Source organism: Molothrus aeneus, chromosome 6 (assembly GCF_037042795.1).
Source record: "Molothrus aeneus isolate 106 chromosome 6, BPBGC_Maene_1.0, whole genome shotgun sequence".
NCBI classification, from domain to species: Eukaryota; Metazoa; Chordata; class Aves; order Passeriformes; family Icteridae; genus Molothrus; species Molothrus aeneus.
This window is the reverse complement of record NC_089651.1, coordinates 31,895,807-31,967,895: the sequence shown is the minus strand read 5'-3', so window position 1 is coordinate 31,967,895 and position 72,089 is coordinate 31,895,807. Positions and strand designations below refer to the sequence as shown.

The 72,089-nt window shown below is 38.2% G+C and overlaps 2 protein-coding genes across 3 annotated transcripts; one reads left to right on the top strand and one right to left on the bottom strand.

Moving 5' to 3' along the window:
• The first annotated feature begins 16,105 nt into the window (after positions 1–16,105).
• Positions 16,106–33,046, top strand: FAM98B (family with sequence similarity 98 member B). Its single transcript, XM_066552461.1, has 8 exons — positions 16,106–16,253; positions 16,987–17,135; positions 17,920–18,054; positions 18,752–18,930; positions 25,267–25,347; positions 25,736–25,852; positions 28,210–28,377; positions 29,832–33,046. Exons 1-8 carry the CDS (start codon positions 16,189–16,191, stop codon positions 30,195–30,197), a joined length of 1,260 nt encoding a protein of 419 aa, XP_066408558.1. The 5' UTR covers positions 16,106–16,188; the 3' UTR covers positions 30,198–33,046.
• Positions 33,047–33,976: 930 nt separating this feature from the next.
• On the bottom strand, positions 33,977–71,825 carry RASGRP1 (RAS guanyl releasing protein 1). 2 transcript variants are annotated; one of them, XM_066552460.1, is made up of 17 exons: positions 71,707–71,825; positions 69,302–69,471; positions 55,878–55,983; positions 53,694–53,756; positions 52,496–52,627; positions 51,274–51,427; positions 48,032–48,205; positions 47,187–47,303; positions 45,187–45,462; positions 43,909–43,989; positions 43,159–43,263; positions 42,073–42,182; positions 41,281–41,425; positions 40,544–40,580; positions 39,825–39,971; positions 38,230–38,606; positions 33,977–36,962 (listed from the first exon to the last, which is right to left on the bottom strand). In XM_066552460.1, exons 1-17 carry the CDS (start codon positions 71,736–71,738, stop codon positions 36,828–36,830), a joined length of 2,361 nt encoding a protein of 786 aa, XP_066408557.1. In that variant the 5' UTR covers positions 71,739–71,825; the 3' UTR covers positions 33,977–36,827. The 2 variants fall into 2 exon arrangements, with proteins under 2 accessions (XP_066408557.1, XP_066408556.1); XM_066552459.1 differs by lacking the exon at positions 71,707–71,825 and adding an exon at positions 70,611–70,674.
• Positions 71,826–72,089: the final 264 nt, after the last annotated feature.

Here is a 72,089-nt window from a genome sequence, read left to right as displayed (position 1 = left end):
TCTTTGGACAGTGTCATGGACAGCTCTTTAGGAGATCTGTTATAAGCCTGAATCTTCAGCAGCAAACATCAGGCGAGACCATGATCAGTATCACTTGTAGTCTTACAGGTTCCTGTGCTGTGACTTGAAGTCCCCTGATGCTTTTTTGTTAATCTGGCAGTGACAGAGTTACACCTCATCTCATCACCATTCACCTCAATGATGAAATTGCAAATCTTGTGCTAAGATGAATAAACCATGACAGTTTTCTTCCAATCATCCCCTAGGAGCAAACAGAAAAAAATTGCCTAAAAAGGTACTCCAAAAAAAATGTTTCAGGAAAGAAGGAGCGTATAAAAAGGTTTTCATCAATAATATCACACATAATAGCTTTAGCTGTCAGGTTAGAGGGCAATGTACCTTCAGCTTGAGGTCCCAGCAGAGGAAATTGATCAATTCCTTTTGAAATGCTGAAATGTGATTAGTTGGGCTTCCTGATCTTATATTCTTCTTCTCCTCCTTAGACCATCTTTTCTTCTTATCTCAGAACTTCCATTGTGACCACACTCACCATTTAGTATTTTGATTATTTCATTACATTAATAAGCACTATCTGCACAGCTTCAAATGCTGCAAGGCTAATTTAGCTTTCTACCACTCCCCTTACACATCCTGACAGGCCAGGTGGGAGCCCCTTACCTGCTTCCTATGCCACCAAACATCCCAAACACCTGATCTTTAGCAGTTAATCTTAATCTTTACAAGTTGGATTACAACCTGGAGAACAGCCCTGTAAATGTGTAACCCTCCTGTGCATTGGGTTCCAACGACCCTGTTGTGCTCTGGTTTTAGCTCACTTTCAGACTGTGGTTGTCCAAATTCCACTTTCCCTCTTTGTTTGGTCCAGTACATCTATTCCAGCTGGTAACAGGCCTCTGAGTTTGTCGCTGCTCAATGAATGAACCACATTGATAATGTTTTTGTAAGTTGCATGGAGAAACCCTGTTGTGCTTTTCCTCCCTTACTCCCTCTGCTGTAAGAACCTTGCATAAATTTTAGTGTCACTTAGTCACACATGAATACGACTCTTTCAGTACCAGGGGAAAAAAAGTCATTGAAAGGCCAGTTACAAAAAAAATTTAATATCCCTTAAATCCAGTAGAAGCTGTATATATTCATTTTTAACCTAGATTAGCCCTTTAGCTAGTAGAACTTTTTATTAGGCGCTGTTATTGTGCCTTACATTTTGAGTAAAGCAAAACTGCATGGATTACAATGGAATTATTTATGGAATGAGGAATGTCAACAGAGAAACACATTGAATATTTCAAAAACTGCTTTAACCCATAAGTGGTTAACATTAACATTTGTTTAGTGCCAATGAAGTTAAATTTATGTGGCATGTAATTTAGGAAATTGAGTAGGCAGAGAGCTGGTAGATGCCTTTTTAGTTAAAAAAAAATGTTCATTTTCCGTTAAACGCTCACACATTTGTCATAGCAACCTTGAAGGTGGCCATAATGCTAAGCAAAATAAACAGTCCTAGCATAATGTTCACTGCAATAACATGTCTCATGAGCTAGTTCAGTACTCCTTTTTATTACCTTATTTTCATTGCTCATTCACTGTGTTGGAGTTCTGTTTTGTGGTTTAATCATTATTACATCATTTTCCTTTCTTAATTTAAAGGTGCTGCCCTTTTCCTGTCATTCCATGACACCTCTTTACTACATGCACGTATCCCTCTTAATATTTATTTTTTTTTATTTCTTAACAGTGGGTTCTTTACTCTATTAGTTCTCAATAAAGACTAAGAGTTGGGTACTTTTTTTTACAAATCTGATTAGACTCTGCTCTGTCATTAGGAGAAAAAAAACAACAAGAAGGGCAACAGAAAAAGGGCAATACAGTTAAAAAAGTATGACAATACAAAATAGAAAGGTTCTTCAAAGTCTATAATAGTGACATCTGTGCATAACAAAAAGTTCTAATGTTTATAGATAATTCTCATCAAATTTCATGAATCATGGACAAAGCACCCAATATTTTGCACAAATTCTGAGTTTAAAGTAGAACAGCTGCTCTCTATTCCAGTAGTCTTTTTTAATTCCTCTTCCTTTTGGAGATGAAGATATGTAGGTAAAATTGAGCAGAACAACATATTAGAGATTTGCAGCAGATGGAAAATTTCTCTTCTATGTGTCTTTCCTGTCGTTCCTAATATACACAGCAAAATCCCCTCTGACTCTCCTTGGGGATGGCCAAATGCCAGGGACAAGGATTCAGGGCTACCAGGTGATTTTAGCATTTTACCCTTTAACAGTTGATGTATTGAAATAACTAAACAGTTCATTCTTAAGCAACATATATGTACTACATAAGCAGAAAAAAATAAAATACTGTATTACACTTTTCCCTTGGTAGAACATGCTAGTTCATCATTCAGGTGAATATTTTAATCAGGTAATCATCCTCATCTGAGAGCTGAAATTTAGTTTATCTCAGATAAATTAGGTAGATAAAGAATACTCACTTTTCAAAAATCCTTCTGAGATTCCCATTTACTCAATTCTAAGGTAATTAATGAAAAATAAGTAGGTTTGTTTGTTTGGTTTTTTTTTTTTTTTTTTGAAGTCTCATATTGTCCATCCTCTGATACTCTGTTCAGGTCTGTGTATAAAGGTATGAAGAAATGGCCTTTGAGACATCATACCTCTTATGATACTAACCATATATCATACCTCTTATGATATTTAGCCACAGTGCCATATTCATGGAAAAGGTATCTAAAAATGATGTAGAATCCTCCAGGATTAATGAAGAGCAGAAGGAAACAACAGAATGATCAGAAATCAAATTTGCTGATATATTATAGATATTTGCTTTATAAAACCCCAAAGAAAATGTTACAAATTCTTCTCCCAAACCAAAAATATAATCCAAATAAAATGTACTTATTCCCAGGAGCTTTTTCCTGGTGCTGATGCTTCAGCAAGGTTCCTTTCACTTAACTGTCTGCACTGAAATTTGATACCATAATTATTGCAATAGTTGTGTGGTTTTTCTCTTTTCTCACTAATCTACCTCTCTCTGTGCAATGCTTAGGTACCAGAATAAAAGGGAGGAAATGCCATTAGGCAAAGCTTATTTCCAAAGGTCCATCTGCGTGAGTAAGATCTGCTTGCAGGAGTGTAGATTGGGTCAATTTTGGATAAAGCATGACAAATTATTTATGGAATCAGATTTTAGTATATAAGCCCTAACCCTTTCATGCAATAGTATTCTGAAAAAAAATAAGAGATTAGCTAAGAACTGATGGGCTAATGCTGTTTGTATTTGTTTTATGATGTTAATTAGGTTTACATGATTGTCTGCCATTTACCTCAGACGACAGGATTAACTAAATGCCTTCCTATTGACTCCCTCATTAGAATTATTATCACTGCTTTTTCCAGGCAGTATTATTACATACAACATTTACTTTAATTTCCCCCAAATATTGAATAAAAACTTTATTCATTATATAATGCATTTACTCTTAAGAGTCATGAAGTCATGAACTCATTTTAAGGACTGAGAAAAAGAAGCAAATACAAAATTATTATGGGCAAGACATGCTGTCTGCCTCAGCAGTCAGTTTAATGTCTGTCATGGAGAAATGTATTTTCAAGGCCAATTGTGGCACAAGTATTTTTAACTTGCCCTTGCTTACACTGGTTTAAATCTGGAATAACTCACTAAAGTTAGAGAGTAGAAGCCTGGATGAATTCCACAAAGTGAGAAATGAATTTGGCTGCTAGCATATAAAACTAAAGCTGTTAATCTTCCTTTTGATTCTCAAATTGGTCATTTCTATATAAATGTTTACTACAGTTGTAGAATCTAGGAAGAAACTTACTTAATATTTTGGTTTGAAAATGTGTTTTTTCCAGCTGAAATCTATATTTCAAGAAAATGTCTTATTCTGTCAAGTGCATTAACCAACCCCCCTTTCTGTACAGCTGTACAGCCTCTACACTCTCAGTGTTACCAAGTGGTTTCCTTTACAATACTTCCAGGAGGTGTTCCCTTTTAATGGACAGCCAACTGCACCTCACAGGGATTGTGAGCCAAATTCAGAGCAAGGACTTATTTCCTCAGGTGTTTCTGTAGGCACTAACAGACACATTCAGTTGCTTTATCTATTCCACACTAAAAAGCACCTGAAATCACTCAGTGCATAATATTTCATCTGTGAATTCACATTATATATTGGCTGGACATACAGGTGCAATCATATCAAACAGCAAGTTGCTGGGCAGCCCCAGGGATCTGGTAGGATTCACAAAACAGAGGTTCCTCATAATTTATCTATGATTCTTGATTTACTAACTAAAATTCTCCAGTAAAGAGGGTGTGTGAATCAGTCCCAAAAGTTCAGCCAGTCTGAGTAACCCCTTGGGCTTCAAGTGCCAGGCTTGGACCCCAGCAGTGCTGGTGTCAGTGCTCCTAAGTGATGGTGATTGTTCCATCCACCAGGCTCTCTGAAAAAATTCTTTAGTGTAATGTGCTTTCTATAGAATAAATATTTGCTGTGTCAAAAAGGCACATTTCCAAGGCATGCAGCTAGGTAGGGGCAGACTTAATTCTAGAAATTTCTCAGTGAAACTGATTTATTCATAACTGATAATCTTCAAGAAGAAGGCTTGCCTGAGAAAGCCTCAGCCTGCAGCCTGGTGGCATGGGGAAGGGACGTGGTGGGGGCCGCGGCTGGGGACATGGAGCAGGGAGAGCAGGCAGGGTAGAGTAACACATGATGGGCTGATGGGGCTTGGCAGACAGATGGGAGGCATGACCTGAGGGGTGGGACCAAAGGCTGCACAGTGCAGGTTCAAATACAATACAGAAAATGCAGAAATAGTGAGAATATACAACCTCCATCCTTCTTTTCTTAGTGATTAAGAAACACAATTTGACTGTTACTTAGTACAACAGCAACCCTTGGACCCTTGCCTGTCCCTTGGTATTTCCCAGTGGATAACTAAGCTATATCTTGCTCCTATCAATCAGTTTTATGAGCTTTACCCTTCCACATCTAAGACATTTCATGCTTTATGAAAGATAGGTTGGGTTTTCACATCACTGCATTGCAGCTGGTAGCATGCAAAACCCAGGGGGAAGACTTAGGCCCCTCCATTAACTTGTTTTCAAGAAAACTGATAGAGCTGAAAACTGGCCTAGAAAGTGCTCCAGCATGTTATCCTGACTCCTCCCTTCTGTCCACCATGTTCTTCTTCTTGAAACACAGCAGTGTCTCGGTGGAATCACCAACTAAACCAACTCCTTCCATCTAAAAATACTTTTTCACTATCTTTATGTTTTAATAGAGAGCAAGGAGCACCAGTTCCATGTTAGAAAGGAGTGGTGAAAGGATCTCTGGGTGCCTGCAAGGTGTATTCAAATTGTCTTAAAGGAGCTTCTCCATTGTCACCACTGGGCCATTGACAACTTACATGCTTTGTATGTACTGTTATTTGTAACAGAGAGCTTCCTGTCTTGCAAGATGCTGAACTCTTCATTCAGGAAAAGAAATAGGAAACAGCATACCCTAAAGTCTGGTCATGTCTCAGCACTACTTACTTTTTTTCCTATTTATGCCTGGAAATCTTCTAGGTAGGTTGGTGTTTAAATGGGTCCCCATATTGCAAAAAAATAAAATAAGGATGAGCAAAAGCTCCTACAAAAGAAGTCCTAAATAGTACCAATGTGTTAGAGATGTCCCCTAAAGTTCATAACAAATAAGGAGAATTATAATTTGGGAAGGTCAGCATCAAGAGCTAACATAAAATATATTGAAAGTAAATTATAAAATTGATAAATTATTGATAAAATGGGGTTTTAAAAGACTGTTAAGGAATATCATTCCCAGATAAGTACCTAAATGGATCTAAATGCAACATGTAGCTCTGTCTAAGGGGCTTACCATGAAATTCAGCTAAGCTGTGAAGCATAATTTGTTTTTACTTGCTACATGATATTTTGCTGCAGAAGCCAGATCTACTGAAGTAAGCCCCTCTATGAACACACCTGAACTCAAAGATGAGTTAGAAAATAAGGGGCAAAACGTCTATTTTCAAGTAAATCTAAGCAGAATTGTGAACAGCTTGAATTTAATATATAGTTTTTCCCCTAGAAGTTCTTTCCACTGCACCAAGGGAAGGCTGCGTAACAATCACCATCTCTAAAACCATTCTATGCATATACATTGTGTGTGTAGATACTATACAGAGCACCATCTACTGACATACAAAACTCTGTAATACTCTTCCTTCCTAAATTATCTTCATTGCACCTCATAACTGTTTTGAGGTTTTAGTTTTGCTACACCCCACAGCCTGTCTTTGATTTAGATATGTCTTCCAACTCTAATTCACACTGTAAAATGCAAAAGGATTATGAGGCAAATAAAAATATGTTGGGAAGTAATCAGGCTAAGGACTTTCTATGTCTCCAGCCAGCACACCCTGAATGTGATGATTTCTGTGAATGATCCTATCATGTATATTGTAATAAAAATGTGAATTAAAAAAATTAACCTTGTATTGGCAGAGAATAAAAAAATGCATTTGCAGAGGCCATAATCTTTCTTTCATTTTCTCAGTCTGAGTAATTTACATCAAATCCCAGCTTGGATTAATTCATCTTTCATTACAGTAGTCTTAATTTTGCTTGCTCACAGGAAGAAAACCTAGAAAGTAATATATTACACGTATCACTTTATCTGCTTCTCCTGTTAAAGTGAGTTTAAAGGTTTTAGTAGACTGAGAGCTGATTGGGTACCTCTGTCCTCACTTCCCTCAACAAGAGGAAGCAGTTTATTTTGCAGTTTTTATTCTTCTGGCTTCAGTGAAGTTGAATTTCCAGACTGTTTGTAGTGATTTCCTTGCTGTCACCCTCCAGCCATGAGCCGCTGTGCCTAAAGCGGCTCAGATAGCAGTAGTCTGCTGATGGGAGATACTGCAGCTATGTGAGAGCAGCAGAGAGCTCTGGGGCATCATAAGTGCTTCTATCAGAGGGTTTCCCCCCCCCCCCCCCCCCCAGTTTTATAGAACTGAAATGCAGATTCACAGAAAGAAGGTACGAATGACAAAGATGTCTTGGAAATAGAAAGGAAGTACAGTCTTCCTTATTTCTCTGTTCTGTAGTAGATTTTTTTTTTTTTTAATATCAAATAAAACAATAAAGGGAGCAAGAAAAACAGATTTTTTCCCCTATCTGTGTCATTCAGCCATTACTTACTTGGTGTATGAATTACCAATGCAAATAGTGAGAGGGAGAGGAGTATTTACAGAGTACCTGGAGGATTTGTGGAAGCGGTCAATCACGCACACATGGTGACAGTGCCTTGGTTTCACCCACATTACTCCCTGTTCTCAGTTACAGAGCCCCCAGCTTTCTGAGGAGCAGCCATATGCTTAGGGAGAGGGGAACTGATGCTGCTCAGACAGGATTTGGGGCTGGCTTTTCTTCTGTGCTCTCAGACAGAGAACTCCTTGAGGACAAGCTGGGCTTAGGTGGCTGCACAATTTCACCGTATTTCCTAAGTGACTTTTGCAAGATCCTTTTCAAAGGCTTGCACAATTTTACTTTCCATAGTTTATAATCTTATCTTCTGGTTTCCGTCTTAATACTCATGTGAAGGTAAGCTGTTTGCAAAAGTCTGTCATTCAACAGAGATAGTCCTTCCCAGCAAAGCCAATAGTTTAAATTATTATACTAGTATTAAGAGGATACACACAAATCCAGGTTCTTTCTGAAAGAATTGATACATCTCTGAGCTTCCTGATTATTTCCCAAAGGCATTTAAAAATTAAAAAATTGTTTGTGGATGACCCTTCTGATTTCATCTCAACAAGAATATGTTGAGAGCATCTAAGACTCATGCAATACAGGCATTTAGGAAAAGGGAAAGAAGACTATTCTTGAAGAGTTTCAATGGTGCAAACAATTACTGTCCTTACCAGTAAGCTCAGAAAAAAGTTGAAACCATCCTAATAGCATCAGCCATGATATAATCATGTGAAATTAGACCCCCAGAAAGGAAAGCATAAGCAACAAATATACTGGAAGTCAGATGAAGAATTCAGCACTGTCAGAATGGAATAGGTCTAAACATTTTTTTCTGATGGGGAAAAATAGCCATTTGGAAAATGATTGTTGCTATTTATGAACATCAGGTTGCTAAGTGACATCATGTGATGTTCACCACTTCATCGGCCACCCACAGTTCTCAAGGAATAGCAACAGAGGGGGTGAAAGGGGTGAAAGAAAACCAAAAGGCTGAGTTACTATTAAAAAAAAAGGCCTACAGTTCAAGGGAAAGGAAAATAAGCTTTCCAAAAATACCTTATTTCTTTTCCTAGGAGAATCCAATAGAATTATGCTAAGTAAGAACTTTTCACAAAAGCTGTACCTAGGTGAATAATTTGAAAAAGAGAGACTAAGAACCAAAATGTTCCCCAGCCTGAAATATAAGTTAAGGACCTGCTTTTATATATACACATGTATATGTATGGATGTGTGTACATGTGAGTTTGTATTGAATTTTTCCATGAGAGGAAGACTCCATTCGTTAAAGGCCACATCATACTTCTTTTATTTGCTTCTAATGCTGTCAGTTTTCAATATTTTGGGCTCAAATGCGACACACGCCTTTAATTTACTATTTTTTTATTATTTCAGCTATGTCACTTCTACTGCCTCACACAGATTATTTAAGCACCATTTCCCTGAACCTTTGTCACTTCCTGTGATTTGCAGTCTCTTGAAGTTTATGAGGGGAACCAGGACAAGGTTGAGACTGAGACAGAGAAGAGAAAAAGTCTGGATCCAACACCCCACAAAGGCATGTGTGAGAAACTGATGAGCGTGGATGTAGAAATAGAGAAGACAGAGAAGAAACAATGAACTGCACAGTTCATTTATTTCTGTTGTCTGGTAAGAAAAACTCTGACTGCATAGATTGGTGGTCAGCATCCAAATCCTCATCACTTCCTGTTTGGGACACTCATATCACTCAGGACTTGAGAAGCATGTTGCATAACACAAGCATGTGTTATGCCTTTCATGCTAGTGTATCTTTTTAGCTGGTAATAGTCATGTTTTTAATCTCACCTGTTTTTCTAAACACCCCTCCCATTATGACTTCTTTTTGATGTCTTTTTGACTGCTTTAATCTGGACCATAAACATTCATTTTAACTTTATGATGCTTTGCTTTAACATTTAATACTAATATATAAAATGACTGAAAAATATAGATACACCCTAAATGTCTTGTTGTAGAGAGGGAAAAGCAAGAATTTAATTCCATGCACACACTTCTTTGTTGACATTTTCATTTGTGCTGAAAAAGAAAAACACAGCAAAAAGGCAAATATGCCCTCAGTTCATTTTCCCATGCTAACAGAGTAGCTTTTTTTCGCTGTGGCAAACACACCTTCCAGACAGGGAGTTGCTTTCGGACTTTAGTGGTTGACTCCCTTCCTGTTTGAGACCAATTATGTCTCATTTGCAATACCATTAGTCAAGGAAGTGGCTATCCTGAGGTCACTTCTCAGCCCACCCTTCCTAAGTGGCACTGGAATACCTTTCTTCCAAGCCACCAGGACGGGAGGCCGGGCCCTCTGTGTGGTGCAGGCTCCTCCAAAAGCACAGGCAATGTCAATCTCTCAGGACTGGCCACAACTACTGTGAGCTGAAATGCTCCAAACTAATTTGAAAGCTGTGGTTTGAAAAATGATGCTGGCTATTTATTAAAACAGCAAGCATGATCAGACCAAGCCAATTCGCTGGTTTAACAGATGGAAGCTTGTTAAAAACCTTTATTCCAATATGTTAAGAATCCAGTTTTGCTATAAATTGTGAAGTATGACTTGTGAGTCAAGCCCCAGTGGAACGGATGCCTCATACTCTGAAAGTCTCAGCCTTACATTTAAGACCCAACATTTGCCACTTTATGTTTTGATTCAGGGACTTTTTAGATGTAAAGCTATTCCCATCGTTTAACAATATTTCATGTTTCCTGTCTTTTATTTTAACTAGGATAGATAGTCTGATACTTTACATTTTATCAATCAAGGACAGGAGGATGATTATTATTTCTTCTATTTATTAAATTCTGGTCTACTATCTTTAGTGCTCAGATAACACTGTGGTTTTACACCTGAAGTACAGAGTTTTAAGTGATTTCCCAAGGCTACACTGTGTACATGACTATCAGAGAAATAATTTTGTCTTACTATACACAGCAGATCTTTCTTTTCCTGGTCTCTCAGCAGGGAGTTAATAGGGAAAAAAACCACAGAAAATTCACTTGATTGTGGGAAATCTATGGAAAAAAAGAAACAGGTAGTGATAAAAAAGAGTTAAGAGCTGATAGAGGGAGCTGCTGCAAATTTACATCCTCAGTTTCCCCATGGATGTAGCACAGTGTCTGTGCTGCCCTTGTTCACAGGCTCTCCTGGACAGCCCTGCAGCCTTATGGTGTTACTGACACAGGCTTGGTAGCAGGTTTCTGACCTCAGGGAATCCCTCTCAGGTAACTCACACTCCTGATCACATACCTTCTTTGCCACTTAAATATTCAGCATTTTCTCATTAAATTTGTATTTGTAAACCATCATAAGACTTGTCTCTGTTGTACATTCTTAAAATGAAAACAGAGTAAGTAGCAATCAGGCACGTATGACTACATCATACATGAGTATAAAAGCTTAAACTAAAAAGCTTGTGTACATTTATGAGTAAATCAACTTTCAGCCAGAAAACCTAAAAGCACGAACACTTTCTGCTTGGGTTTCACTCCCATAACTCCAGTTTTGAGCTGAGATTAATGAAGTTACCTTTCAGTGAAACAAGTGAAAGAGACAAGAATGGCTGTAATACATGAAGCTGCTCCCAGTGAAGCCCCACCATTTAACTTCTAAGAAATAATGTCAGTGTAAATCATGATGAATGCTTCACTGAAATGATTCATGCCATATGGTCTGAAGAGCAAAATGGGCACAGTTTATTTTTAAAAGAATAAGAAATAAGAACTTGGAATATTCATTGCTTTGTCCTGCCAGGCTGAACATTTGCTGCAGCAGGGGCCAGACTTACTGCAGGTCTGTCTTTTTTTGCTCACTTAATATGTTGCACTAGTTTGTGGCTTCAATCTCATTCATAATGGAATAATGCCTACAAAATTACGCCCAGCACACTGCAGCCTCTTCGGCAAACAAATGTTCACTGGGCACCTAAGGGCTACATCATCTTCTCACTTTCCCTTAAAAAACCCCCAAAAAACAACAGAAATTTCAGTTGTAATTAGTCCTTACAGTATAATTACTATCTTGGTAGCAAGAAGACAATTAAACTGAGTCCCCTGACAGAGGTGAAAGGTGCTGGCAATTCCACGTGTCACTCAGCTTTCCCTTTTGTAAAACTGCTTATGTTCAGTGCCTTTCTTTCTGTATTGTTATGTATTGATATCTTCTGTGGGAAACTCCACTTAAGCAAAAAGAAATCTAAGTTCTTTAATAGTCATAATGCTTCTCTTGTAATGCACCACTAGGAAAAAGGAGAAACAAATTATTCATATTTATTTAGTGATGCTGAAAGGTGCAAGTATATCTCACTGAAATATTTAGGCCCCATACCTACTACCTCAGAGGTAGATGACAAAACTCAGTAACTTCAATGATGTGCAGTTAAGTCTATAACCTTACAAAGCTAGACAGCCTTATTCATTTTATTCCAACTCAAGGAGAGTGAAGAGACACCATCTTCTTAAACAAATACTGGAAAAAGGGTACTAGTGGGCATGTTGCAGTCACTGTGCAAGGTGTCAATGGCTGCCTGGTTCAGCCCTCTCCCACCCCTGTGCAGAGAGATGTGCCACAAGAAAGTCACTTGAGAGCAGTCCATCTTCAAGGAACTGAACTTTGTATTCTGCAGAATTTATTACTGTGCACAGTTTCTTGAAAGAACTCATTCTGGACTGAAAACTTTGATGTCACTGCTTCAGGTGGCTTGATTTGGTCTGGAAGATGTTAGAAGGGTGATTTCTAAATCAAATATTTATGATGGGATGTCAAGTTCAATTTCAGCAAGATAGCCAGTAAATGGATGGGCAGGATCCTTGTAGCTAGTGGAAATTTGTTCAGGTTCGGTGACATGGATATCACATCATTCACATTCAGTGCAAATACTTCATCTGCAAGACTGATGTAATTAAAATATATACATCAATGTCAACTTGCAGTCTGATTCCACAATGATGTAATGAGGTTCATACTGCCTGGAGTGGCTACTCCTAAATCATCCTTAAAGATAAGAACAAGCTTATGGAAGGATTAAAAGCAACTTAACATTAGCTTTTAAACAAGCAAGCTACACTTGTTTAAATGACAGCAAGTCTGAAGAACAGAACCTATTTTTTTAAATAGGATAAAAGAATGATTAGCACCTTTTTACAGATGGAAACTGAACAGACTGGATTAAGTTAAACTGATGAAAAAATATCTGTGTAAAGAAGCGATTTCATTGTAACAAGTAAACTTGTTTTTGGTGTATTTTAAACTTAATATAGGCTTCTTATATCAACCTAAGTACATACAGAGTGCAGAGTGCTGTCTTTTCTCAATCATTTTTAAACTGTGCACATACAGTTTAACATTGCACGTAGGCGAGCTTGGATTAGAGGAAAGCATTTATCACGTAGTACATTCCACTCCTTCTCCACTCCTATGATCCCCTCTAGTGGTCAATTAATTGTCTGCTAAATGTTTCTTAGTACTGCAAATTACTTGTACCTCTCCTGCATTAAAACGGTGTCTGGCTCCATTCTGTTTGAATTCAAGAGACCTCATTTTTTATTCCTGTGGAGCATACGAGAAAGACAAAGCAATGAACCTTCGAAATGTGCAGCTGCTGCATCTGCGGGCAGCTTTATTTTCCCTTCTAGGAGCAGACAGACTGTGCCCACCACGCAGAACCCAAAGCCATCTCTGCTGGCAGTGCAGACCAGGAGGTGATGGTCCTGCTGCAGCAGTAGGCAGGACCCTTTCCCCCCACTCTTGCCCCTGGGCTGTCTGAGAATGCCCACTGCAAGCCTGGCAGCAGGAGCACTTCTCAAGCCGTTTTGAACAGTGTAACAATTTGTGACTTGTCATATTCATGCAAGTAAATACTTGAGGTTTACCTACCTCAATGGAAAACTGAGTCATGTATTTTTTTTTTTAGCAAGATTACAGGCAACTTGTAATTTAGAGATTTCATACAGAGTGGCAGACCTTTCCCCAAAATTCCCATCTTCACCTTGCTGTACAGAGAGACACAGCTGCCTTTTAGTATCAGTTCAAGCTGATTCAAGTCAGTGCTGATCCAATGCTGTCTTCATTTTCTAATCTTGGCTGTGCACCTCTATTTCTTCCTTGGGCTAGCACCAAGAGTTACCTGACTGCTGAGGGAGATGGCCAACTGGGAGTCCAGGGAAAAGACAAAAACTGAAAAGCTTTGGGCACTGGTGACCTAGCTAATGTCACATGGGCTTTCTGTTGGAAAGTAATGGCTCTAGAGTGCCGAGACCTCTCCTTTTGGTGCTCTCACTTGTGTGCTTGTAGTTTGATGTTTATGTTTGGATATTGCAAAGGGCATGGGGCAAAGTCCACACCCATGGGCACAGATGGTTACAAAACGTGTTTTAGCCGGCATTCTTGTGATTCTTTTTCCCTTCCCCAGAGATGGGAAACTCAGGAATGGACATGGAGAAAGCTGTGGTCTGCATGAACGGTAACACCATGAGAGGAGCATTAGGATACAATCACAACCAAAATCCTCTCTCAATTGTGGGTATCAAGGGACAGTTTGGGAAACTCAAATTTGTCCTCCCTCATACAGAGAACATCTCTAGTACACAGAAAAGTTACAATTTTTCAAGAGCACCCTGTGGAATTAAAACAGTGACTGATACACATGCTTGGCTATCATATATATATATATATATATGTATGTATGTATATATGTATGTATGTATAAGCAATGCTATCAAAAGGCAGTGGGAGAAATTACTAATTTAGGTGTCTTCCTGTAACATAAAGTAGCAAAATACTTTTATTAGGAATATTTAAGCAAGACCCACTGCTGCCATCTACTTGTACCACACAGTATCTCTTAAATCACCAGGTTTCTTTTTAGTTTTGATAATGTTATGCCAGTTTCACTTCTAGTTGTTCCCAGTTCTTTGTCTTAGCCTGCATTATTGACTGATATGAAAACTTCCCAGTTTTGGAGAACAACTGTACAGTGATGAATCACTCTGGGTGGCATAGAGGTACAGCTTTAAAAAAGAAAGGAAAAGAGAAGTGGCTATTTCTGTCCAGTTCTGCACATCTTGTTTTCTCATTCTACTAATTGGATGTTAATGTTTAAAAAGGAGCAAGAGTTCATGTTCTGAATCTCTGCTCTCAGATGCATGCTCCTTGATTTAGAGAAATTATGTTAGCTCATTTGAAACAAAAGCTAATCAAAGTTCTGTCACATGGTACAAGCCAGTTGAGAGCTGTGAAAGAGATTGCTGAGGCACTGATGTACACATACGGTCAACATAAGTGTGTCAGCCTTCAGGATGCTCTTCCTTTCCCTGACTGCCATAAACAATGTTTTTAATTTCTAGATTTCTGTCTGTGCGTGTGGGAGGATGTCATAGCTGTCCTGATTCCCGCTTTTTAAAGCTTGGCACTCAATAAAGCCACATCTTCTCTTAAACAGAAATAATTTAAAATAGTTACTTCAAAAATTGTAGAGATTTCACACATTAAGAACACCTATGTTATAATTACTTCCATCTGACTGGATGCTTTTCTGGTCTTCATCATAAATTTAGCCACTGGATTTTCTGAAGGTCCATATAAGAAAACACTGGTTAAAAAAGGTCAAAAGGACTGTTGTGGTTTTACACCACCTGGCAACCAAGCAACATGCAACCATTCACTCACTCCCTCCTTCTCTCCCTCTGGGAGAGAATCAAAAAAATGGAAACACACTCGGGTTAAAAAGTAAAGAGCAAAGGCCACAAAACTCGTGGGTTGAGATAAAAGACGGTTTAATACATAAATCAGAAGTTGTGCATGCAAGCAAAGCAAAACAGGAATTAAGTCACTGCTTCCCATGAGCCCACTAGGAGTGTTCAGCCATCTCCAGGACATGAGTTACTTGGGAACACAAATGACATTATCTGTAACTCCAAACATCCCCCTTTATTCCCTTTCCCCCCAGCTTTATATACTGACCATGATGCCACATGGCCTGGAATATCCCTTTGGTAGTAGAGATCAGCTGTCTTGGCTGTGTCCCTTCCCAGCACCACCAGTCCCTTCACATGTGGGTTACTATGAGAGTATGAGAAGCAAAAAAAGCCTTGGCTCTGTGCAAGCACTGCTCAGTAACAACAAAAACATCTCTGTATTACCAACCCTGCTTTCAGCACAGCCCCGAAACACAGTCCCATACAAGTCACAGCGGAGAGAGTTCACTCCACCTCAGCCAAAATCAGCACAGCAGGGCTGAGGCACTACCCCACAGAGGAAAATCTGCAGGTGCCTGGCAGATACGGCCTGCACCATCTCAGGAAGAATTTCTCAATTTGAGAGGTCACAATAATAACGCAGAAGTCCAGGCCTCAACACCTGCTTTTTTGAACCACGTTCCAGAGGGGGCTCGGGGTAGGGTGGCAGAGCTGGCTGCCCTGGCATGAGCCATGTCCGGAGCCCCAGGGGTGGCTGCGGTCGCTCCCGATCCCGTGTTTCTCCAGGCGGCTGGTACCCGGTGGAGCGGGATAAGCGACTGCAGCGGGCAGTCGGGGGGTTTGGGGCCGAATGCAGAGCACAGCCGCAGAGCCAGGAGGAGACGAGCCCCGCCGGGGAAGGGTCAGGGAGCCCGGGCGCTCCCCAGCACGGGAGCAAACGCCGAGCCGGGCTGTATAGAAGAGTCACCCCCAGACACAGAAGGGGGATGGCCCCGAGGCGCTCAGCGGCCCCTCGGAGCGGGGGTGGCCGCCAAGGGAGGGGCGGGGGCAGCCCGGGGCCGCCCCCCGACGGGGCTGCCGTGCGGCGGCAGCGGAACGCGGCGGCGGGCGCGGGTTGCGGAGGGCCGGTTTGAGGCGGGCACCGCGCGGCGCGGCGCCGGCATGAAGGAGCTACCGCCGGGCCCGGGGATGGAGAGCGACATCTTGGACGCGCTGGAGGCCTTGGGGTAACCGGGGAGCAGCGGCGGCTCCCCTCTGCGAGGGGCGAGAGGCCGCGGGCAGCCGCAGCCGCGGGCGAGAGGCCGCGCTGGAGGCGGGAACGAGGGGGAGCGCGGCATCGGCGGAGGAACGGGCCCCGCGCTGCGGCGGCGCCAGGGGCTCGGGGGCCGGGCCTCGGCCGGAGCGGGGTCACGGCGCGGGCGGTGGGCTCGGCCTGGCTCTAGCGCGGGGAGGCCGGAGGAGGCCGGGTGCTCCTGGGGTGCAGCGGCTGCGCTCGGCACCGGGGCGGGCGCTGGAGGCTGGCGGGGCAGCGCCTCGTTCTTTGGTGCCTGCCCACCTCCCGCGATTTGCTTCGCATGGTGAGGGACAAAAACTGTGCGAAATTTAGTTTTCAGTTATGTTATTCCCACTACTCCTGGGCAGTCAGTTGTTACTGTTAGTTGCAAATTTGACCAAACACTTGAGTTAACACTTGAGTTCTGAGAGATCAAAGTGTTTTCACATACACATGTGAAAGTGCCTGTCTCATGTTTTCTGACAAACTATTTTGTATATAAATGACCAATAACTTTTTGGTGTGTTTAAAAGAAAGAAATCTGAATTGTTCCTTGACAAAAGTAATGTAAAAAGAATAATTCCTTTAAATGTAGTTACTAACCAGCTTACAGTAAAATAATTTGAAAATATGTATATTTTATGTTATGCTTACTTCTTATTACTAATGTTTATCTGTCTGTGCAGGTACACGGGTGCCCTGTTGGAGGAGGAGGCCCTGAAAAAAGCAGCAGAAAATGGATTGTCTTCACCAGAATTTTTTGAGCTTTGCATTTGGTTAGGTTCCCAGATAAAGTCACTTTGTAATATGGAAGAAAGCATCACTGCAACAGATGGTATATTAATGTTAATTTCTTATTTTTTCCGTGGATTTAGACCCATACTGTTCAGCTAATAGTGAAATTAGTGTTGAAGTTTACAAGAAAGCTGAAAGGTAGCCAAACTCAGGCTGATATTTGTACATATGTGGCTCTTAGATTAAGATTAAGATCTCCTGTTCTGAAGACTGTTTCAAAAGGAAAAAAGAAGGTGATTTGAGGTGGTTTTAGATATACATAAATGTGAAAAGTGCATTCATGCCTGTAATCGTATTTTGATGGCATAAATTGCAGTGCTGGGTGTTTTCCAGCTGTTGGTCCAGCACAGTGTTCCTGTCAGCACCGTGTGTGGATACCTGGAGTGCTTGGTAGCACTGCCTGATTGTTCCTGCCAAGGGCTGGAGTTTGGATGAGATTTCATATTATGTTTTCGCCAAAAAAGTAGTGGAACTAAAACCAATCACTGAAAATAATGGGCTCATGCCTCCTGTCACTTCTTCATCAGAAAATTACATTGACACGCTATATAGTGACATGAGTTGTTCACTTCCTTCTGATGGTCATTTGTGTTCATGTCTTCACAGACTGCTGTAGCATTACCTCATTCAAAGCATGAGTACAAGGTACTATTAGAAGGCATATCTTCTTGTATGTAGGACTTCTTAAAGAAAAATGTTACTGGTGTGGTAGGTGGTTAATCTTTGGGCTGTTGAAATCTGCAATAGAAGTGTACGTTAAAAAAAATTAGATTGCATTTTGATGTTTCTGTAACAAGCCATTAATTGTGCATTTATTTCTATAGGAGTGAAAGATATAGAGAGCTTCCAGCTTGAAATTAGTGGCTTTCTGAGAGAAATGGCTTGTCCATATACATCACTGGTGTCTGGAGACATCAAAGACAGATTAAGAGAGAAAGAAGATTGTCTTAAACTCCTTTGTGAGTAATAATAATTTTTCCCATTTATAATACAGTATTTTATGTGCATGCTTTATCATAACTGAACAATTTACACTGAGGAGTTCTTTATGTTTTTTAAGTTGATGTGTACAGTCCTTACATACTAGCTCAGCATACATCAACTCATTTGTGCAAAGTGAAAAATAGAGCAGCATTAGAAAGCTGTTTAGCAGAAACTAAAATTTCTTTTAACAGTATGGTGCATCCTACTGAGGCCTCCTGATCCCTCTCTTGATCCAAATGTTCCAGCTCACCTAAACTAAGACCTTGCCTCCTGTGTTTGTGAGAGGGCAGCTTGAACAGCAGTGCTGCACAATCTGAAGGTGCTGAAAACAGAATTGAGGGAAGCAATGTCTAAGTGTAAGTTGGACTTGGACAAAGGAGTGGCAGCAGGAACCAATGTGGTAATGTGAAACTAGCCAAGGAACTTGGGATCTGGTGGCAGCAGGGAGTTGAACAGTTAAATGCAGTGTGTAGACTGAAGGTAGGAACTCAGGTGAGAGGAAATGGAGGTAAAGAGTAGGAAACATACTGACCTATTCAGAAGAGAACTGAGAAGGTCTCTCTTTTATCACAGTTATTTTACAAATGTAAGATATTGTAGCTGTACTGAGAATGTGGATGCAGAAATGCTTAAGTGTCTCTAAATCTGCTCTTATGATGCTTTTCTCTCTAGTATTTCTAAGTACAGAACTTCAGGCTTTAAAGATACTGCAGAGCAAGAAAGTTAAAGGCTCTCATTTGGAAAAGCACAATGAAATTATTCAGGAAATGCAAGCTATTTGTGAAGCACTGGGTCTGCCAAACTCCTCATCTTCTGGTATTGCTCCCTTGTTAACCAGTGTGGAACAAAAGGTATGGGCTTTTACATCTTCTCACTACTGCTAAACTGTAAGCACTGTCCCTGTAAGCATTCATCATAGAGTTAAGGGCCCAGCAGTCTTACCCATAAAAACCCTATCTGACAAGTGCAAAAGAATTTTAATTCTGAAAGCCAGCTTAGTCTTTATGTTAAACTATTTGAGTTACGAGGTGAAGTATTTCAGCATTTCCCTGAGGTTGCAATGTACCTGATCAGACATACTTTGCCATGCAAGTTTAAGGTAGAAGTTTTCCTCTTACCCATTCAGATGTGTTGTACCAAGCAGAAAGCTTTGGGTAATAACTGTTTGTGCATTTATATACCTGTAGTCGTTTCTGGAATGTATTTACATTTAATATCCAAAACTTGAATTAGTCCTTTTTAGTTTATTAATTTCTTAATTGCAAGTGTGGATTTGTTGCAGAAGAGAATGAAAATGCCTGAATTGCCAGTATTCGGTGAATAAGCCAACTTAAACCTTAGTCAGCAAGATAGTTCTTTTTGTTGTATCCCTCCAGGTTTTAACTCATTTCACTGATGTGATCCTTAGTCTGATTTCCTTACTGCAGAATGTAAATAGGCTCTTGAGGTGGAATTTATCTTCTCTGTCTGACAGCTAAAAGTTTTGCTCTTCTCTCTCTAGTGTTTGGGGAGAGAGTGACTGATCCACCTCGTAGGGTAGAATGAAAACTCCTTCTGCTTCTGAGTTGTTGAATTTAATAATTTGACATGATTGTGCTTGTTTTTTTCATTCTTCCTCATCAACAATTGGGCAGTTGAACATTCAGAGATTTTGGGGAGAGAGCCTGTTACTTGCATGATTTTCTTATATCTGTCTTCAGTGTGACAAGACAAAACCTTAAATAGGTTAATTTATAAAAGGCATCACCTAGGTGCAAGTGGAACTGCCTATTCCTACACTATATCTGTGCTTGATCTATTTAGTTCTGAGGAAATCGTTACATTCAGTAAATATTTTTGAAGGGATGAAGAAACAATTCTAGCACTGTTTCGGGAATGAAAATGTCAAAGTTATGTCTGACGACTAATGGCCTGATTGTGTTCATCTCCCTCTGTGAGTGATAGCTGTGTTTGCATCCATGTGCGTTCATAGGCTGTGACCTTCCTTGCTCAATTCCTTGCTTCATTTCTCTGGTGCAGATTTAGTTTCATTGCATTGTAGGGACAGGACAGGACACCAGTTCTGCAATTGTGGAACAGCAAGACCAGACCTGCAGCGCCAGTTCCTTCATACACACATAGTGATATAGAATGTTTTCTTTGAATTATTGGACACCTGGTGTCTGTCACCTTTTGCAAAGTCTGACATTTCCTATCAGACAGCATCAGAGGCTTCAGTTGTGCATGGTGTTGCCATCCCAGTTTGTATAAACTATTACACTTTCAGAAGTACTAAAAATGAGCAGAATCTGAAAAGCGTTTCATCTGTGGTTTTGGTTTGTTGTTTTTTTTTTTTTAATAAATGCTGCCTGGACTATTTTCCAATAGTTTTCAGATCTGTTAGTTCCACAGTGGTCATACCACTTCTACTCACTTCAGAGTGTAGAAAGGTGGCAAAACTAGTTCATTCATCTTCTGTGACTCCACATTAATAGTGTAATTTGTTCTCTGTGTGTTTCATCCCTTATGAACAAAGGATTTTTTCTTACCTTGCAGGAGATTTTGTAGAATTTCTGCGATGTGTTTCTTGTCCTTCATCCATTACTTTAATATAGGACAAGTTTGATAGATGATAGAGTTAGAGACCTAAACTTAGAGGTATAGCTGCTTTAGAAAGGTGGTGCCACCAATTAAAGTTCATTGGCTTGGTAAACATTTTTTTAAGAGCACCATTTTGTTACTTTTTTAAAATATGAACACAGAAATTCACTTGAAACGATATATTTATTTTTCCAAATATTTTTTGGCTTTTGATTTAGTTAGATTCTGCATAAAATTGCACTGTTGATGTTTAGTATTATTCATAATACAGACTTACATACTGATCTAGTATTTTTATTTAGTGTATCTGCAAATGTATCTGCAGCATTTCAACATGTCTACTCTTTGTCTCTGTCTAGCATCTTCAGCATTGTCAGTAGCTGTGGGAGTAGTTCTGAGAATAGTTGGGCTGTGCAGCAGCAACCTACCAAAGCCCAGATCACACACTGTATTTTGGTATGGAACATTAGAACATTAATTGTTTTAAGTGATTTTCCAGTTTATTTAAGAGAGTAGTATAAAATCAGGATTGCTTTCTCATTCAAAATGAGTTTTATAGTAGCTCAAACTTTGAGTGTACAATCATAGCAAGTATCTTTGCATCTCCTGTAATTACCTAGGGTTGGGTTATCAATATACCTAAGAAAATGAGAGATAAATGGACAGTATTACAGCCTTCTATCACTAAGCATATCTTATTATACAGTACTGAAAAACTGATACTAATTTTTAAGTTGTTTAAGATGCTGTTCCCTTGTAAAGTATATTTACGAAGGGAGAATCTAGGAGTGAACCTGAACTTTAGTGCAGAAACCTCCATAAATTCTAAATGAATATTGATGAAAGATTCAGAAAAGTTCATGCCAGTGTTGTGCTTTGTAACTAGTGCTTACATGTGGCTGTTTTCCAATCAAGACAGTGTGAATTTCACACCTAGTTACAAAGTGACATTCCAATACTGTTTATTTGAAAAAACTTTTAATGTGCTATTATTCAAAAGACTTCTGAACTTTTTTGGCCCACATTATTAAAAGTACTGGGCTACTTTTCACATATCAGTGGAATGAAAAGAAACTACAAAGGGCTACTGAACAAACTAAGTCAAAATTAAGCTAAAATAATGCTTAAGTGAAGTGTGAGAAGAATATTTTTTTAAATATTTGGGTAGAAATCCTAGAATTTATTATTATCTAAATTAATGTGTTTCATTTGGCTGTTGATCTGTAGTAATTTTACAGATGTAATGGTAAGGATTAATGTAACTGCAGGGAACAAGACCGAAGAGTTGTCCTGTTCACCAGACATCAGGTCAAACAAAAATGTATTTAAAGTTAGATAAATACTGAATTTATCTGCAGGTATAAGAAACAGGCTTAAAAATATTTTGTGCTTAAGATTTTGGGTGATCTCTATGCAACTGTACAGTACACCTTATGACTAATTAAGGCAACATTCTTTCCTATAAGTGTTGCTATTTTAAATTAATAATATGACACCTTTCCACAGGTCAGGTTTTTTCAAAATCTTGAAAAGCTCTGGATGTGGATACATATATGATGTTTTTCTGTGCAAAAGGTGTTAAATGTAAAAATTACTTCTCTGTTTTGACAGAGGAGGATGAGGATATTATATAAATACATTGAACATGGTAATGAAATGGGAGCTAATTTTTTTTTCAGTTGTACAAAATTACAAAACTTCCAGCTAGAGCATCGAGTGATTGGCTCAGGGGCCGGGGCCCCACCCTCAAGTTATCCCCATTGGTGTTCTCCCTAAGTCAATCTTTTGTATCCCACTCCCCTCTGAAACCCTATTTGTCCAAGGACTGACTCCTCCCCTGTTTCCCTCCCTCCTTATAAGCTGTTGCAACTTCCCCTTGTTCTCTTCAGCTGTTGGTTCCCCTGGGACCCAATGAGCCTGGATTCACCGCAGCTGGAGAGCGCTCTCTTCTTGTTTCTGCTGACTGTAGCCACAGGCCAAGCCACGTCCTACCACAGGGCAGCGCTGCTGTCACAGCACAGAGCGTTTGCCTTCGCTGCTGTCCCGAGCCACGGAGATTGGGATGGTGCCCCCGTACTGCTCGCGGTGCTGGATAGCCAGCCGGGACATCCGAGAAGGACAATCCTTCCCCAGCCTGACCGCTTCGCTTCCCAGGGAAACCGACAACTGAAGAGAAAGAGGGGGAAGTTGTAACAGCTTAAAAGGAGGGAGGGAAACAAGGGAGGAGTCAGTCCTTGGACGAATAGGGTTTCAGAGGGGAGTGGGATACAAAAGATTGACTTGGGGAGAACACCAATGGGGATAACTTGAGGGTGGGGCCCCGGCCCCTGAACCAATCACTCGACACTCTAGCTGGGAGTTTCTAGAGAGTTCTAGAGAGAAGGGTGGGAGCGTCAAGTGATGGACAGGGCACCAGGGAGGGATTTGAGAAAGGGTACATTGATCTCCAAGGCAACTGGGGAGGAGTTGGGATAACTGGCAGCATAAAGGAGGGAAGGGAGAACCAGGGCAGAACCATTACATGATAGGGGGAACAGAACAGTCCAACTTATACAGACACAACACAGACCTAAAATAATTCTAATCTCTAGGTAGTATTCAGCATCACTGGCTTTCACATCTTCATTCACAATCTAACTGTAAATTACATTGAGGATTTTTCATTTTGCTGTATTGGTTTTTGTTTCAGCAGCTGGTCTCATTTTGATAGACTCTTTCTTTCAAACTTTGAGGTAATATTTCTGACCACAGTTGTATGTGAGTAGACACCTCTTGCCCCATAGAATTTTTAATTCATCTATTGATCATTCCTTCTATACTCATTACTGATCTGTTCATCTCTTTTTGTCATACTGATCTTACTCTATTTTTGATTATTAGCTTTCGATTTTGATCTTCAAACATTTGTTTAAATTCAAACATAGTTTGTGCTTGGGTGCATTTGCATTTTGGAGTGGAATATGGCACCATGTACATGCTTCAGTTAAAAAAAAATGGCTATATGCAGAAGACAGACAACCTTGGAGTGTTTTTTGTAAAGAAAAAGGTTACAGAGAAGCAAGACTTACCAGAGAAGAAGGAGTGTTGGGATCAGTATGGTACATGGAATTGAACTTCACCCCTTATTGTAACCTCTTTTGATATGAATTGAATACAGTAACAGGGAGTATTACACTAACTAGATTGCCACTTTTCAGATACTGCTAGGCTGTCTTTTCTGTTAAGAGTCAAAACAGTGTTTTCCCTTCATTTGTTCACTGCACAATATATTTACCTCAGACTTTTTCTGAGATACTGTGTTTTTAGCCTGCCAGAGTGCTGCCCAGCAGTGATGTAAAAAGAAAGAACAAAAACCTTGGTTTTCACAGAAAATTTGAGATCAGGTATTTTTCTTCATATGCACAAAAAAAAAAGAGATAATTATAAAAATCCTGCCATATGAGAGTTGATTTTCTAAGTATTTGTTTTAAAAATTAACTAGATGCTCCAGAATTTGGTTTTTGACTTCTGGAAATTTTTTTTTGTAGCAGTAATTAGTGATATTTCTGTTACATGTGAAGCTCAAAACTGAGCTTTGAACCATGCCTTTGTGACAAATGTAATGTAAATGCCTGTGTGCCTGCATGAAGTCTTATAATCCTTGCAAATGTATCTAATGGCTGTCCCCAGTTACAGGTTTTACTGTAGATCATGCACTACCTTAATCCTTCCCTTGACATATAAAAGAAAATTAATTCTAGTTTTATTCATTTTGCTTGGTTCCCCATGGTTATTTACTAAAGCAAATAAAGATGTCGTTCTCTCCATCAGACTTTACAAAACTTGGAGGAACAATAATATGCATGCAGTCAACTCCAGCTGAAAAATGAGTTGGATTATGTTCAAGCTATGTACAAGTGTTGTGGGCATTCTTGGTAATGATTTTAGAAGAGCTTTGCCAAAGGAAGTTCACTCAAGAAGAGGTGGTAGAGATTTCTTGTAATGAGAGAGGAAAATGCAGTGGTGTTTGGAAGGTAGAGAGAGCATATTTCATCTCTAATTATTGAGGGCAAGAACTAGTGGAAGAAGTATGAGCAAATATGATTTAGGGTGAATGCAAAATTTTTAAACATAATGTTAGCTGGAACCAGGTGTAGGATTAGAATAAAATTAATGAGAGAGAATGACTGCATGCCTGTCATATCTCCTGCCTTTCTTAATAACACCCATCACCAGATTTTTGTAGCCCAGTGTAACGTTTGGCAACAGAGCTCTGAACTTTCAATTGTTGTCATTCAACACTTAGTAGTATCTAAAATGAGTAATTTGGCTAGTCCTACTTCCTGTATGCACTTGATAAATTTGCTATATAACTATTGTTCTGTTAATGGGAAGACAAGTGATGTGCCATAAAATATTTTTGTATAGAGGCTGGTCATCTTACAAAAGTACTCAGGAAATCTTTCTATAGTGGACCATAAGCTAGAAGATACGTGTTTGTTTTCATGAGTCCGCTAAAACAAATGTGCTATGTTTGATCTTCTAAGTAGCAAAATGAGATTGTAACAAATTTTGCTGAAATAAATCTAAATATCATTTGTGTTCTGAGATGTATGTGTTTTTTTCAGGTGAAGGACATTCTCTCCAAAGTTAAAAATAACCATGTGGGGAAATCACTGCTAACAAAACCTCTGAACTCGGACCAAGTGGTAAAGAAAAGTTTCTCCATTTCTTTTCAGTATTTAACAGGATGGTCAAAATAAATGCATATGGCTTCATTTAACTTTGCCTTTTTACAGTCACTGTTCTATTGCTGAATATTAATACTAAAATTCAGTTGCTAAATACTAACGGTGATAATGAGGTATACTTCCAGAATTGACATTATAAAACAGGCCTTGTGTTGATTGATCCATTGTTCATTTTTAAATAATTTTGTACACGCATACTACTGTAGCATAGCATTACAAAGATGCTATGCAGTTTGTAGTGGTCACCTCAGGACAGACATCTTAGTTGATGGGTGGGGTTAAGTTTGGATTGACCTCTATAACTTTATATATTTGTCTGTTTGAATTTCTTACTGTAACCCTGCAGGAAAGATTGGAGAAGATCAATGATGCTCTTTGCAGTGAGTACGAGTGTCGGCGGCGGATGTTGATGAAGAGGCTCGATGTGACTGTGCAGTCTTTTGGCTGGTCTGATAGAGCAAAGGTAAACTTGATGTATTTTTTGCTTCCTGTAGGTGGGAGTCTACTACTGTTCCCCAAGTCTTCCTACAGAATATGCATGCCATGTAAATACACAAATACACTTCCATCACTGTTACCTTTTTTCCAGCCTGTTCTCATCTCAAGTTGTAATATCCAAATCCTAGGTATTGAGGAAGGGGATGGATTTAACCAGGCATGGCACAGTCCATGTTTATAGCTTCACAATTAGAAATTCTAGCATCCTTTGTTGGGGTTTCTCACTTTAATTAAAAGTTCCCATCTCCCTGTTTTCTGTATCTAACACCCTCCAATGAAGTAAACTAGGAGGGAACTTCTGCACCTTGTGCAGATTCAAAAGTAAGACAAATACTGGGCCTTAACATAAATTGGCTGTAAAAAGGTACTGTTCATAAAGTCTGAGAGGTTACAGTGACTGCCCCTATCTTGGATTCTACTAGATGAACAGCTGTTCAGTTGAACAGGTTATTTGAATAGTAGCTTGCGTGAGAAAATCACACAATTGCTTGTAATCTTTCCAGTCACTAAAAATTCCAAAGCACTCCTCTGTATTTTTTCTGCTGGTATTGCTTTAATTGTGATAATTTCATTTGTACTGTTTGTTAGAACTCTGTATATTAAAAAATAGTCATGATATTTCTGAGCTGGAAATGTATCTTGTTTGTATCCCAAAGAGTAGGGAGATAAGACACACAAAGTTTGTAATTTGATGAAGACACATGGGAAGCTGGAGGCAGATGATTTTGTTCATTAGTGACAAGATCAGCTTTCCTTCCAAAGGTTTCTTTAGAAAGCTTAAGCTGAATAAATTGTAAAACTTGGAAAGGTTATTGAAAGTATGGATTGTTACAAGTCTTTGTGACATGACAATTTGTCATTGACTCGTGCAGAATCAACTACGTGAAGTTCACTAAGTATCGCTGGAGCACATGAGCCGAGGTGCTACTGTGCTGCGTTGGAGTAGCTCACTGTTTAATTTTTGGAGGGATTGTGAATGTTTTATGCTGCAAGAAAGGAAAAGGGAGGCATTTAGCTCAGAGAAGCCAGGAGATGTCCCTACTTGTATAACTTCCTTACAGCTGTACCAATACAATTATGTATCTTCAAATTTAAAGTATCCTTCTAAAATGTAGTTGATGTGACTGATGACTAACTTAAGCAGACTAAAACTTTGTCACTTGCTATTGTTCCATAAAAACAATGAATGCCCTTTTGAAATAGAACAATAGTTTAAAGAAATTTGTGATGATAAAGCAGTCAGATGATTCGTTTTCCTGTCTTGTAAAGACTGTTGATGTGAAATATATGCAGTTACAGTAATAACCAGGTTACCTACTAATCCAAAATAACATACAGTTTTAAATCTTTTTTTTTCCTATTTCTCTTGAAGGATGTTCATAACTTCTTTGAGAAGGTTTTGGGGATTGAAAATGTTTTGGAATTGATGTAATTTAGAGATTTTTATTTTTTTAAGCCGAGAGACAAATTGTTGTCTTTTTAAAAATTGGTAGCTTGCCTTTTTTTCTCCACTATTAAATAGATATTGATAAGTTTCTTTACTTTTGATGGTACGGCATTTTGGGGATTTTTTTTTTTTTCGTTTCTTTGTAACTTGTTCAGCCTCCAAGAGGGCTAAGTTTGCAGACTGAAATGGGTTCACAAATGATGGAGTAATTACTAAGCAGAACAGTCTTGTAAAGGTTCAGCATGGTCTGGTCTAGCCAATAACAAATGTTTTACTTCACTCTGAAGGTCATTCTAGATTTTCCCAGAAAGTATATTTATTTTTCTTTTCTGCTAAATAAATGAAGCATCAAAGCATGCTTGGAAAAAATCTAATGTTGTCCTCTTCTCAGTCTCACTTTTTCATGTCTTGCAAAAGTGTTTTTCTGCACTGATATATTTTCAGTTTTTTCCACAAATTTACTTTATATTGAAGCTGCTCTGTTTTCGTCATGTTTAGAAGCAATCTGTTGAATATGGTTATGTAAAGCTCTTGAGAGAGCAGTATGGACTCCTTAAGTTTTAGTCTGTAGACATGTTGGAAGACATTAAAGAATCTGTTTGATGCCAGTGGATAGAGGAGTTTCTTTTGTACTGGTGCTAAGTTTCAGCATCAATTAAATATAATCAGCAGCACGTTCTGTGTAACAGTTCCACCAGCAGGAATAGAACTGCTGATAACTGGCACTATGTTTTGTAATGCAGTTTGTATTTTCAGAAGCTACACCTCACCTTGTGTTCAAATTGAAACTTACTGAGACCAGCACATGGTTTATAGTAAATCTGTTGGTGTGTTTGATGCCTGGCAGGTAAGCAGTGTTTGATGTTCTCCTTCAGGTAAAAACAGATGAAATAGCTCGGATCTATCAGCCCAAGCGCCACGCGCTGTCTCCAAAGTCCACCATTTCACTGGCTCACCTTCTCGCTGCTCGCGAGGACTTGTCCAAGATCATAAGAACCAGCAGTGGCTCAACACGGGAGAAGACTGCCTGTGCTATCAACAAGGTACACTGTTCTGGCAGTGAGAAATGGACACATGGGCATTTGCAGACCTCTCAAAAGGAATTCTGGAGTTAAACACTGGTTTTGCTTGCTACCTTAATTTCATTTTTTCCATTTAAGAAAGGAAGGTTTGCAGTATTCTGGTGAACATTGCAGAAAGTCCTTTTTTGATCTTCTTAGACAGTCAGTCATGCAACAGGATGAAGTAGAGTAGTGTAGATGAGGGGGAAAAGTATGGGGGGTGTATGTGTAAATAACCTCTTGAGTTCAGTGGAACTGCACACCTCAAGGATAGATATAAGTATTTGTGATATCAGTTCCTGAGCTACCTTGCCAGGATATTATTATTTGGTTTGTAAACCTACATCTCTCGTTCATCAGTGTGTTATAAATCACAAGAGTTTCTGTAGAAATGTCATTTTGATGAAAATTACCTGGTTTGCTGCAGTATTGAATCAACCTAGTGCTGCTTTCTTGTGTGTGATAAAAGCTGAAGCTTGCAAAGTAGTGACATGAGTTTCACCATTCAGGTGGTGACTAAACCTGATTTTATTGATCCGGTATTTACAGATTTTTCTAATCTTTTTTACCTCATTTAGATACTTTAATATGTTTTGATCCTTAACACTCGGAAATTTCTTAATTATTGTAGGATCTCAGAGAAAGGTGGGTTTTTTTTTTCTTGAGAGGACTTTAGTTGGAGTGCCTGGGACTGATCAGGGAATGTTAACATTGATCACAGAGAGTTTAGGAAACACAAAAGCAACAACAAAAAGACTTACTTGGATACGTCTTTTTTTCTTCAAAGATGTTTGTTTTGTTTAACTTTGTCCAGTGCAGTTTTTCTTTTTGTACACTGAGTAATACCTGCCATAGGCAAGATGCCTTTTTTTTCCTTTTCTTGGAAGTGCTACTGCAGCCTGTTGCATATTTTGTTCATTCTGGCTCTTTATGAGTGTCAGTAGTTTCTAATGTTAGCCAAACTGGTGTGCCTTTGAGAACTGCACATCAGGTTGCCAGTTGTTTTTTTTTGTTGGCTGATTAGGTTTGAACTTGAATTTTGAAATTTAAGTAGAAGAGCCACATCAGAAGGAGTCTTTTCTGTATGAATATATATGTGCATTTGTATACATTGTATATGAAGTGTGTATATTGTTTATTGCAATACTAATGCTTCAGGTCTGCGTTGTTCTTCATTAAAAATTCACAAAAGTAATATGAGCCAGCTAGCTGCAGTTATTTCTGTTTTAGAGATGAAAAATGAGAACATTTTCAGAGTTCTGTTGTGGTGTTACAGGGACAGGAGATAGTGATTCTGCTGTCAGGCACTGCACTGAGGAGCCAAATTTCCTGAAAACAGCAGGCAGCATTTCTCTGTTCACAGGAGAAAATCCTGTGTCTCTTCAAGTTATTACTGCTATTTTGTAACTCTGAAAATGACCTGTTTTTCCATACAGGTTCTGATGGGGAGAGTCCCTGACCGTGGAGGCAGACCAACAGAGATTGAACCACCTCCTCCTGAAATGCCTCCATGGCAAAAAAGACAAGAAGGTGGTGGAAGAGGTGGCTGGGGGGGTGGTGGTGGTGGAAGAGGTAACTGGGGGGGTGGAGGGGGTAGAGGAGGAGGAGGTTTCAGAGGCGGTGGAAGAGGTGGGGGTGGCTTCCAGGGTGGGGGTGGCTTCCAAGGTGGAGGTGGCTTCCAGGGTGGGGGTGGCTTCCAAGGTGGAGGTGGCTTCCAGGGTGGCAGGGGAGGCTATGGTGGCAGGGGAGGCTATGGTGATCCATATGGTGGAAGGGGAGGGGGAGGATACCGAAGATACTGAAGTACTGTAAATCTTAACAGAGTAACTGGCAGAATATAGTGGTAGTGTTTACTGGTACTAGGAATTTAGATATGTTGACTTGGGTTTAGGTTAGAATTAAATATGACCATATTAGTAATTTCATTAGACCAACTGATGTTCTCACTGAGTTCTTTTAGTTAACTGAAGTTTTATATTAAAATCTGATGACTGAAGTCCTTGTTTTTCATACTGCTTATATGGTGTTTTTTATGTCATTTTATTTAAAATAAGTCTCAGACAACTGAATAAAACCCTTTCTAAACAAACAAAAATATATTAATGGTCAGACCTCTCTAATTATTGCATGTTGCATGTCTACTCTCCTGCTCCAAAATCTTGTGTAGAAAAAACAAAGTAGGCCTAAGAACTGGATGAAACCACTTTTAAAAGACTGAAGAATGCTGCTTGCAGGCTTGTTGTCTTCATGTCATTGTTCTTCATTCATAGTTTTCATGAAAATGAATTCATGAATTCATTCATGAAAATGAATTTTAATTTCAAATGTTAAAATCCTTAAGGCTTTGGTGAAATTTATTCAATTAGATTTGATTATTCTTGCAGAACTTCACATTATAGTAACATTGTGAATGAATACTCTACATAAATTAATTGAATCAGGTTGTTTTTTGTGTTCATAATGTATCAGACACTCTTTAATGGTCAGAGCATGAACTGTAAACTCATCATAGTGAGGTTTGATAGTGTCTTATTTTCATTTTACCTGTTTTCCATTGTGGGTGTTTCATAAAAAAAAAATTTAAATCAGACTGGGCAGAAAACCTGTAGGCATCATGTCTGGTATGAATTTGTGTGTATATCCTTGTGTATCAGCTTTGAGACACAAAGTTGGAACAAGCTGAGCTTTTTAAGAAAGAAGATATTTCTTCTCACCTTTTTTTCTTTCCACTAGTTTTTTTAAATTATCCTGTTCTCCCTTGCCTGCTCTGTGTTTGGGAATCACCAGCTGTCTGGTTAGTTAACAAGACACCTCATGCAGCAGTTGCCATTTCTCAGTGATTTCTCTCTCTGCCAACCTAAAAGAAGCCCTGTCTTGACATGGTATGGGTGCCTTCTCCCTCACATAGTTAGTCTAGAAGGAGTTAGCTGACATACCATCAGGGCTGTAAATACATGTAGACAGGAATTAAATTTAGTGCTGTCACTTAAAGAAGTCAGTTTCTGCTGCCCAATATCTTTTAGCTCTCCCATGTTGTGAGGCTGCTCCCGAGAACAGAGGTAGGAAGGGGATGCTGCCTGAGAATGTTCTCATGACAGTGTTTATCAGGGTCAGGTCACTACAGAGAGATTCAGGAAGGCATCTGATGAACCTGGTGTGTCTGATGATTAAATGGCACAGCAGGCTTGAAGCGCTTGTAGGCATAACTGCAGGTTGAACTTCAGGATTTGATTTTGGATTTATGTTCCTCAGTTACATGTTCTTTCTGCACAATTTTCCTATTGGTGTCCATTGGTATGCTTTAAAGATGTTTTTTTACCTTCATAAACATACATATGTCCTGTTTCACTGGGAACTTCATGCAGAATGTAAAGTTCTGTTCCAAATCAAATTACTATCTTTCAAAAGCTTTTCTTCTGTTATTTTCTCTCTCATCAGTGTGGTTGAGAATGCTGCTTCTAATGTGATATATATGGCTTTACCCAGGCTTTAGGGTTGCAGCAGGTGCCTGACAAAAAGAAGCAGAAGTTTTGCTTGCTAGAACCTGTTAGCTGGGATGTGTGTGAACTTCTGCAGCAATTGCTTAATGTCACCCAACTGCTAGCACTGTAGTTCCTTTGCCAAATTTTTTCTATGCTTCTTACTGGCCTAAGCTCTTGGCAGCCTCTGCAGTGGTTATGGAGAGACCCCACATGGGAACACAGTACTGGTTCTCATGATTCTGAGCTTGGTTTTTGCCTAATGCTCTGGAATAGCTCCCAAACCAATGACATACCAAATGAGACAGCTGGCCTTGGGAGCAAAGTGTTGGTAAGCAAAGGAATAGAGAGCAGCTTTTTAACAACCAAAGCCTTAAGATTAAATTCTATTTGCTCATCCCAATGTTTCTTTTTGCTACAAGTAATCAGCAGTCAAGCATGTGGCTTCATCAAGGAACTGCACTTGAAAAAACAAATTACTTACCTATGCTTAGAGGTTTCGTTAGTCTTAGGATTGCAGCAAGATTGCAGCAGTTTAGTTGGATTGTTGTAACTGCAGATGTGGGTGTGCCTTGGTGTTTTTACACTCATCAGTCCATCCTGTTTGTTAGTAGGCAGGACAGTTCTGAATGAAGTAAATCATCAAATGAAGCAGGTACATGTCCACTTCAATTCTAACAGTTGAATTATTTCAGAATCATATTTCAGTTATGTGTATGTAGACCATGTAAAATATGAAAATACAAATAGGCTGGAGAGTTTTTTTTGATCTGGCCAATTCAGTCTTTCTTAAATAACTTCAAAATGTGAAGCCAGTAGTTAAAAAATAAAGCACCACCATATTTCATGGAGGTATCCTTTGCTGTCCTTTTGTCAGAATGTACGCTTTTAATTTCTCAAACAATGCAATAACACCATGAAAGTAATTGATTTCAACCTCAAGTTTTGTTTTGAAAAAAAGTATTTTCAAAAATTCTGTCGGAAGTAAAAGATTTTCATATATAGGTTTGTGAACATTTTTGTGTTTATTTGCACTTAATGAATACCTAAGTTAATATTGTTTTGTTTGTTGAAAATCTGAAAAAAAAGGTTGGGGATTTTTTTCAGGAATTGTGAGACGCTTTTGTCAACAGCTGTAAACACTGAGGAATAAAGTACTGTACTTGAAATTATTTCCATCATCTGTGTGTATTGTGATTTGGATCCACTATCATATGTTCCTCCTTTGTTTGTAAGAAAGAATTCCCGCTAGTGATTTACAATAGTGGTGAAACTTACTTTTTATGGTAATGGAAATAACATGTATTTTGACTAAAATGGAGAAGGCAATAGATACCTTGCCTGTTAAATTTTTTCTATAAAGTTGTATCACAAGTCTGGGATTTTGTCTGGGATTACTAAGGAAATCTCAGTTAGATTTTATCTTGCTGAAAAGAAATTTAAAAGCATAGTGATCTATTTGATCACTGCTTTTTTCTTTATGTAAACTAAAGAAATATCCTCCAATTACTTTTCAAGTTTTATTTTATTACTTTCTATAATTATGAAATAAGACCATAGAGCAGATTTGCCATACAAATAGGAGTTTCACCTCTTGTCGTCTTCCCTTTCATGATTGAAGATAACTGAATGGATGCCCATTTCCCTATATAAAAACCAATTTAGGATGTGGTAGTTTGAAGTTTACTATAAGGTAAATAGCAAGCCTTTAGGGTGCTACAGTACTGCCTGTGCAACAGCAGGCAGCATTAGCAGACACAACAGAAGCCTTGCTTAAACTTGGCTACTGTGCTGTGAAATCTTCAAAATTACCATTCTTAACAAAAGTGAGAGAATATGATAGTAAATAACGGGTGCTTTGTAATACTTGGAACAGTGAGTAACAACACAGTGTTTTTACTGTGTCAGCCACTAAAATACCCAACAAATAATCTGCAAATACCTAGCTTCCCAAGTTTTCCCAGGCACCATTCCAAGGCTCAGAGAAGGTAAAGCTGGTCTAAGACACTGGTACTAGGTTAATGCTGCAGAAGGGTCTCAGATAACAGTCAAGGAAGATGAGTATAGCTTGTATAGATTTCTCTGAGATACAAAATCAGAGGTGGCATGAAATGCAATTTTAATATTTTTCTGCTATAAATATTAAACCAAAATCTTACAATTTATATAAAATCTTTACAATCTGTACACTTCTTCAGTCTTTTCAGACAGCATTGAACTTTTTCAAGTTGCTATAGAGATCAGTTACAACAAAATAACAGATGCTGCTAGAACAAAAACGGATTTCCAAAACATATATGAGCTAATCTAAAAGCAATTGTATTTAACCTCAATATGAACAGTAGCCCTGCCTTGTTAATTATCATACTCCTCAATCTGTGTACTTTTATCTTTAAACAATCAGAATTCACGCTTAAATGAATGGGGAATGGTGCTTGTTCTTTCTGCCTTCTTGTAAGCACATCTGGACCTAGAGAAGGAAGAGGTGAGTGTTTCCATTTGACTTGGCCATGAGATAAATTTCAGTATCACTGTTTGATAACTTCTAAACAGCACTTCTAATTGTGTCTCTTTTTCCTAACATAAAGCAGCTTGAAGATTAACACAAAGGCACGTGATTTTTTTCTGGGTAGCACTGTCAGTTTTAACAGTTTCCCTGTAGTCAGGTTCCACTGTTAAGGTGGGGTGGAAGGAGATAACTGTTAGGGGCTTTGGGCAAACAGAGAACCTGAAGGTACTTAAGAGAGCTCTGAAGTTATCCAGGTATCAACTGACTTCTTTGAAGCAGGAAGTTTCCAGCACACATGAAGCACTGCACACTTGTTCTGTAAGACATTCCTGCAAACAGAGCCCTTTTAAAGCTTTCAAATTGAACAAGCAAACTTCACAGAGAAACATTAAGTTAGCACTTAGAACTTTACAAATCTGTGGTCATAACTCAGTTTGGAGTATTAAGTAGCTAGTTACACAGTAGCCTTTGGGCCAGCTGCTGATATCAGAGAATTTTCCTTTTAACGATGAGATTTTGTTCATGATCTCCAAATTCCATCATAGACTAAGTATATACACAAATTCTATTCAAATCCAGAGTTTAGACCACCAGTGAGCACTTACCTTGGCTGTACAATAAGATCTATGAGTCTTAGCTGCTCCTCTGGGGTATTTTTTAAATAAGTGAAAATATATTCAACCTTTATCTTGTTTAATAGTTGTAGAAACAGACTTTTATTTGTTAAATGCCTATTAGAAATATACCTTGCTGTAGTTCCCTGAATAGAGGACAAAATCAAGAAGCTCACAGAAAATGAGTAAACCAAGTTTGCAGACATGACCTGAGCCATTCTGATTGCTTCACTGACCAAAGTGCAATTCCATGTTACTTGTTAATAATTCAGGCTTAGTGTACGAGTTGAAAAAAGCTGCACAGTCTTCAGAGCTGTTTTTTTCCTATGCATTTCAGTTATTTACAGTAATGTTACAGAAAATCTACTACTACTACTCTTTCCCTCCATTTGTTTTTACTTGTACATGGAGTTGCAAGCACAATCCAATTTCCAAGCAATTTTGAATCACTAAACTGGCAAATACTTTCAAATTAACTTTATAAATAAAGCATTCATATATTTGATAATGACTGTAATTTGTGGATGGAATGTATATTTATGCCACTTTGAACACAAAGCACAGATGCTATTGTCATTGACTAAATTTCAATCTATAATGGAACTGGAAACTCAGAAGTGATGAGCATTAAGTGGACTTTGTTTATGATGTTTATATGTGTGATGACAAATATACACCTCTAAGCATACAGATCCTCTTGGAATGCAAATGGAATTTTCAAATCAGCTATTTTGACAGGTAGATTTATCAGTAACTTGAAAGACGTTTTATTTTCTCTTAAAAATATATACATTTTGTGTCTTTTAAGTTACCTCCCTCGCACCTTTTACTATACAAAATTTACAGACATAGGAGCACACTCATCTTGACTCTTAATGTAAAGTGCATGTGAAATCCAGGAGAGAGAAAATGGAGAAATCTTGTTAGGAGCTCTGAAATACAGTAGCTATTGCACAGGGATTGCTGTACAGTTTCCCTCATAATATGGCTCTAAAGATTCTGCTCAACAATGGCATCTACTTTGATGTGAGAGAAATATAATCAACCTTGTCCCATATCGACTGTATGTGGACAACAAGTTACTCCTTAAGCCAAGTAAGGGGAATTAAATCTTCCAAGTCATGGCATGGAAGCAGTATTCAAAAAGTCTCTATAGTCTCACTTCTGTTACTTTAATAAAGGTAAGTGTTTGAGTCGCAGAACTTCTAAAGCTCTGAAAGATGTTTTAAAAAATTGTCAGTTTATCTTTAAGTGTATGGATCAATCATATATCATTAGCTTAGCTACATTAATTTTCTTGTTAATTTTTGGAATTAAATGTGACCGTTCACTTCATGTTTTTAATTGGTTTCAGCTCCAAGAAGGAATTGTTTTTCTTAATGTAGTTTTTTCTGTAGTTTTACTTACTCAGCTTTATCACACATTTGTTTCTATAAAACTGGGTTTGGGCCAAATTTGAGGTGACTCAGTCTTATGAATATCTACTTTGTCAGAACATTTGTACAGTAAGGTGTGCTGCTGGCAGCCAAGTAAGTCACTGGGAAATCAATATGGTCTTCAATATGAACAGAGACTTCAGCAACACTCTCACTCCTTTTAAAAGCAAACCCAGAAGATACTATTTTCATTGCACAGATAATGCTAAATTACCTTACAAGGTCAAAATTATTTTATGTATTTGGGAGTGCATGTTTAAAATGTAGTAAAGAGAAACATTTCTGCTTAATATCCTTCAGATTCTCTCTCCAGTTCACTTGGTAAGCAGCTTTATCAGAGCCCCTCTTTCAGTCTTACTTTCTTCCATTCCATGGGAGATTTTCCTCTCATCTGCTAGGAGCAGTCTCTGTGTTGTAGACTGTCAACTACATGGTTTCTTTTCTGGATTGTGAGAGACTCAATTGTTTTGTGTGCCTGTTCCAGCTGGATCTTTAAACCTTCATTGTCTGCCTTTAGAATATTCCTTTCCTAAACAAACAAGAAAAAAAAATAGAGAATTGTATTTTATAGTGCAATTGTTTGAGGACTGTCTGGTTGTATATTTAGGTTGACCGCCATAAAAATAAACTGGTGTAGCTCTCATCAGAACCAGTAACTTATCTGAATATTTCCACAGTCCCTGCTCTACCCTTTTGTATACTCTGACATCTTTCCACCAGCTGGTATCTGACTCATGTCCACAACCTGCACTTATCCACCCTCCACTGCACCTCTCATAACAACAGCAGTCTGGGGAAACAACAACACAGGTCACACTTTACCACTCTACTGCTGCAGAAATTGATGTAGCAGAAGCCATTCATTCATAACATCATCTGGTGTTTAGTGATTGAGGTCAGAAGGAGGGAGCAAGGGCAAGTGTAAATTACAGGGCTCACATAAATGGGACATTTTAAAGAATACATTTTTACAAGTCACATCCATGCTTCATATCCTTGTATTGAATATACTGTTGATTGAAAGGGAAGTGGTTTGTACTGGAAGACTGTCTTAATCTTGGTCTTAATAAACCACTCATCTTTGATAAAACATGAGTTCACTTTATCAGCACCAAGGGATATTTTGAAAGTTACAGTCATCATTCAAAGATTAGACTGTGGTCCTGTGGTCATCACAGAATAGAGATAAATATTGAGAAAAAAGTATGAAAACAAGTCTTTGTTCCTCGTAATTATAGCTGGATCTATCCATTAGTTGCACCTTTGGAATTGCAACAGTCTCTTTAATCTGTCTGGAGAGGTGTTTGTACAAACCTGAGCCTGGGCCCCATGTTTGAGGTGACAGAGTGTTATGAATAGCTATTGTGTCAGAACACTTTAGAGTAAGCTGAGACACAAGGGGGCTGATGCAGGTGAAATCTAGCAAGAAGCATCCTGTCCACAGCAAAATATCTTGGTGGTCCTTATACTTGCCAGTTGAACGAAAGCAGAGCTCCCTACCCTCTCAGCCCCATATATCCTGTCCTGAGTGATTAAATTATGTTCACATTCTAGAACAGACAGGGATCAGTGTGAATGTCTTCAAAGCCCTAAACTAACACTAAACTTTATCATTTAAATAAAGCATTGCTGGAAGTTAAAGTGGCAAAGACTTTATGATGTCATTCATGGATTGTTCAACTGCAATTGGCAATCACTGGAGTGAAGTGACACCTTGCCACCCAGCCACTCCCCCACACATCAACCACTTGACCATACTGTTGTGTAAAACAGAATTTGTTCCATCATGTATGTACCTGCTCAAGTTCCTGGTATGAAGGTTTACAGCTGTGATGCTCCTCCTTCATTTTCTGGCTGGAGTCCTTGTTCTCCCATTTAACAAATGCCTTTCGGCGGCCAAGAATTGGGCTTGGAAACGTGGAGGATGCTGGAGCTGCCTGGAGATAAGGATTCTCTGGCATCCTGTGTTCTTTCTTCTCTCTCCGCTTACGAGACACGTCACCAGCCAGCAGTACAGGATCAGTCTGTGTACTTTTATGAATCACAGCTGGTTTCAGTCTCACTGAGATTTTCTGAGCTGAGGAACCCATGAGCATAATGGTTCGATCCTTGCTGTCTTCACTGTGCTCCACTACTTCTCCATTAGGAAAGGTGAATGATCCTTCTTCTTGTCCTTTAAAATATATATGGTAAATTAAGGCAAGCTCTTCTCCCAGAAAAGGAGAAACAGGAGGCATGGTAATTAAACATGGTTTTAATAAATAAAGCATTTATTCCTTACTGACTTTTATATTCATTGCTCTCCAAAATAGATGTCATCAGAAGTTTATCAATGCTGTGTCCTTTGAAACAACTCTTAGCCCTGTCTCAGTAACACAAATATGGATCAGTAAGAAGAAAACAGGTGTGGCATCAAGGTCAGCTTGAGAAAAACTTTGATCTGGGTAAGAGGTGGTTATTACGTAGTGCTGCAGTCATTTCAGACACAATCACAGAGATGCACATAGTGCCAAGAGAAATGGGCTGCACTGAGCTCTACATATATGCTAACAGGAAGTGTAAGGTGGAATCCAGCAGTATGAATCTTAAATATAACACAAAAGATGATTGATAATCAAAGTGGCAGGAAGCAGATTTGAAGAACATTAAATACCGGCAAAGAACAGGAAAGAAATTCAAAGAAAGCGAATATGCAAAGAGTTGGAACATCAAAATCCAAATAAAAACAGAAGTAGCCTGGTGTTTTCAAGGAAAACATTCCTCCTTTGGAAGCCTACACAGAAAATTTTATACAGTTTGTTTGATATAAGGAGAAAAGAACAGGGAAGTGTAGATTTTTCAGTTCCAATTCTGTGGAAGATGCACAGATGGATAGGAGTTAGAGATTCAGCTACTGAAGTGGAAAAAATAAAGACAATAATTAGCTGTTGCTTTTCCTACCACACAGATACATAGGAAAACTGCCTTTATAAACTCCCCATTAAAATTTGAGTCAGAATTGTAACAGTGCAGAAGTCAATGTTACAACTTGCTAAAAAGCAAGACTTGCTTGTCACCAGGTGAGAGAGTTAAGGAAGTCTGTTAACTCTTCATGTCACATGGCATCTAGTTCTCATGAGAGTCTGGCAGAAGATTTACCCCTTATTTGGTGGAATTTGTGCACCATACACTGTGTAGTGTGACAAGAGATCTCCCAGAAAGGGAGTCCATCCTTAGTCTACAGCAGGAATGGTGTTAATTGATACAAGCTAATATACACCTGTTTCTAGTTTCTATGTAGACAGAACACTGCAGTTAACTCACAAAACCTAAAAGGATGCTGTACAACAGCTTTAAAAGAAAAAGGAGCAAAGAAAGGAAAGATTATCTACATATTTTGATCTTTTCTCACCATGGAATTGTTCTTTAACTCCTACTGGGCAGAGGCTTGAAGCAAGAGCAGATGTTGGGCTGCTGTCTGCAACTGAAGTTTTGGGTCTTCTTTTGCACTCTATCACAACCAGGTCTTTGCATTGCTTGTGACAGTTCATCCCACAGTCTGTAAACAAAATAATGTTTACATGATTCAGTGGCTCTGGTGTAGCATCTAAGCACTACTGCCCTCCTGGGAAGCAAGAAGCCTTCTTTGGTGTTCTCTACATGCATTACCTGTAACAACATACATCTGTAAAACAACATCCCTTTGCTATACATGCCTAAAACTCTTTTTCATTATGAAAGTACAAAATGGCACCATTCAGTCACATAAGGGCTCTGACTGTAGGAGCTGCAGAGAAAGCTGATACCTGTATGAGGAAGAAAACTGCAAAACAGATGTTAGGAATGTGCTGCACAATATTCACAGAGTGGTGATGTTTGTGTCCAAGGGTCTGTTCCCAAACCCTCTGAATTCAGTCATGCCTTGCAAAGCATTAGGGCTGTCAGTCACAAGTCCCTTCATCTCTGCATTTCTTTTATCTGTCATACTATTCTTGAATCAGTCCTGTCCTCCCTGGGAGGTTAGATTAAATGGGTCTGTAGAGATATAGCCATGGATCTCAGGATGATCACAGGTTTTTGTCATTCCCTATCAATTATGGATTAAAATTAACAAAGTATAAAGTACTTTACCTTTGCATCTGTATCCTTGTTTAATGACTCCCCATAGCTGAAATTCAAACAAACAAAAAGCCTACATATTAATATATTTCTCTGCATGTTTGATACGCCCAGATAAAAAACACACTAAAAGCTCCACTCTTTTCTAAGATCTGAGCACTTGCAGAATATCTTCTTTTTCTGCACTTCTAATCATAATGTCAAAATAGAACTATTTACCCCTTTACCATAAGGTAAACAGTATTTTATGTGTCTCAATGACAAACAAAATATCTTGAGCTAATCTACTGAATACATCAGCAGATGTGGCAGTTCCTCAAGAAGCTGTGGAGCTGGTGTAGATGGAGAATTCTTCTGTCTCAGCACCCTTGTCTGATCTCAGCTGACTAGAAGATTGGTAGGACAGTCAGTTGTATGAAACCTTCCATGTTACAGGCAGAGGCATGTCATGTCTGTATCAGGACATGAATTCTAGCAGCCCCAAGGAGTGGAAGGCTCTGCATTTGGAAATCTTGCCTGAGACTGTTTTTGGTGACATAACCAAACCCCACAAAATATGAACCATGTTTAAACATACTGGCACTGCCAAGAGGGGAGAAAAGGGTACCTTAAACATCTACAGAGGCAGAAGTCTGGTGTTCACTGATGTTTTATAAAGATCCATTTCTGTATATGACACAAGGCAATTATGAGATAAAAAGGCATAATTCCAAAGAAAATTAACATAATTTACTAAAAAGTAAGCTTACAAATCCAGCACAGTTGTCGCAGAAAGTGGGCCTTAAGTAAGTAGTCTCTTGGAAGTTGTGAGCAAAGCCAAGTCCTAATTTGGAATAGATTGAGCTAGCCCTCATAAAGTAAGCTGTTATTTCATCCCTGCTAATCAGACCTTCCCTGGAAACAAACAAGAAAAGTTGTTTGTGAGACATAGATTTGTCAAATGCATAAAGAGAATTAAACATCTTTTTCCTTCACATTTTATAATAGCAATAGTTTAATGCACAAAAAGCTAAAGTGATCTCAGTAATCTTGCCAACTGCTTCCAAAGTATACAGAAGCTTATCTACACATTTAAACTGCAGACTGACAGGATAAATGGAATATCTGCACATGTGATGCAACCTCAAAACTACTTCATAGTAAACCTCTGAATAATCACTACTGTATTTTCCCATGCTCTAATATGTTAAGAAAAATGATCCTGATGTTATCAAAATATACATTTGCCAATTCTCTATTTTTAAGGGCAGCTTTATCATAGGAAAATTCTTTAGCAGTATTTAGTGGATATAATTTGAAAAATGTTTCTTTTTCTATTGTCTGTTTTCCCTTCTAAATGAGCTTGGATACCACTGCTGTAAGGCCAATGAAGATGTCATTCACAACATGTTTAGAAGATGCTTTTGTCATTTATGTTTTCACTTCTGTCTGTGCTTGAAGAAGATGCTTTCAACACCCTAATGATAAAGTACAACTTAAACACAAAACCCCCTAAATCTCTCCCAAAACAGATGCTACAAAGTTGATAAGCAGGCACTCACCAGTCCTTAGCCATTACACAAAACGAAAATGGGAAACTGGCAGCAATCTTTTCAAATTCTTCCTGGGAAATGTATCCATCCTGATCATGGTCATAATTCTTGAAGACAGACTGTGCAAGGTAAGAGCATAATAGTTTATAATGAGGATGGTCTCAATTACCACTTTAGAAAGCCTCCATATTATTCATGGATCTCATCTCCCATCTTCTCCCAGTGTATATTAAACAGTGCAACAGCCTAGTTGCATTTTTTTGCTTGAGACTAAAAAAGCATTATGATTTTTTGGTTTGCAGCAAAATATCGGACTACAAGCTCCACGACACAATGACAGCTGTTTTTTACTTCTGCTTTAAGACCATTCTGACCAGGCCCACATATACAATTTGTACTAATGCTCTCAATTAGTGGTCTCCATGGTGGTTTCTGTAGCCAAATGAGTGTAGCAGCCTAGCTTATTTCATTGGGACAGTGTTATGAGAAAATCAGTTATAGGACAGAATTGTCAGGCAGATAACTGTTTCCATTTGTGGAATGTATTACTGTTTGTCACTGCTGCAAGGCAAGGTGCACACCCAGAATAAATTTAGAAATATATTCCAAAACAGTGTGTATCAAAGGATGCCTCACAATATTAGAAGTGCTTAGAAAGGGAAGCAATAAAGCAGGTAAGCAAAGACAAACTCTTTACATCTCTACCTCTATCAGTTTTGGACTCAAGAACCTTGGTTGTTTCCCATAAAGCAGGGGATCCAAAAGGAAAAGAAAAAGTAATTGCTGCCTGTAACAAAGCCACTGAGAGGCCTCTGCATCAGTAACATGATGTTGGAGGCCCTGGTAGAAATGGACTCCCTGGCTCCCTGAAAGAGTGCCTCTGCAAGTACACAAACCAGCATTCACACCTCCTGCTGGCCCTTTACCCCCTGAAGGAATTTCCATCCCTGCCTCATGTCTGCTGCTGCTATTTACAGGTAGGCAAAAGTATCTGTTTGTGAGGACAGAAGGCCCATCCCCATATTTTCTCATACCTTGAGATTAAGGTTATAAAGGTTTATAATGGTATGAAGTACACTGGCCAACCTTACTTACATCTACCATCCTCTGAACGTGTTTGCTGATGGTTTTTGGATCAGGTTTTGGGGCCACTCCTGAAGCCCAGTCTGCAACTACTGGTGGTTTGGAAGGTGTCATAGGCTTAAAAAAATTGAAAGGAACTTCATTATTACCACATGGAAAGATTTTCAGTATTACACTTTTTCCATTTGTGTCAGTGGACTATGTGACACAAGACTGCAGAAATGACCTGTTGGACCCAACATCATTCTTTTGATAATTACACGGTGCTTAAGCTCTTCCTTGAACTGTTCAAAAGAGCAGTCATTCCTTAAATTGTCACAGTTCACTGACAGCCCTGTAAAATCACCATCTTTTCCGTATTAATAAAACAGGAACAAAACTACCACATAACGCTAATGGGTTTCATCATTTGAATCGTATAAGATTCTCCATTTGAATAAAACAGTATCAACTGCCAAGATTAAGACTGATGTCATGTCTCTACACAGCAACTTCATTTGTCTTTGTGTTCATATTATAAAACCTTATATGGTGTCAACTCTGTCATATATTCCATCTTAAACTTCATCATCAACCAAACAATTTGTGCTTTAATAGATTTCACTCAGTCTACAAAGCTAAAATGTTTTCAATTTAGCATATAGTAAAATAAAATACTAAATTGAATGCAAGAGATAAAATTTGCTTTTAAAAAATCCTGGTTTTAAATTACAATCACTCATAAAAGCCCTCCTTTTGTTAAGAATCTGTAAAGGCCCTTACAGCAGCTCGGTGACTTCGTGGCTCTCGTGCATATGAAAGTTCATAAATTTCATCTTCTGTGTAGTAAAGATCAAGGGACAGCTGAAAACAAACACATTAGTTTAATCCCAGAACAGTCACTACTACTTTATAAACTTGCTGCTGGAGTGCACTCATATTTTTTGGTGATTTTTTAAATGTAGATCACATTTAGAAAAAAATGAACTTGAGCTGCACAGGTGTTCACAGTGATTTGAAATGTGTCCAATTCTACATTACAGACTGTCATTGCCATTATCTGGAAATCTCTAACATGGAGTATTGGGAGTTCAGAAGCTCCTGCATTGAAATGAAGTATTTCTTCTCATTTATATCCTGTAATATATACCTGCATGAAATTATGACCAAAGTTCTACATAATTGTAGTAGCTGTATAAATGTTTTATAAAACATTTTTAGAATAAAAAAATACTTAGAATAATTTCAAACAAAACATTTAAAACAAATAGCAGGAAAAAGTAAGAAGTTCACCACTTCACATAGCTGTATTTCAGGCTCTGGGCATGTGTGCTTAATCTCACACAAGGGTGCTCCCAGACAGAACAAATAACCTCAGGCACATAAGCATTTTTATCTATTAGCTTTTTCCTGAAACAGGGCTTGTAACCAGAAAGTGGAAGTGGACTATCTGGTTTTTCCAAGGTAAGATACTTGTTAAGGCCAAACAAAACTGAGAAACAAGAAAGGAAGATTTACTCTTTTAATAGAAGGTAGTATTTTAGCTTACTAGGAGAATCCAAAACTATAGTTTTAACAATGACCTAGGCAGTACAAATTTTTCAGTAGCATGACACTGACTAGATATGACTGGGAGTGAAATACATTAGCTATATGTGACTACTGTTTATGTCAGACAGTTTCTTAAGCACCAGAAGAAACTTGGCTAGAAATGCCAAGTATCTGGAGGGACTGAACTTTTGTGTGATTTTGTTTTCAACACAAGGAATCTTCCTTACTGACAGTACAGAGAGTAATACAGTGAAGCAGAAATAAACATTTCCTTCCCTTATAGAAATAATTTGAAGCATACTACTGAACTGGCACCTCTATCCTTACTGCCTTCATCACCAATTTCTTCTCTTCTATTCCTGAGCATTTCCCCTCTGGGGAAAAAATATTACAATCTTATGTATTCAATTAATTTATTCAATTAATTAAGTAATGGGATTCTCTATTTAGTTATTTGATAGGTATATGACAATTTTAATTGCATGTATTTATCTCATCTAACACACTTACTGTGAGCAAGTGAACAAGGTCCATATTAGCCTCCAGGGGAAGTGGCATTTCCTGGAGTTGTATCAGCTCATCTATGTGGTTATACAGAGAATATAGTTTGTACACATTAATCTTTTTGTCCTCCAAGTAGTCTGGCATGCCCTCATAAAGGGATATCAAGTCTTTCAGGTGGACCCCAAGGATTGGGATCTTAAAGTTACTGCACTCGTTATAGGCACGTCGGTAACTATCATAATTTCTGTAAGACGAAAGCAATTCTGTCATTTCATTAAACACCTAAAAATAAAAAGAAAACCAAAGAATCAGTGCTTGTTACTGTTTCTGTTTTTGTCATACAGCCAAGAACTTCCTATGTTATTGTTAAGAAATTTACTCTTGAAAAAAGTTTTAAAACTTTGAATGAAATCTAGGTATTCTAGATTTCCTATTCCCATAAATTAGGTACTAATATGTAATTATAGATGGTTAATATATAGCCTAATCTATAATGCTGGCCTCTTCTTACAGTCCCCATTTAGTCAAATGAAAAGAGATGATTTTCTCGAATCAGGGGGATCTGAATGCAGTCAATGTGTAAGCACAGCACAAGCTCTCTGACATTCGTAAGAGCAGCCATCTTGACATTCAAATCTGGAATGCACTCTCTGACTTTCAGGACACCAGCTGGAATTGCTGGAGAGGTCCTGGCAGTGAAACCCTGTGCTGTGCCATGATCCCATCATGGTGTGATCAGAATGGTTCAAGGTGTTACACCTGTCTTTTTAAGAAAAATTTTTCCATGGAAATGAATTAAAAAAAGAATCTTGGGGTTTTTATAAGGCCAAATTAATCTTCAGTCTAGCAGTATAAATATTTCCCTTGTTTAAAATTATACAGGTACAAAATTGACTCATTAACATAATAAAATCAGTGGACTAATGTCTTCTCTGGGAAATTCCTGTCAAAGTTCTCCATTTGTAACCTTTGCAAACTGTTTGACGTGGTTAAACCCCAAAGAGTGAGGTTTACAAGTCACTAATTACCAGACTTTTATTACCTGTTTTCTATTAGCACCTGTATACAATTTCTTGAAACAAAAAGTTATTCAAATGATGTGCACACATGCAGACCTTAAAAAGACAAAATTTGAAAAATATGTTTCTAAAATAAGCTTTCTAACTGATTTTATAGATTCTGTAAACATTGATTTTTTACATTCTGTAAACTGATTTTATAGATTCTGATGGCTGTAAACATTTCCACTGGGAGGTTACACTTCAGGTCCAGGTAGGCACTGTTTATTTAGGTTGATCATACTGTGATCAAAACAGGCTCATTAGATACATTCATGAACTCTCTCAGGCCCCAAAAGAAGAAAGTATCTTATTCTCTTAAGAAGTCTCTTAAGAAGCCACATGAATGCTTAAGAAGCATTGTTAAAAAATATGCCTTCCCTTTTTAATAGCTTTCAATGGTATTTCACAAGAATTTAACTGGAAATTAAAACAGATTCCTAACAGTCCACCATACTATGTGTGCATTAGGGCTAAATTTGTTCAAGTCTAAATTAAATAAAACCTGTCAAATGGAAAGATCAGATGAACAAAATCAGTCCTTTCACTCAAAGTGAGAGCTCTGTGCTAGCATTTTACAGATTAAGGACGATCAATGTTACTACAGAAGACAATAGTTTGGTTCAAGTGTTCTATGATCCAATTCTTTGTTTTCATATTTGAATATTATTTTGTACTACTGCATGTAAATGAAAGTGCAGCTCATGACATCCGAGGCTAAAGGAGAAACTTTAGAAAATCTACACAAGTCTTGAAGAAAGGCGGGGTTGCAGGAAGTGTAGGAGTAACTGGTGATGTAGAGATGAAATAATCAATAGAAACCCTTCAAAACCAAAGCAATTTTTGTTCTGTCTTTCCATCTTATCCAACAAAGGTTAATTTTAGTGTGTGCAGTGACAAAAAAAGTTAAAGGTTCTCTTATTTGTAAAACTTAGAAGCAATACCTACCTTAATTACATCATGAGGAACACATGAGCTTGTTTCCTTGAGCCTGGAAATGGAACTGTGACAGAGACCTCCTATCACTGCCATTAATGTGTTAAAATTCTGCAGCTGGTGGAGCTTCTGTGTTCACATAAAAAAAAAAAAAGATCAGTATAAATTAAAGGTTCAGGTTGTTCAATGTGCACATCCAAATTTTAATTTCCTCTGTTGTCTTCCTCCGAAGTCTTACAAGTTTGTGCCATTTGACTTCATGTATTTTGGTGATGAGCTGTGATTTTACTAGGTGTAACATGAACTTACTCTGCAGTTATTAAATCAAATATTAAATTTTCAGATATGGTAATTCTTCAAAGTACCTCCTCAGTACTTCCCCCTTTTCCCACAATCTACCACAAGTAGGAAACACTGCCCATTATCTTTGTTATAACTGCAGTTGAATTAGTATACAAAGAATACAAATAGGACCCTAGCTCTCTTTTTATCCAGAAAGGTGTTTCTGGTGGAATGCTTCTAATTACAGCCAAAGCCATCAGAGTCCCTCATGCTTTGGAAAGATTCACAGCCACAACTGGGAATCTCACATGCTGATTCAAAAGGAAGTCCAGTTTTACAGTGAAAATAATTTCTTCAGAATAAACATGAGAAAGTCCTGGTGCCATGACACTAATATCTGAACACTTCGTAAGACAGCACACACACAGAGAAATGCACATGTGGTGTGTATGAACCAGCAGAGCAGTGCCAACATTCCCAGCTCACCCTACAGCAGTAGTATGGGAAGAGCAGAAAAAAAGGGCTGCATCAGAGAAAGACGAAATAAACAGCAAACATGCTAGATTTTAACTGACCTGTGCAACATGGATAAACTTGATGAACACTTCAGCCCGAAGCTGTGGTGTTGGTCTGCTGAGAACCATTAGCTGCACCCACTGAGAGATACCATTGCAAAGAGAAATTGATCTTTCCATTGTTGGGTTCTCTTTCACACAACTATTCACAATGTAGTTCTGATAATCTGAGAACTTAAACAAACAAAAGAAGCGTAAATGAAAATTAATGTAGTTTCATATGCCTCATGATCTGTGTGTGGACAGAGGTCTGCTTTGCAAATGAAATATACACCACATCTTTTACACCTGAACTATCCATAAAACTGAAATCTTGCCTTCGTAAAAGCTTTATTAACTTCAAAGCAGGGGCTTCCACTAATTGAATTAACTGAAAGCTTCTTTTTGCCCTATCTCAGAAGTCTTGGCTCTTATAAATCCCAGGATGAATAGAACTCGGGCTTTCCTCCCAGCCTCAGTGGCTTCACAGATTCATTGACTTCTACTGGGAAGGTTAAACAGAACTTAAATTGTAATCTAATAAATCAGTAATAGTTTAAGGGAGTTCAGTGTTCAGTTCATGTATTCTGTAGCTGGGGCACACTTCTGAACTAAGCAGAAGTATTTCGTATTACACTAATACAAAAAGCAAGTTCAATGGGATTAATAGGAAACTAAGATAAGACTATTAAGAGTGAGGGATGCAGACTCCTTAATACTTTTGATACAACTTGTGAGATTCTCTTATTTAATCAAGACAATCTAAAATTGTTCAGTAGATACCTGTAACACACTTTTTTTTTAAGCCATTCTTAAATTAAGTTTAAGGAGAAGAAATAATTTGCTTTTGTTAAACAGAATTTTTATTAATTCTGTTGATTTATCCATTAACAAAAATACACAAGAATTTGAATAATCAGAAAACATGACATGGGATTTTTATATCCATTCTTTAATATGACCACTAATATCTTACCAAAAACACTCATAGCTATAGGAGATATAAATTCCTTTCCACAGGAATATGTGGAATAGCACTGATCTTTAAGCACAGGTCAGGCTGTTGTTTGTTTCTTACACTCCCTCTCTCATCTTCTTGCAACTTTATTAATTTTTTCCACCCATTTAATAAGAACTACTAGCACTTTCAAAGCGGATGACAGCAGACACCTCTAGATTTGTCCTTATTAAATTAAAAATGGAAGAAATATTAGTAATAAGTAGAGCTATCTCTGAGATTACATAGTACTTACATTACAATTATTCTTTGAATTTTTAACTCCAGCCAGGTTTAGCTGGATCTGGAAATTTAAGCAACTACTCTATACAGATAGATAATTTTTCAATATCTGACTACATAATTATGAACTTCATAGCAGTTTCAGTACAAGTATGAATCAGTTTATATTTTTTTCTCATCAGTAATCTCCTTCAGAAAAGTTTGGTTTTTTTTCTTTAAATCCTGAAGAAATTAATCTCTAAAATGCTACTTGAAAGTTTTGAATTAATTGTGGTACACAAATAATTTGAAGTCAACTATAACAAGCTTGTTAGTGGCAGATACACTAAAGTAGTTTAGGTATTTAAATATTGCAAGAGTCTCTTATTGTGATGACTAACTTAAGAGCCTCAACAAGAATCCAGATTCTTACAAAAGACTGTGGCCTCCCTGTACTTTATGACTAGAGATTAAAATACTTTCCAAGCACCAGCATGCCTCCAGTCCTTACTCTGTCAGCACCACTCCTTGCGTTTTAATTTGCTGTAAGATGGATGGTATCTCATGGAAGATTTTGCTGTATGCTGTGTATGTGATCAAATATTCCCTTCTGACTTTTAAATGCCCAGGCCTTTAAATAGTTATTCCAGGGATTAATAACACAGCTGGTCATTTTCAATCTTTCTCCTGGTATATGATGCCACATTAGAACAACAAAAGGATTCTGCAGCTTAGCACATCATGAACATACTCTGCAAAGATTTAATTAATATAACTAATTATTAATTACATATAATTTTCTGACCCAAAGTCTTGTTATGCTCAATTTATACAAAAACATATTCAGGTACCCTGTATATAAAATGTATACATGCATGTAACTGTTGGAACTCCATGACACATCTGACACTCTGACTAAAATCATACTTGTTGTACTCATTAATTACCTTACATCTGCACAGAAGTTTTGAAAATGGTAAGTTATATAAGCTTTGCATATTATTACTGCCTACAGGCAGCAATCTGTGCATGACTTCAGTTCTACAGCTTTTTGAGTTTAACGCAAAACACAGAGTCACGTACTGTCAGCTCAAAACAAAGTACATGAAAACATGACTGTGAAATCTTCCACCATCTACTGAGAGCCCCTTTTCTTGCATAGGTTCAGCTTCATATTGTAGTGGTACCAAAAAAAACCACTGAAACCAACTAAATAACAAGAAACAGCAAAAAAAACCCCCCAAAAAACAACCCACTAAAAAATAACTTTGCTTTCAGTCTTATTTTCACACAGACTTTGCAACCCTCCTAGATTTTGGTCCCTAGCATTCACTTTTCCATGTGTAAACTGTATCAGGTTTGAAAAGAGGCAATGTTGTGCCATACAGTGATGCAAGTGAAGCCAAGGTGCATAGGGAAGTTTGCATCTTATCAGCTACACACATTACTGAGAAAAAAATATCTTGGATAAATCCTTAAAAATTGTTTCTGTATATGAAAGCATAATAAAATATGTTTAACCTCCTTATATTAAAAATGGCATTTTCTGAAGTGCTTTCTTATCTCTGGTCTTTATTTTGTTATGCACAATCAAAAAAGGCAAGCAGAGTCCAGCACAGTCCATTAATCACTGCACAGGACTGCTGCACTGATCACTACAGCCACAGAAGGTTAGCATTCTAGGAGAATATTCCAAGTTTTCCTGTTCTTGTGTCCAATGGCATCCCTTGTTCTAACAAAACGAGCTTCTTTGGAAGGTTTTCTCCTCTTCCTTCCAACTGATCTTGTCCCAGCTCTCCCACAGTTGAGATTCATTCTCTCACTCTCATATGGCTGTAGCAGAAGGGTATTTACTCAGAATGTAAGTTACACTGGCCACCTTCAGTACTAGTAAAGTAAGAGTCTGCAAACAGACTCAGCATATCCAACATCTTGTATGGCAGAGTTAATCCTGTACTGTTACCTCTCTGCCATATTTCCTATGTCTTTCCCATATTTGCTTAATATAAATAAATAATTACATAAATAAGTAAAAATAACTTACTGATATTCTTCTGAAAGACTTAAACTCAAGATAGGTAAGGTGGTCTGACAGCTCCTCTGGCTCAAGGTGATCAAAAAGAAGTGAGACTTTCCGTTTCTTACTGGTGTTGGCCTTTACACGCTGTGTCAGCTTTCTAGACCAATCCCTAGAATTTCTTTTAAAACACAATTACTCCAAGTTATTTACTGAAGAGCAAAATTTTCCTCTTTCCCTAAGTCAGAGGTAACATTGTTTTCATGCCTTACTGCAGTAAAAACTGAATTATTTTAATTTCAAAACAGCAAACTCCTTTCATGCATTAGAGATTATATGACAAAATATTATTGTTAGTCTTTATTGTATTGATGTAGCACTTGAAGTACAATAGAACTGTCTTACTAAGCAGCATGAGAGTCTATATAATTTCTGCAATCAGTTCTACATTTTTAGAATAGCTGTCTGTAACTTTGTTTTCATTGAACACATTCAGAACTCCTCCATTTAATAATCCTTAGATTTCCTTCAGCAACCTCTATGAACTGTCTCCCTTTGCTATTGACCCATAGAGTAATAAAATGTATTTCAATTTGAAATGCTAAATATCCTCTTTCATAACCAGATCTAAAATGTATGCTAAATTCTGCTCTGCTTTACCCTGTGCATCTTCAAAGTACAAACTGACACTTGTTTTGCCAGTTGTACTGTTCCACCAAACTATCTCACTCTCATGTAACAGGGAAATGTCTTCCCACGAAAGAACTATGTGATGTACAGCTCTACGATTTATTCTTGTCACAACAAGTATCTTGTAACCAAAATCATCTAAACAGTGTCAAAAGTCTGACAATGTAATAAACTATATCCTTACTTACCTTTGTTGTTAAAATACAAACACACTTTTTTACCTCATGTGTTACCCAATCAAATTTTATTCTCCCTTTTTCAGTGATTTCAAGTGATCTCACAAAACCATTAGGCATCTATAAGTTTTCTAAGTTCCCTGGACAGGGTAAAACCTGGCTGTCATAGAGAATCAGCCCAAAGTCTACACTGCAGCTAAATTCAACCTAAGCCATTCTTGAAAGGCATTCTGTTCTACTACATAACGTATATTTCATCTGTAATGAAGTATAAACTCTTGTAAGGACAGCTAACATATGACTTATGAGAGGCATTATAATCAAATAAAGGAAATTCAGAGCAGAAGTTTGTTTTCTGAGTATATTGAGACTTTGACACTCACATTTGAGATGTGTCAATTAGACGACAATGTAACTCCTCACCATTAGCTCGAACCACTTCTTGAAATTCCTCCATAGCTGTGGATAGTTTAGAGTCCATTTTGAACGTAATCCAAAATTCTGTAATCCAATACCTATTAAAATTAAAACACACACACAGCAAAAAAAAAAAAAAAAGGTTTTGATTTAGTTAGGCTGAAATTTAGTATGAGCCTGTATGGGTTGAAATGTTCCTTTGGTCAATTCAGGTCAGCTGTTCCAGCTGTGTCCTCTCCCAGCCTCAAGCTCACCCCCAGCCCACTTCTGGCAGGGAGGGATGTGAAACAGAAGGCACTGATGCTGTGCAATCACTCTTCAGCAAGACGTAAAATAATGCTGAGTTTTACTCACAGATTCAACACACAGCATCATAGAGGCTGCTATGAAGAAAATTAATTCCATCCCAGACAGACACAGTACCCAGCACTATACATGTAAAGACCTGTGCTTGTGGGAAAAATGGAAATGCACATTCTTAGGGATGCACGTATGTATGAATTTGCCTGGGAGCAAAAATGTTACCAGATCTTGCACAGTACTAAAGCATGCTGACATAACCAATAATAATCTGCTCTGAGATAATAAAATCATCACAATTTAAACAAATTCTTCTCCCCTGTTACTAATAATTTCTGTAAAAAAGACATATCCTCAATCTATTAGAGCTCAATATTCTCCCTCTCTTCTGTTTTCTCTAAACTGAAATATCGAATTTTATTATACTTAATAGGCAAAAATTAGAGTGTACCAGGACCACTGCAAGCAGAAGTACTAAGGAGAATTACCTACCAAATGCAAAAGAGCTTTGCTTAGTATAAAAATATCTGCAATATCCCACTTAATTTTTAATAGACCTATATAATAGACACACTTCTATAATTTCCTGAGCTCTGTCAATTTTCACAGATGTTTAAGATACAGATTCATATAGACTCAGTTCAAAACTGTGACCTGAGAACTCTTGCACCAATTTAAGCAGATCTGCTAAATGCCAGTTGGACCTTTCTGTGTAGAGCTGCTAAAGTGAACCTTGAAAAGCTGAAGCAGAATACCTGTTTCTCTTTTTTATGTGAATTTCAGACATGCAAAAACATATTTATATTTGTCACGTGGATGACTGCAAGCTAACAACAAATAGCTACCAACCAGGAATGTACTTACCTCACAAAATAGCATATCTTCACACACAGCATGGAAGAGTTATTTTCTAAAGCATTAAGATAGGTAGAAAACTGTTAAGGAAAACCACATCCATTCACATATGATGTAAAATATAACATGCTTGATACTTCCCAATCTTATTGCTGTAAGCAATAAGAATCATCCTGCTGATGGCAAATATTATACCAGATTAGGGTTTTACATAAGTATATACAACATATATGCAAAGTATATCCCCAGGTTGTTACCAAAGTTTATTGCAACTATGACTACTATGAGTAATATTGGTGCTGTTGCCAGAGTACTGAGTAGTGTCAACCAGCGAAGGGATTCTGTTTTCTACATGTTTCTTTGCAACATGCCTCAAAATTTCTCATAAAACTTGTGCAATGACAGATGTCATTAAAATTTGAAATATTCATACCAAATTTATCAATCAATGCATTTATGAAGCAATCCTTTTCAGCTAATTCACTGGAGATTAAAAAAAAGGGCATTTTTCTTTTAATCATAACCAGTTGTTGACAATGGCAGAGCAAAATGTAACATGCCTCTCCATAGTAACCTCATCTTTCTAGCTACACAACAGTTTTCATTTTATTTGCTCTGGCCACTGAAAGAAACAACCATATTTTTAGTCTATTAGCTCTGTAAAACATGTTTTGATATTGTAGGCAATGTCTGTGGAAGTCATGGAAAATCCATTTTGAAAAATGTATTATGCATGTCTTAATTCTTCTGATGGAGGTGACACACATATTTTCAGGCCTGGAAAACACAATTTAATGAAAATACCTTGTGGATACAGTCAAAATCTGATTGCAATTAACTGCAGCCTAAATCTACCACAGCTGAGGGGACATGCCACCTCCCCTTTCGTCATGCTTACACTATGCTGACTACAGAACTCTGAGTAAGTTCCCAAATATTTTTAAGGGCTACTCTCTGAATGACTAGAATTAGATGACTTACAAAGAACTTGTAACCACCTGAAATCACTCCCATGATTTAGGGGATGGGAAACAGTGCAACTGGAACACTTGCAAGGTTTTGTGAAATACAAGAGCTCAGAATACCTGATCCATTCAAAACTGTCTTTAACTTTCAATGTCTTTACAGGGAGCTACACACAGAGTTAAAAACCAAGCTTGCAAAACATGCAAGTCTAATAAAAGTTTGAATTGTTTTTCTGGTTGTAGAAAATGTTACATCTCAGAAAGAAGATGCAAGCACTGCCTTTGTTGCATTTTCCAAGAGCCCAGGAGCCTAAGTGAAACACAACACTACACCACAGCTGTAGCTTAGCACACTTATCCAACACCTGCCATTAGAGAAGCAGCAAGACAGTCCTGCTACAGTCAGACAGTCAGTGTTCCAGTAATGCTCTGTTGTAAGGATGCTGCTTGTAAATGCCTGGAAGATACAGAGTTTGAGGAAAGAAAAGATTATTAAATTGAATTGTACCAAAATTGGATGGAGATTCTTAGCATGACAGGTCTTCATCCTGTATTGTGCTCATCTAATTAGGAGTAAACATTTTGTAAAGCTAAGAAGACAGTAACATATTCCACAACTAAAAATTCCAAAGAAAGGCTAGTATTGTGAATATGATCTAGTAGTTACATTGTGAAAAACCTAATGATCCAGAAACACACACATTTGAGTCCAAGCAGTCAACTCAAAATGGGAACAAATAGAAAGGAAAAGCTTATGATTTATTTCAGCAATTTTGAGTGCGTGTGAGAGAAATAATTTTCATTGAAAATTTTCACACCTTGATGATACAGTTTTGTTCTTTACTCTTTGACTTGATAGTGAACAGAGAGAGACACAAATCTAAAACTTAGACCCAGGTTCACAGTAGCTAATTGAAGTGCCTACATTCATCTAATACCTGCTAGATATTCCCTCCCCAGCCAAGAGAGGGTGATTTATCCTACTTAAAACCTGACTTGGAGTTTCCCCTTTTCCTCTGTGTATAACAAGCTAAACCTGACAAACAAAAAACGCCAACCCTAAACCAAACAAAAGCACACCGTACAACCAAAAACTGTGAAGAACAAGTATACAGAATAATTAGTAGAATACTAATACACCCATAGATTAAATATCCTCTACTTACCCATCTCAAACTTGTCTGGCTATTAAGCTACCTTAAAAGCAGGTGAAGATTACAAAGGATATAGATCAACAAGTTTCTGAAGCATGTCTGCAGAGGAGATGAAAAACTGATGCATGGCCAGAATTATTTTTAGCAGCTGGTTGTTTTGACATGCATTTCCTTCTAAATCTAAAAAACAAAAAGGATTATTCATATTGAAATCTTGCTATACCTTCATAAACAATTTTCAACAGGCTTTTTCAGAATCCTAATTCTAATCAGGTCTGTTCATGTACACTATTTCAAAGATAGCAGTAACTTACTAATTTAGGGGGTGCATACTTTTTCTGGTGAGAGCCATATAACAACTACTGTATTTCACTGCTGTGTTTGGAAGACCCTTAAAAATAAGAAAAAAAAAAGGCAAACAAAAAAGCATATGTGTCTCAAAAGTAATCAGAATCAGAATACCCAGATAATTATACATGATGATCTAAGCCCAGCAATGCACATAAATGCTTAGCTTTAGGCATATGAATATAAACTTGGAAACAAATCATTGAACTGCAGAGCAAAATAGTTCAGTTACTGATCCATCTCAGCCAGCCATTGGTATGACTACAGTTATCAAACAGAACAGCAATATTCTCAGTTGTTTGTGAGCCTTTTTGTACAGATGACACACAACACCAGAGTGCACACACAGCCTAGGATCACAGATGTGCATAGATGCACATGGAATGAGATACAACATATGCTAGAAACCCTGTTAGAGGTTAACCTGTGCACACTCCCTGTCCTGGACTTAAATGTACTGCACATCAACTTGAACTATGCAGTACAGAGATTTCAGCAGAAGGACTTCAGACTACATCTGTCTTCTGGGTTGTTCTTGTCCGTCAAAAAGATGAAGGACAAGAAATGTAGCAGAACACTTTAAAAAGTTTCCATTTCTGCAACAAACAGTAGTGAAAGTGTTTGTAAATATTAACTGACAATGCTCTCCCACAGCCAGGCATAAGAGAACCTAAGTAGCTTGAATGGAAATTTGACACCCTTTCAAATACAAAAGAAAATTTATCTTCCCGAATAATTTAAAATAGATTAACCTCTACGGAAATAAATGTAGTTCTCTCTTTAAAAAGCAGTAGCAGGAACAATATAGAGAAGCAAAGCACAATACAGCAAAATGGAAGAGGGATGTGAAACACCAGATTTCCAGCATATGAAATGACATCTACTGCTAGGGAAGGCAGGGAGAAGGCACTTTAACTTGCACATCGCCAAAATGGAACTTGAAACACAGCCCATTTGCAAAACAAGATAATCCACATTAGTTACTGGGTAAGAATTTCCATGCCCTTCTACAGGAAAATACCAAATGTATCTACCTTCAGTGGTATGAGCAAGGGAAAAGTCTGCCCGTCCTACAGCCCCATGAATGAGAGCAGCATAGACCCCAAGTAACAGGAAGTTCTTGATCTGCCTTTTGACTTATGCTATGAGTTCTGTTTTACAGCATGAACCAAAGTTTGTCTGTTCCTTGTTTGTGTTCACACAAAATTTCATTCTTACTGAAAGAATCCTTCTGAGATATAAACTGCCTAGGTATTACAGCATGAGCTCTGAGGGCAAACCAGCAAGTTATTCAGCTAGAGAAGTGGGAAATTTGAAGAGGGAGGCTGGAACATTAAGAATAAATACTTAATCAGGCCTTTAGTATTTGGCATTTTGTACCCTTTGAGTGTCTTCACAAAGAGTAAAATTATTTTAGGCATTGCACACAGAGGCCTGTATCAGTTTTCTCCCTTTGGCAAAATTTGGTGTTCCGCCAGAGGCTCCATGATCTAAAATCATTAATCAGGAAAACAGTTCAGTATATGCTTAACTTGGAAGCCAAATGGATATGTGCACACATACTCTTAAGAATATACAGCTTCCTGTAAGTGCTCAATAGAGATCATTTCCAGACAACAAAGACAAAAAATAACACTCTCTCTCCCTTAGCACTTTCATTGTGTGCAAAATCCTCTGCTGTGACATAACAGAGGTATCACTTGGCCACAGGTTCCCATTTGAATTTTTATTTTCTAGAAGGTCTCTCTTCCATTTAGCTTTTTCATGTCACAAAGGTACAGAGAAAAACAGTATGTTCTGCCTACTATGAGTACTTAAGCCAACACATTTATGGTGTTTTCCTGCATAATTAAAGTGTATTTATGCTTCACCACATCCAGACCTAATTATCTTGCAACAGAGATACACTTCATTACAATGGCATGCAATTATTTTGCACACATTAAAGCAATACGAAGTTTGGGGCTATCTGTTCTCTCATCCAACTAAAAGGCTCGCCTTCACAAAAAACACCCATTGTATTTGTAGTGGCTTGAAAAACAAAATAAACACTCTGAAAAAATAAATTTAAATGTTCCCAGTACAGTTGAGCACTGAACAGCAAGCCTGCATGGAACTGTACCAGCACACAATTTACAATGGTAAAGCATCTTGCACAAATGGTGGAGCCAGCAAGAGGGCTGGCCTGACTGTGCTGCAATTGTGCCTCTGAGTGCCTCTGCAGCACTCTCCTGAACCCCCAGCAGTTTGTTTTAAAACTCCTTTTCATTTCCGTTTTTATACCTGCTTCTAACCACACAGCCTACTGAGCAAAACCACAGAGTGAATACTAACTCAAGTGCGATGGGTGTGTTTCAGTTAGTCAATTTACGTTAAAGAAAGCTGCAAATTACTGCAAAAGCCTTAGCTTTGTCTCACTGCAACAAAATACAAATAACCAACTAGTTATTTGTTGCATGTTTTTCTCCTGTAAATTCCCTTATTGTATTAAGATTTTTAATAAATATACTCTGAAACAAAAAAATAAAGCAGAAGTTGAATATACTTTCCCAGCACTTAACTCCATAAGTGAAAGCACAATGACAGTTAATGATAAGTATTTTATGATCCATGTAGTAGCACAAAGCTACAATTACAAAAGTTCCATTTCTTATGTGAGACTCAGAACACACAAGGGTAAGAACCTTCTAATTTAGGCCCATCAGGCACTCTATTGCACGATCCAATGAGTGACTCCTCCGTGATTTAGAAATAGCTTAAGTATCTCTAGGTCCTTGAATGCTTTAGAGAAACAAATTGCTCAAAAGTCGGTAAGCAAGGCTCTAAGAGCAAACTACCTGCTTTTCACCAGGTCCTGATGGCCACGAGCCTGTGGTAAATATACTTAACAGAAAGAATCTGTTCAGCAGAGATCGCTGTACTGAGACCTTCCCTCTGATGCATGAAGGCAATGATAAGGCAGTAGTAAGAATGCCAAGGATGTCTTAACCAAACTGAGTTTTGTAGGAAAGAAAAGCTAGCTTTTCTAGGTCTAAGAGGCCCTTATTTCATAAGCACCATCTTTATTTCATAAGCAGGTTCCAACTGTATCACCTAGAGTACAATTTGAAATGAATCAGAAGTGAATCACAGAGCACTGACATCACATGATCAGTGACTAAGCTACTAAGAACACGAATAACTTCTTGTAAACTCCCTTAAGTCTTTCAGTGGTTATCAAAATGCAGAAAACAATGCAGTGCAAGAAAGTATCAAGCAATTGCCAGAAGATAAGTGCAAAGCTGAAAGTCGTGGGTTGCTATTCTGATGTGCCACATAGAATTCTTCAAGACTTCTGCATTTTTTTTCTAGTAGTTTAAAGAACACAGCATGAGGATGGTGCTATAAATGTCTGCAAAGATTATTAAGTCAACATGCCATCTGAAAACTGAGGGAACTTATGTTCTTAAGGTCTCAAGGTTTCAAAGACCTTGAGAAATCACACAGACATGTAAGAAATATGCAGATACATGTGGGAGTACATGGTAGGGTTTAGTGACTGAAATGAAACAGCCATAAGTCAATGCATCTGCCCCACATGTGAGGTGCAGTACTGGAAGATAACTTTAAAATGGCTAGAAGCAACCAAAACTAAATAAAATATTTCATGAGTATTTTACACATACTCCCTGGAAATTTCCTATACAAACAGGAAACAGTCTGTTCCCCTTCAGCTTAAAACTTATGCAATCCATAGTAGCCTTCTTACTCCATGCTTACTACTTCTGTGTTGGAATTTGATACCCTGTAACAGAGCTAGTCATTTAACTACCTTCATTAAATTGAATACATTTGGCCAGAATCAGATTCATAAGAAGCCACCATTCTCCAAATCAGTTATGACATCATTATTGAGGGTCAGCAAGCAGATTTAACTTAAACTAATTTTTTAATGACAGCTGAATGTTCAGTTGATGGCAGATATCGCGGCTAGGAGCCAATATAGTGTATTCTGCTGCTCCAATACAGAAACAGCTTTCTCAAAATCTTGCTTCAGAACCAGTTTAATTTGTTCTTAAAATTCTACAGTAATGAGGACCTCACAGCTTTTGTAGGTGACTAATTCCAATGCTTGAGTTTCTCTATCATTTAAGAGTTCTCCTTTCTGTCTAATCAAATATTTCAGGCAACTTGGGCTGCTTAAGCCTAGACTCCAGCAGACAGAAAAAAAAATTCTTTTCCTCATCAATATATTTTCTCTGTTTAAGGGTTGCATCCCTTATCTATATTCTGAGCTAAGAAACATCAAATTTGTCCTTTTTGTATTCCTCAGAGGCAAGGTTTTCTAGCTCTCTGGTCAACTTTGATGCTGTTTTCTGAACCCTTTGTAGCTCACACCTTTAAGAGGAAAACCTGAATATAGTACTACAGAGGAGATCTTAGCACCAGAGTTAGAATATTATTCTTAATACCCTTTGCATAATAGCTTTCTATACACCTACATTTTAATGTAAGCAAATGTATAATGTATATACAGAAAATATGAAAGTACACACATCCTTCCATGTACACAGAGTTTCTGCAGTGATACAATATCATTATTGTAATTAATACCATTTTCAGTTTTAAAGTCCCTCTTCACAATGAGATCCTTTTCTGCAGAAATGCTGTATTTGAAGGACTTTACCATACCATTTTTACAGCTGATTACTCTAAGTAGAACTTTGTACTCATCCTTAGTGATTTTTTTTTTTGTTTCAAATCATTAAGTACTTAAAATCTTTCAGAAATAATGTAACTTAATAAGAATGTTCTTGCTAAAGCGACAAGTAATAAGGTAATAGAATGCTTTTTATAGTTTTAGCTGCAGGAAGCTGGTAGAATATTGAGCTCTCCAGCTTCCATTTAATTCTGTACAGGATGATGGAATTCCCCCTCATGCCACAAGAGTTACATGATGTTTAGCAGATAACACCAAAAAGCTCAGGGAATTGCACCAAAGTTTTGGATTTGTTTGTTTGTGTCTTTTTAAATTGGCTTATTGCCCACACATGCCTGCAACTATTGAGTTTTACATATATTTATTTACACAAGTAATCGATCTTAGGAAGAAACACTCCAAAACTAAACTTAGAAGAAATCAGTATTTTCCTGAGAGGAAAAACTCCACTACTTTGTGATCAATCCTGCACCAACAGCTCTATAAACAAGACAAGTTAACAAAAATGTTAGAAGCAACCCCATAAAGTTGGTGCTTCTTCAAGTCTATTCCATTTAAACTCCCTACAGAATAGAGGAGGGGGGAACCCACTCCTGTTCCTCCAAATACTCATAAACAATGCAGATATATCCAAGACAAAATGGGGATAATATGTATCCAAAAAGAATAATGAGACTGTTTTGTGTGAGGGTAGGGAACATTAGGGGAGAGAAATCTCCAGGGAAAATCATTACCCTCTCTCAGAAACAGCTTTTGGAAAGCTACATCTTGCAGAAAGAGCTCTAGGTGGGTAATTCTTTGAAATGAAAACAAGGAGATAAAAGCTCTTGTCAAAGGGAAATGGGATGATTTTCCGAAATTAAAATGTACTTTGAGAGAAACCAAATGCAATGTGGGTGGAAAGCATTCCATTAGCCTTGGAAATTCAGATGAGGTACAAAGAAGAAGACAAAAAGTTTGCACACACGGATGCACACCACACATCCTTCTACAGCATATTTAAAATATTGATTTTAGCAAATTTAGATGCAAACTTTTTAATAAAATAGTCTTTTCCTCCAAAGCCTACAAAACATAATTTGAGTACTCAAGACTTTTTCCAAAGCTTTAAGTCATGATGCTGGAGCCATGTGAATTTTTTGAGCTGCAGGCAACTCCTGAATAATTCAAGTGTAATGCTTGGCAACACAGCTGTGCCAGCAGAGACACTGATGGATAGGAAAAAAACAGACTCCAAGAACAGAACCAGAAACTTCTGAGGCCAGTGTCCCTGTCTGACCACTGGGCCCAGATGTGTGCTTAACCCTTACTCTGCAATGTTTTACAACAAGCTTCCCTCTAAGGGCATGGTTGATCCTGGGCAGTTAGTCACCACATCCAAGGAAGCAGGAAGCCTGTCCTACCAAAGGCTCAAACTGCAACAGACTAGTAGACACCAAGCTGCTTGCCTCTCAAGGGCTTGAAGGAGTTGCAGATCCCTTGGATCCCACTTCCTGACCTTGATTTTCATTAGTGCTGCATGCTCCAGCTCTAATCCTGCTCTAATATTCCTCACTAACCATTTCACTCACATACCTAAGCTTCCTAGGCTTGACATTAACTTCTAGGTATACTTCTGGAACTGGTGTTTACAGACTACAGCAAACTAACCCCTAACCCAGCAGCTGGGGATGCCTTCTCACACTGCCCCAGCAGCAAGGAGGCTGCAGAGACAGCCTGAACAGCTGACCCCAGCTGACCAATGGATATTTTGTGTCATACCATGTAATGCTTAGCATTTAAAAACAGGCTGCAAGTTTGTCAGGGCTGCTGTTGCTTGGGAACTGTCTGGGTTGGTGATGGGCAATTAGAATATTTTGCATTGCTAAATAACAGTTATACTGATTTTTCCTGAAGTTATATTTAGATGCATGAAGATAGAATTTGCAGTCATATCCCAGTAGTAAATATAACTAAATAAGAGACTGCATTATAAAGAAGAAAGTCCAAGTTTTCTTCATTTTGTTTTATTGCTTACTTCTTGGCTTTGGAAAATTATATTGAAAAAGTGAAGTCAAATTTGCTAAATAGAACTCTATTATATATATATAAAGAAATCTAAAAGTTCCTTTTCTTTGGGAAAATTTTTTCACAGACATCAGGTTAAAAAAGAAATCATTTTCATTTTGGTACAACCACAATTAACTTTAATAGTTAGCTAAACAGCACTTAGAATTCTCCAGAGCAGTAACTACTTTTCTCTTCCCACAATGTCATGCATTCTACTGAGCAGTAATGACTCTTCTGTTCCCACAATGTCATTAATTGATCATTAACATAGTTTCTGTTGCCAAGCAATAGTAAGGTTTCTGCACTGTATTTGACCAAATAGCATTCAGATTACTTAACATACAATGATCAACAGCATTTTCTCTCAGAACAGCATCGTGGATAAAACTTAACCACTTTGGGGGGAACTGGAGACCTCAACATTCAGCTCAGGGTTCAAGAGAAGGGATAGAACCCTGCAAGTTTGTGCAGCATGAGAAAAAACAGGTGATTGTTCAGGCAAACCTGAGAGGAAAAGAGCAAATGGCAATAGTTGCATTCTGTGGGTGTGCATATGCCTTGAAAGAATTTATTGCCTTTGAATCAGAATTCTATGTAAGAATTTGTTATATAGTAAATTTGATAAATAGATAAACACAGTAATTGAACTGTAATTGTTTTAGTAGTTAATTGTATGCTTGAACTAGACTGGAAGAACGCATTTATGTTCAAAATAGAGTGAGTTCTTCCAGATAACTGATATGGGAAAAATGGGATAGTTTTCATTTTTTTCTGTATTTTAGAGGAGAAAATGCCTACAGCTCTAAAGAGGGAACTCTAACTTGCCTGGTTTGTTGTTTGTAAGATGGATGCAATATATATCTGACTCTCAAAGAATTCCTAAGTCTCAATATGTTTTTTGCATTATATTGATATGAGCAATATAAAGACATTATCAGTTCACATAACTACACAATTCAATAATATAGTTATTTTTTATTCCGGAAAATGTGAACCATGATTACCTTTTAGGTAGCTTACACCTAAGAGGCCACCAGCACCAGCACCTTTGTGAGATTTTTTGGTTTCTATCAAAACGCTTTTGTGGCATCTTTCATCCAAATTAGTCTGAATGTAGTTTCCAGTGTTTCTAAGGTTTGTTTACAAACATGTCACTTTATCACACATTGAGGCAACAAGCTAGTTTAGCACAGATCAAACACGGCAGAACAACTTCACATCACAACCCACTCCTAGACCTAGCTTTCTATGACTTTTATGACTATTAGAAGTTGCAAATTGCATTAGGTTCACATAAATCCTATTAAGAACATTGCTAATCTTTGAAGTTGTAATTTTCCACTTCCTTTAAGTCCTCCATGGGTTAAAACTGACATATATGTATAAACAAGTAGCTCCATTGCAAACAGTTTATCATGGATGAGATTTTACATGGAATTATGCTACATGGTCTCAGAAATATTTTTGTTGCTTTCCTAAAGCCCTTTACTTACACCTCTTTAAAGAAACCAAACACAGGGACACTGTACTGTGACATGCATTTGAAATGATACTTTTTGATCTCTTTTTAACTGAAGTGTCTGAGTTGTGGGATAAGCATAGGTCATCCATATGCTACAGTAACCATACTTCCAGCACTCAAATGTAAGAGCCAAAAAGTAAGATCTTGTACTCAGAGATTAAGGACAAAAACTCCTTCATAACAATAACATCTTGAGCTCTTACAGAATTCTCAGCTTTTAAATGATCCTCAGATTTTTTTAGCAAGACGTATTTGAATAAACGATGGCTTTCAAGTGCACTCTTGGAATTGTTTGTAAGTAATTCTAGGTAACATTTCAGGACTTTACTACAGACCAAAGAAGGAGATATCAAATTGGCACTATGTTGAAGACACATGTTGTCCTGATTGCAATAGAGTCTTTAAACACTTGTAAAAACAATTTAAACAAATATTCTGTGGGGCAAGGAAAAGGCTCTCTGACCCTACATGGTTTATAAGCTTGAATGCATGTTAAAATAGCACACTGGATCTTTGAAAGGTATGTTTGTTTAAAAAATAAGCACCCTTAAACTTTACTCTGGATTAAAAAAGTAGATTTATAAGATAAAAATAGACGTAGTCAAAGAAAACAAACAGGGACCTCTTACCACGCACTAACATATTGTGAAGTTACAAAACAAAAGTAATTTCTAGATTAGAAATTGACTTCAAAACACATATTCAGAATTTCAAGTTCACAGTAGCATGAGGATACCCTAGGGTATCATGATAAATGTCATGAACATTTAGCAGATATAAAATTAACAAATTAGGTATCCAGTGAAGGGAACACTGCTAATATATATTTCCTCTCTGATCTGTAACACTTTCTGAACTAAATATGTTATTCATTTATGTAGTGTCACGAAGATTACTATAAGAACTAGACATAAAAGTATGGCTGTGCTACTAAGCAGATGCTTCCTGTGTTCTACTGAACTGCCAGCAAACTAGACCTTACTCTGCTGGCTTCAACAATAAAGCTGATAGACCTAAATGCCTTCACAACTAGCAACAAAATAAGAGACAAAGCCATACTGACTTTCAGAGAACTGTCTGCCAGTCAAAAGCACATTTTTTGAGGCACTTTATGTGCTATATAATGGGGAAAAAAATGGATGCAGGGGGTTAAAGTCATTGTTCTATGTAAAATTCCACTCACTAATCACAGTCACTAATGAAGATTTCCTCCAGAATAAATTATCTCCCTCTTGAAGCTGTCATATTCTGGGCCAAGATCTATTAACTACTTCTTTGCTTCCCTGAACTTACAACTTCAGCCATTTTGTTGCAAATGGAAAATCTACTTTTAATTATCTCTTTATGAGCTTTTTGTTCAAGATTACTATCTCTGATGCAGAGGTTGCACTGAATCTAACCTTTCTGCAGCTACTGTCTTTTCTAGTTTTTAAAATCATTTTACCCTACCTCCTGCTCTTCCTCTCTATGCACTTTCTTTCTTCTCTCTCTCTCTCTCTTTTCCTCCCCTTCTTTTCTAGGCAATCAGGTGTGATGCCTTTATTTGTGCTCTACAATTCTTCTTGTCAATCCAGATCATAGCAGTAACACCATCCTGTAGCTACTTATAATGTTGGAAGGTCTTCTGAGACACATTTTGGAACATGTTTTGAATCACTCTCCTGTATAACCAAATACCTTCTCTTAAAGCTGGTGAGAGTGGTTTCAAGTCTCTACAGATCCTCTCCTAAGAAAGGACCAATATTCCTTTCTAAGACACTTCCAACATTCAATCTCTCATCATGCTATTTTTTCCCAAACTCCTGCCTTCACTTACATCCTTGCTTTTTTGTTGCCTTTACTTTTGGCAATTCATTTGCAGGATGATTCATCTTCATCATCCTGATTCAAATTTCCATGGAACTTGAAGAAACCTCTACTTTTAGCATCTCCTCATCATGCTGTTGAATAAACACTGGTATGATGTACTCTTTCAGATGTAGTGACCACCTACATGACTTCAAATTACCTCTTAAGACCCTCATTGTTTCTGTCATTAAGGTACATGCCTGTCATTCATCAGTCCAAGCTAAAGAATACCAAGTTTGAGAGAGGTGAAAAAGCACACATACTAATCACCCCAAAACAGGATTTTAAGTTAACTGCACTGACTAAGCTTTTGGATTAACTTGGCTTTCCTAACAAAGTCCTTCCTCTTGGAACCCATTTATAATACTGCAGCAAAGTTTAGGTGTCTCACTTTTAACTTCAATTTAGCATATTCCCATCCTCCTTTCTTCTCCTAATCCATGTTGTAAGATAAACTACAACAATTAATACAACAAGAATCAATACAAATTTGCAGCCTGGGTTCTCCACAGCTGTAAGTATGTACTGATACTTAATACCTTCTTGGTTAGACCTTCTTGTGATATTCTCTGCATATACAGCAAAAGGCTGCCAACTTCTCCTTACACACCACTGTTGATAGCAGCCTCTCTTACACACTGTTTGCTTTCTCCAAACTTCTATGATTGAGTCCAGGAGTATAAACCCAGCTGCATCCATTACAGAGGAATTGTATTTGTACACATAGCATGTGTAGCAAGTGCAGTATAATGCTAACAAGATGCAGTATATATTCTGAAACATGATACATCATCATCACTATCTTCTGCCTCTTGTTCTCCTTAAGACTAGACAGCAAATAAACCAATGGCTTTTTACAGAAAGTAAACTTCAAATGTACAATGTCTTGGGGAGGATTCTGTACTTTAAACATTTAAATAAAACTTACTCAAATCACAATAATGACTTTATAGAATAATATACAAAATATTATAGGTCAGCATATCCAAGACTGAAGATAAAATCTCAGCCTAAACAGAACTATCAGCATAGAGGTTAGAAGATTTCAGTACCATGCATGGAAAGAAATTTGCTCAATCATTCAGATTCCTTGTAATCATTCTGCAGTTATGCTTTTTTCCCACCATTTTGCTCCCTGCCCCCAACCCTCTTCAAAATCTCAGATTAAAGACTTTTTATCTCTTCCTTTATTGGCACAATAATGTGAATGAATATTGCACTGGTTTTGCTCATAGTACAACAGCCTTCTTTAATGAACTTTATAATGCAAGTTACCTAGTGTTGTAGCAGTTGTATTTTTATTTAAATATCTTAATGCGAAGTTCCAACATAGCATAAGAACATGCATAATTTCATGGAAGATGTATAAATACAGACACTACTATGAATTGTCCAATTAAGGGTCTAAACCTCTGCAGCACACATGATTTCAGCAGTTCTTAGTGAGTTACAATGTTTGCTGATGCACTACAATTCACCTTGCTCGACTCATGTACAGCTTGTCAAGGGTCAGGAAAACCCTATCTAGTGGATTACAGTAAATTTTCTAGCTGAAGTGTGAAACCCTCAAGAAAGATTCACATGCATGTGTAGCTGAACTGCACATGTACTTTTCTTCATTACCTCAGTCCTTTTAATTTATTGATGCTCAGCAATTTGAGAACACCTAAGCATGTCTATATTGCTATACAGAGTATTAGCCAAAAATAATCTACTCAGGGTTTCACCTGCACTACTTTAAATCAATCACTTTAATAACTATACTATAATTTTACAATGTTACATTTATATTACTGTTTTTTCATTAAAATGTGGAGATATTAATATTGGTCAAGCAGTCACAATATTACAGCTACCTGAAAGCCTTATGTTTTAGATATCTTATCCCCCTCCTACTGAACTGAAACTTATTTATATATATCAATCAACATTTATTGAGGAATTAGGGCTTTATAGAAGCTCAGTGTCTTCACAATAATGAATTGGAGAAGAAAAGAAGCAAAAAAGAGACAAGACTTTACTGACAATTACATGTTTCACCAGCTTTTCTCAGACATGAATTTCTCTGCTCATGCTGATTAGAAGGCTTTAAAGTTAAAAAACCCCTCGTTTTAAACAAATGTGAAAGATTAGTCATTGTTTACACAGTATTTATGTACTGTACCAGTAGATCAGCACAATGTGTTACTATTTAACTATATAGATAATTATTTTAGAGCTGAGTGGGTGTTCAAGTACATTTATCTTCTAAGGACTACTTCTGAAACTAAGACTTTCCCACATATACTTTGGGAGTAGCTCAAAGCACTGAAAGACAGCATTAACAAACAGATGCGCTACTTATAAGCAAATTATTCAGAATCACTTCAAGTGTCTTCAGTAATAACATTTTAATAAAATTGAATATAAACACATTTACTAATGAAAAAGCTGGAAAGGGAAACTAGGGGTACACAGCTCAGGCAATGGTTACACTTATCTGTATTTCAATTCTTATTGTTAAAAGACAAATAGATAATTGATACGTTTAAAAAATGCAGTTGTGATTTCTGTTTGGACTCTTTCCTCTTATAAAGAAACAACTTGAAATCTACACTGATAATGCAAAAAGCAATCCAGTGTTATCTCACCTAGCTTAAAAATAGCCCTTCTTGTTTAAAAATGTTTAATATGAACATGTTGCTTACACGCATTATGAGAATGTTATTGTAATATACAAAAATATAATGATTACTTGCTGAAGTTTACAAAATTGGTACTTAACAAAAGTACTCTCAGAAGTGTAGATGATTGGAATTTGTCCGGTTCCCTCAAGAACAAGCAGTAGTTATTCTAATCTCTCAGCATATATTACACACATCTGCATAAACACATCCATCAACTACCAACACAATCACCTGTAGCACAGACAATTCTCAGTTAACACCATTCTACTTCACCAATAAATGTATTTAATTCCCTACTAGGAACAGAAACATAATCATAGACGTAGAAACAAATTAATATGACTCTAAAAACCTCCAGGCACTCACCAAAAGACTGAATGCAGGTTTCAAGAAGGTCTTCCAAAGTGGCTCCTTTGGCTAGGTGCCCCAAGGGCACCATCATGACCTGAGTATGGTTTGAGAGGCTGTGGCAGTGGCTGGTCTGCTGCAGCTCCAGCACTGATTCAGGGGCAGTGCTGCATGCTTGGGCAGGCTGCCTAGAAGAAAGCACAATAGTGAAGTAAATACAAGAGAGAGTGGCAAATTTTACACTGCATGGGAAAGGAGGAAAGATTTAAAGGACAATTAACTCTTTCTAGTTGGGTTGCTGAAATACATAACCCTCCCCCTTGATATGTACACCAAACAGACTGCTCAGTAAGTGACTTTTTTTCTGCTAAATGTCAGTTGCAGAGCACATGGTCATAGAGCTCCCTGAATGATCTGTCAGGATTATCAGCAGGATAATCTGTTTGTTGGAGAGTATGCAATACCCTACCATCAGATGTCTGTGTCCACCAAAAGTAAAGGAGCAAAAAAATATTAACCACATTGGAAAACACCTGACTAGCTTTATTGATTTAATCTGAGAAGTCACTGTTAAGTAAACAAAATACCAGCACAACCTAATAGTGGAGTATTTCACAATCAAAACAAATATATTAATTTGCATCTATTCAATACTATTATTTCCTAGGTTGCTTTAAAATAGTATACATGAGCAAATAAAAGTATTTAATAACAATGGTAAATAAGACCAAAATAAAGCACATATCTAATTTTAGTCTTGTGTTTTACTCGTCTAATACCTTTTACTGCAAGAACATGTATGTTTATGGACAATATTAAAGGCTTTTCATTGCTTGCACACAAGTTCATATTTCTGTATCAAATAGTAAATTAGAACAGTACTGTATTAATCAAAAGTGATTTAATATATTTGCCTGCAAATACCAGGAACCACTGGAAGATCTGACTTGAGAGTATAACCATACAGCTTGCAAAATAACAATAAGCACTGCTATTTCAATGAACCTTGAGTTTATTTCAGGGACTCCTGAAATTTCAGGGATCCTTTGGGTTTATTTCAGACACTCCACAGCCTTCCTAAACAAGTGACTCCAGTGTCTTTAAGGTGCTATCACATAACTTTTCTTGGAACACTATGCAAGACTCTAATAGTGCCAGGAAGAAAAGGCATAAATTTCCTCCAGAGTGTGTTTTACATAGAGATAGTAGAAATAAATTCACAGACATCCCCGAACAGGCACTCCTGCATGAAGCTAAAAAAATGCATGCTTTATGAAGACAGACAGGACCCTAATTCATCCCTGTCAGAGACCAGCCTCATCCTTACCTTTCCATCTCACTTGAATGCTGGGGAAGCCACGAAACTGACCACGGTGTCATTTACAACCCAACACTGATCCCAGCTAATTTCAAATTCAGGAAAATACACACCTGACCCTTCAGACGCAATACTCATCACTGAGCTCCTCCGTAGTTAGGCTGACAGTAGCTGACACGCAAATATTCTCTACCCTTCCCCCTTTTTCTCAATTTCCCTCTTAGCTTTGTGATCTGACTTCCTGTTCTCATATAAAAAGAACAAGGGCCTGATCAGCTTTCAGTGTTTTCTTTTTACAAGCTTAAGCCCCTTTCCAGCTTTATTCCTAGCTTTATTTGTGCCTCTTCAACACAAGGCAGAGGATCCCAGCAAGTAGTAACAAAGAGTTAAGACAGAAGATATTTCAGGCTTTGGCAATACCCAGGAGAAAACCTGAAGTTTCTACACCTGAAAAAAGTTTACAGTTATGTGGCCGACTTGGCCATACTGGACAGGCAAAGCTCAGCCGGTAGCACCTCTGGTTATTCCTTAGAACACATCCTCTCGCAGCAGCCACCCGACATGACAGACGAAAGGGGGACTGAGATGCAGCGGGGGGACGCCTGCCCTGCATTTCCACTGTACACCCTTGGCGGTGGGGCGGACATCACAAATAAGTGACCCCCGGCTAACTGACCCCGGAGCAGGTGCCGCTCGCCCGGCGGGCCGGTGCCAGCCGCGTTCCCGGCCGCCTGCGCCGGCGGTGCCGTGCCGCAGGTAACCGAGCCCGGGCGGCGCTCAGACAGCACCGTAACGTGAGGCTCCTCCACCCGCGCTGACCCGCTGCTCGGCCACACCGGCATCCCTAAGAGTGAAACAAAATCCTCCCCCGCACACTCCCTCCCGCGCTTCTTTCCCCTCCCTGACCCGCTCGGGAGAACCCGGCCGGCGCCCGCAGTCCTACCCCCGTGCCCCACGGAACCCCCCGCCAGCCCCGCCGCGGGAGAGCCGCACCCGCCCCACCGCCCCGGCGGGCACCGCACGCTCTCAGGCGTGACACCGACCCCGGTGTCCTCCGCCGCGGGGAGCGGAGCGAGGGGGGCATAAAGCAACACGCCAAACTCACTGGTTTTCTCTCCTCTTGCCTAAAGTCCCCATGCCGGTCCCAGCGGCAGCTCCGCCGCCCGGCAGGCTCTGCCGGCAGCGCTGGGAGCGGGTCTGCGCGGGGCGGAGGAGGCCGGGCGGAGCGGCGCGGCCCCCAGCATCGCCTCCTCCCTCCCGCCTCGCCTCGCCTCGCCGCGCTCCCGCTCCCGTCTCGCCTCGGGAGGAGTCTGAAACCGATTCAAGTAGGGCAGCGGCGGCGGCGGCCGCCACCCGTGACGAGCGCTGGCGGAGATCTTATCGGCAGGAGGAAGTACTGAGCTGGGGCTGCGCTTCTCTGAAGCCGCCGGCTTTACTAAGTACCCGCACGCGCTCGCAGCGCCCAGCTCTGAAGCCGCCACAACTTTT

Bases quoted from the DNA above. Each gene is read 5' to 3' on its own strand.
- FAM98B (XM_066552461.1), top strand. From the start codon at position 16,189: ATGAAGGAGCTACCGCCGGGCCCGGGGATGGAGAGCGACATCTTGGAC. The intron at 16,254-16,986 runs GTAACCGGGGAG...CTGTCTGTGCAG, and splicing joins GACGCGCTGGAGGCCTTGGG to GTACACGGGTGCCCTGTTGG. The intron at 25,853-28,209 runs GTAAACTTGATG...GTTCTCCTTCAG, and splicing joins GCTGGTCTGATAGAGCAAAG to GTAAAAACAGATGAAATAGC.
- RASGRP1 (XM_066552459.1), bottom strand. From the start codon at position 70,663: ATGACACCGTGGTCAGTTTCGTGGCTTCCCCAGCATTCAAGTGAGATG. The intron at 43,264-43,908 runs GTAAGGGCCTTT...AATTTTTTTAAG, and splicing joins CACGAAGTCACCGAGCTGCT to CCTATGACACCTTCCAAACC. The intron at 40,581-41,280 runs GTAAGCTTACTT...TTTGAATTTCAG, and splicing joins GCGACAACTGTGCTGGATTT to CTATGGGGAGTCATTAAACA.